Here is a 72089-nt window from a genome sequence, read left to right on the forward strand (position 1 = left end):
GTGAAAGAAATGAAGAGACAGAAGGAATGCAACATAGAGAGCACCAAGCCTGAGATAAAGGGAGCAAATATGTATGCCATTATGGCTGATGAGGCCAGGGATGGAAAGACAGAACAGTTGACATATTGTTTGTTTTTGTGTGAAAAGAGGGTGGGTGGTAGCAGTGGGGCTCATTGGGTGCTCAGCACCCCTAAAGCTCTGACCCTAGAATCGCCCCTGGATAACACTAGTAATGGGAGAAATTAATCCTTCGGAATCTTCGAATCAACTGAACCATGATTCACTGATTGAACCGAGTGTTCGGAACAGCGCACTCTGAGGACATCTGTTGCTCAAATGCAAGCTACAATCATTTTATGATTTTCTTTAATCTTCTGAATCTTTTCCAAATATCATGAGACCCAGCTATGGAGTTTTTGTCTCTTTAGTGGACATTATATTTAAGTGAATTTCTATGAGACCCCAGTTGTAAGTCTGGATGTCAAGAGCGCATTCAGGGCTTTTTTTTTTTTTTTTTTTTTTTTTTTTTTCTAGAAATACCAAATATTTGGAAGTTTCTCCACGAGTCCACGACCACTCCCTCCAGAACTTATATCTTATAAATACCCGAAATAGTATGTAATGTAGCTATGTTTTATTTAACATGTTTTATTGTTTTGTTATGTAGCTGTAAGTTTGTGTTTAATATTTGTTTTATTTGGGTAACAGGGAAAATGATGGCAAGTTAAGAACAAATGTTCCAGTAGCATTAATAGAACATTTGTTCAACGATATCTGGTTCGTTCACAAAAACATTATTTATACATCGCTCACGGAAGGTTTTGTTATTTATTTATTTGATTATTTAATGTTTTAGTTGGAGATTCTTCTAGCGTTTTTTTTTTAACGATCTGCTTTTAGAACGTTCAGAGAATATTCAAAAATAATTCCCTTATTTGCAAAATTCTAGAATGGAACATTGAATCTCCTTATGTTTTCTATACCATTCGCATAAGAAACACACACACACACACACACACACACAACACAACACACATATATATAAACTGGACGTTTTGAATGTTCAGCAAACATAAATGTTTTTAACTTAATGGGAAAACCTTCAAATAGCCTAGTCTACCCTAAATATCAGAAGAAAAGTGTCTCTTTTAGCTGTGTGTTGATGGGAACTGTTGACCGCTGTGAGTCAGTCTGATCTGATCTATCTGACAGTATTTCGCCTCTCATCAGCCTCTATCATAAAGAGCCCACAGGAGGGCGTCACAGGCTAATGAATCTGTAGTTCCTCTGAGAAATCACAAATGTGTTTAAAATAACAACTATGACGTAGGAAATTATAAATTCACTTTCATCTTTTAAACTCACGAAGGATCCAGTAACAACAAATTAGGCTATATGTTTCATAATAACCAAATGCACGTTTCCCCCTCAGCACCCGCTCGTGCACGCGCACGCGCGCCCGCTCTCCTCCCTCACCGCTGCTGTGTGGTAAGTTCAGTAATCACACCCCACACTGCTGTAGCTGTCAAACTGAAGCGCGCGCGCTGCTCTTCTGTGCATCCTCGTCTGTTCTCATCTCCATGGCCACATCAGATGGATCAGAAGATCGCGTTGTGCGGAGAGGAAGATCTCACAGTGACCCGAGCATTACCGACGCGCGTGTCGTCTATACGAACAGCACAGGTGAGTGATCTACATACAGAAAACCGTTTCTGATTTTAACATGGCGGAGGGATAGTTAGGTATAGGAGCAGCGGCCGTTTTTCGAGAAAACAGAACAGTAATATTGGCGTGACTGGATGTCTATATTCCAGCATCGCCCACAGGCTGTGGATGAAATGGCTCAGTGCTGTTCCTCCTGTGTGCGGTGCTGGTGCTGATGCTGATGCTGATGCTGCTGTGACGCGCCGGGCTTCCCCGTGACTGATGGATGCACATCCTGACATGTCCAGCCTCATGAGCTCGTTTCAGTATTTGGTTAAAGCCTGATATTAAAAGCGACATGTTTGCCCAGTCTTTTTACCTTCAGTGTCCTCTGCGTTTGCCCAGCAGCACACATGACTAATCACAGCTGTGAATCATGTCTTTTACTGACCTTTATATGCACTAGACTGTGATTCATCCTGCAGCTGGAAGGATGACTGAATGAAGGATGAGCCTTTATTACTTCAAGTGTTTGTAATGGCTTCATTAGAGGGGATGAATACAATTAACTGAGACAGGCCTAACTTATCACAGAGATCCTTTCCAATCATACAGTCGTTGAGGGCCAAACTACTACCTTCTGCTAGTGAGAGGACATGAGAAAGCAGCTGTTAGTAGAAGCTGTTGTTTCTGACTAGTTCTGTAGTGCTGAAATGGGTTTGTATCTGCCGCAGTAAACATTTGCTTAACTCTGGAATTTGTGATAATCAACATTTATTATTTCTGAACGTACTTCTGCATCACTATGTGGGAAACTACTCGCTCTGTAAGGCTAATGTGGGATTAGTGACTGAAATGTGTTAAAAGCTCTCTGTTTGGACACAGACAGGTGGTGAACATTTATCCTTGGATTTGTCACCGATCACACCGGCCCATAACATATCAACGGCTTAATGCTATCTACATAGTTGCTTATTTAACTGCTTTCCCAGATGATGTAGCGTTAAAGTGCAATAGATACTGCGGTAAAATCAGCATCTGTAGTCAAAACCGTATTTATATCCTTCTGCAACTAATACAGGGAATGTTTGTTTGACAGCTGCTTGTCGCTTGTGTTTTATTATGCGAAGTTGATGTAACTTAATCCCTGTTGGGGAAAGTGAAATCTGATTACGTAATTCACACTGTTTGTAATGTTACACTGAACTTAACATCACTGCCTTGTTGTGCACTTCAAATCTTAAAACTAGAAAATATGATATTACTTTCATAAAACACCACTCACCAACACCGCTTTTTAACACATTTAAGGAAAACATACTTTAAAAAAAAGTCTGTAAAGTACAATAAATAATCATGTTTTAATTATCGTTTGTTGTGCTTTAAAGAAGTGCACACATGTCAAATCTCTATTAATTAACTTCTGGAACTCAGTTGGTGTAAAGAATTTTTTATTACATAACCTAACATGCATTGATGTGGAAACATCTGAATACACTGGTTCTGATGAAGTCAAAAGTATTATTCAGTGTGACTGAATCAACCTAATGAAGTTACACAAACAAACGCTGTTTTTAAAAATTAAACTGCACATTTGTACTTTTACAGTGTACAGCATGACTTGCAATGCCAAGGTCATGTTTGACAAGGAACACATTTACTGAGAAATCTATGCACAGTGAAGTGATTTGAACAGAGCAAAATATAATCTTTAAAAGATACACAGAGTTTTATTTAACATTTAATGGCAATTAAACTATATACAAGCAGAAATTCTGCTGTGTAACTATTTTCCCCTGAATGCCTTCTAAAAAGAAAAGCAAAACAAACCCAGGTTTGTCAGTTTATATGTCAAACCGTCTCTTCCTGTCAAAGTGGGAATTTATTGTCCTTAATCAGCAGCAGACGTGGACTTATACTTTTCAAACTGGTTGTGTGACATTATTGGTGAAAAAAACAACAACCTTTTTTACAAGATATAACCAGCTCCGAAAAGTGTGAATGGGAAAATATGCCGAATACAGTAGACACAGCATCTGTTTTGATGGTAAATTTGCTGAAATTGTTTTTGGAAATCATTCGTTTTTCATTTAAAATAAAACTAGCTAAGTCACAATTACAAAATTTGATAGTATTGTACAATTATAATATAACAAAATGAAACAAACTACATAAAAGCATAAAAAAGCAAAGACACTCATTATAGAAGTAGAGTTAAGAGATTATTTTTGGGTAGAAAAGGTGCATCCCATCTTACTCCGACCATAGTGATGTCATAAATACTCCTAAATAAGACCTTGCCAGAAGGACTTGAAAAGCACTTGTTAACAGTGTTGTAATTGAGACAAGCTCATGAGCTCACAAGCTATATGATCCCATCATATACACCAGTCAGCACAGACCATAACATGTATCTGTAGTGACTGGACAAGACCAAGACCATGGAAATACTGTCCCAAAGTACTGGACAATACAATATGTGCTTTTTCAGATGAGGAGAAGATATCTTCCCTTAAAATACGCCCCAGTCCATATAATCACATCTCAGTGCACATCAGAATATTGGCAGCATGCTGCATAACAAAATAGGAGCTGGCAGTGATGCCAGTGGCCAAGTCTTCTCGTCTCTTTCACTGAGAACAAAGCCTTCCATCCCTGCAGCACACCCACTGCGGCTTTGATCTCGCCTCTTGAGAAACAGCCAAAGAGATAAACAGATACTGTACAGGAGGCGACGCTGAGGAGAGGACATGACGAGGTGTCCGAACAAGAGAGAAATAGGAATGTTTGGGCCACGTTTCTGTATTATTCAGGGCTGAATGGTCGCACAGATTGTTTAGGGCACAGATGTAGCCCACACTAGCTAAACATTGGCATGTTCTCACTGGTCTCCCTGCAGTCAGTGCAGTATTGTGGAGTATCCACACTGTGCTGGAGAGCAGCAGGCCACTGAAGACTCTCTCAATGTTATAGCTGTGTGTAGTTCACTGCACATGACTCATCAGCTGCTGAAGCAACATTTCATACAGGCCACGAACTGTAATTTCCACTGACATTCACATGCCTTAGATTGATTATTTGTGTATGTAATAAGGTTATGCAGGGGTCATGTATTGTTGTAGCCCTCAAACAGGTTTGCCTTTTTTTTTTCTTTGACAAGGATAAGTTTTCAACGTGTATTTACCAAGCGACAACCTCCCACTCTCTGGATGTTTGAGGCTGGCTGCAGAAGGGAGTCAGTCCCATAGACTCCCATGTTAAAATGCCCAACTTTACAGCAGAAGAAAGCATGTTTACAGCCTGGGTCAAAAGTGATTTTGGCCTATGTAGCTAATTTCATCCTTCATGACAACTGTGAGGGGGTTGAATTTTTTTATAACTCATCCTTTTTAAATTATATTAAGCCTTAAAGTTCTGCATAATTAAGGGCGTGGCCACTTGAGTGACAGGTGGATTGAAGCTACTGTCACCGTCCTCAAGCTAGGTGGGCGTGGTTTCAGCAACCTGCTCTCACCTTTTTGCCCATTTTTGATTATCTGGGAGTGACGCGCAGCCAAAATGATGACGGCGGGCTCGTCCTACTTTTGGCTTCAAGAACGCTCTTCGGAAACCTATGGTTGACGTCACGGACACTACGTCCATGTTTTTATACAGTCTATGGTATTTTTCACCTGCCAGACAACAAAATAGGTTTTCATCGATAATTTATTTATTAATCTCTTGAATCATATTATATATATATATAGGGACTACATAATAACTCAGAGACTTAGGGGGACATTTTTTACTTCTTATTGGTAAAAAAAAAAATACAATAAAAATATCCACACACTATACAACACATAACATCATGGAATACCATACAGTAAACCCCTGGCGAACATGTGATCAGTTCACTGGAAAAATCACCACTTGTGTTCTCTACAGAAAGTGTAAAAATCCTCCTGACATCTTTCCTCCATACCGATCTTAGATCAGTTTAGCTCTGTATGAAGTCTGCAGATGGTTAGTGTTTGAGATGAAGGAGCTGGTCACAGATCAGTATGAAGCTTTGCAGATCAGTCTCTTTGTCCCCAGGGTGGCTCCAGGGTGTCTTGAGCTGGATTATACTCCTCCTCTAACCCACAGGAAGCTGTTGGATCAGTTTTGCATGTACATCAAAGAGAACCCCACTGATTCTCCCTTATTTTCATTGGATGTTCCACCAATTTTAGGACTATTAGATTAAGACCCCCCCCCCCACCTCATTTGTGTTCATGTTTTATTAATCAGCCATCTATATTTAGTCGTTGTAGGACGTTTGCAGTGAATATTCAGAGCAGTGATTAATCCAGAGCATGCAGGAGGGAGATGTAAGCGCACTGCTTTAGTAATGTGTGTGCTGAGCTAGTGTTGAGGTCGAGGACAACACAGACCTGCCAGCTCCATTTCCTTCCAACCGTCTGAAAGTACAATCAAATCAGCCCAAATAGTTAAAAAGTGAAGTTGTAAGGGGGAGGGAATGTGTAAAACATTGTGAATGAGTTGTGTTCTACAAACCCGATTCCAAAAAAGTTGGGACACTGTACTAATTGTGATTAAAAAAGGAATGGAATAATTTACAAATCCCATGAATTTATATTTTTTTCACCTTAGAATATAGATAACATATCAAATGTTGAAAGTGAGACATTTTGAAATGTCATGCCAAATATTGGCTCATTTTGGATTTTGGTAGCAGTAAGAGGCCGGAAAAGTTAAAGGTAAATAAGGAACAGCTGGAGGAGCTGTTTGAAATTTAGTAGGTCAACTGTTAAGATGATTGAGTATAAAAAGAGCCTCTCAGTGTCTCTCAGAAGTCAAGATGGGCAGAGGATCACCAATTCCCCCAATGCTGCGGAGAAAAATAGTGTATTAAATCAGAAAGGAGTTTCTCAGAGAAAAATTGTGAAGAGTTTGAAGTTATCGTCATCTACAGACACAGATTTTATGTGGGCCTGGTCAGCCATTGTTTGTTTCTTTAACTTTCTCTATCATAAATTTGAGCTTTGCGTAATTGATTTGCTGATTTAGTGTCCATTTTCTAGTGAATTTTGGGTTGAATGAAATCATTGGATCTGTAAACTTCACATAAAACGAAAGAAAATTTTAAGCAGAGACAGAAGTGAGCAGAAATCAAAAGCAATAATTGTAGTTCAAGGGTGTAACGATATTGCATTCGTAATCATCTGGAAGAAGGAGGCGGGAACCGGCGCACAATCAAAACATTTTAATAATTGAAAAATAAACACAAAACAGCACACCAGCCCCTCACGGACGACTGGTGCGCTCAAAATAAAAAGCAAACATATAAAATAATGTCCCAGGCCTGGTCCTCTCTCGTCCTTCACTATAGTCGCTCCAGTTTTATATCCTTCCATCTCCTACGTGGGACTCGATACTGGCGGTGGGGCGCAGGTGCAGCTCATCTCTAATCACTACACCTGGCCTCACTCCTCGTTCCCACACCTCTCGGCCCCGCCCCACTCGCCACAAAGGGTAAGATAATATTGGTATTAGGAATCTTATGGAATTAAACAAATCTGATTCCATTTCCATCAACCTAGTCTCATGAGAAATGCATCTAGTTTATGAAATGGCAAGTTTGTGTGAATTTATACAGTTTCATTTGCATAAAAATAATAATAATAAAAAAAACATACAAATGAGACTATATGAATACACACAAATTTGCAGTTCATCAAATGCAAATTGTAAAGAATTGGGTCCGTGTACTTTTGCATCCATTCAGTTAAAAATGTGTGAAGGTGAAAATGAGTTTGGGTCTACTTAATCTATTAATCAGTGCCCTGATTGCACACATACAGCACATAGAAGCCTATTTGACATCTGCAAAACTTATTTTTTTGAGTGTTTGCTCATCTGCAATACATATGCAATACTATAGGATGTTTTCTATCAGATGTCAGATAGATGTTTAGAAGATGTCCATAAGATAAATTCAAAAAAGTCATCCTCACATAGCATCGGGGTAATAATCACCCTGTCTTTATCTAATTTGTGATAATGACTTTACCGCAAGGACTCTGTATCCACTGTCCTGTTTGCATTATAATATGTCCTGACCTCTGTTATTAAAGCTGTGTATAGAATCGGGACATTTAGTCCTGTGACATTATTTGAGGCATGCTGGGAAGTGTCAGGAAAAGAAGGAGGTCTATAAAAAGGCACCTGCCTGCATGTTCCCCTGAGGACTGGGAAAACGGTGCTAAAGAGGGAGGTTAAGAGACGAGAGGCCCTGCCAAATGGATCTGCAGGGGTGGAGCATTTCTACAGCCTCTGTGGAAGACTCAGTACTGCTGAGACGACAGTTATTCCAGTTTGTTTACACCGTGGAAGACTTTAGTACATCCCAAAACAGTAGGGACTGTATGTTGAGACTTCTGAGGAATGAGTCAGATCTGGTGGCTTGTGGGGGATTGCAGGGGCTTTTGGTTCCCATCCAGTGTCACTGTGGTCGGTCTGTGACTAGCGTACGATGTCGAGGCAATTGTTACGTGTCCACCTGGCCGACAGCAGGGGGTTACGGTGTGCTGCGCTTTGGTGTCACCAATGACCCATCAGTCTTAAGTGACCTTCAGTTTCACTGTGTATGTGCAGAGCTTTGTGGTCGGAGCCATACAGTACCAGTGTTACAATGCAGCATTAGAGCTGGGTCCATATACACGGGAGTATATTTTACAAGAAAATAGAGTCTCAGTCTTTCTAATTTGATGTCTAAATACATTTGTAACTTGCTGTTTCGCTGTAAATATTTGTGAAAAGTGTTAGCGACATTACTGAATGAAAATTGTTTCAAAGTAAATCCTACTCCATTTTTTTTTTGGTGTAGAATTGCATTGAAAATTCGTTAAAATTTCACAAAAAAAAATCAAACAATCAATATTGTATTAAACCTACTTTGCTTAAATCAATGCATCAATATCATGGTAAACAATTTATATATATATATATATATATATATATATATATATATATATATATATATATATATATATTTAATTTAGGATTGCCTGGAATGCTCTGTATTCAGTGGTGTTACTAAAATAAGCAATTACTCCACTGACAAATCTTTGGATGCTAATTATTGCTATAGTTATCTTTATAGTTATCTTCATTAGTGTGAGCACATCTGTAGGCTGTTACCCTGAGGATAACAAGAATATTCACAAATAATGACACAGTTAATTAGTCAACACTAAGCCTAAAACACCAGAATACCAAGAAACTTTGCAGCCCATTGTATCAGTTGAATATGATCGGAAGCAAATGTTTTTGCATTCCTTTTGATAATTATTTTGGTCTTCATAGGGTGAAGTAAATGCCTGTTGAAAGTCTAGGTGCAGTGTTTTTCTGCATCACACTGTGTGCTCTTTCAGGGCTCTACTCTCCACTGAGTTCGTTTAGGAATAGTTGTAATCTGTCATGCTGACAGCAGCGTTTGTAAAACCGAATACATACGCTTGTAGTCAAACTCAGATTACTGACTTCTTCAGTTCCCCTCCCACACAGTACCAGGCAGAGCTTTCCCTGACTTCCCAAACTGAGCCCCACGGTGGGCAGAACTATGATGTCACTGTCAGCCAGTCGATTCCCAGGACCGTGACACACCTCACTCCCATTCGATGGTTCGGATGAGTGACGGGAAGGCGGGACCCTCTGATTGAAGCTAGCTGGAGCCTGAAAGAGAAAGTGGGAGTGTTTGTTTTTGCACTGACCAGCTCGCAAAAGCAGGCTTGAGAGAGCAGAGAGATTATGAACTGTAGCCATCACTCAAGACGCTCCACACTTCATTAAATCGACATTTGCACACGCCGCCAGAGAGCAGATTAGCTCAGATGCCAACAGCTCTTGAGAAACGAGACAGCGGGAAACGACTGGCATGCAAGACAACTACTCTTTTCTTTGGATGCACACCAGTCAGCATAAACCAGAGGATGCAAATCAAACCAGAACAATGGGTTATGATGGAAACGTGGGGTGCCAATCTGTTATATTAAAGGAAGAATTCACCCAGAAATAAAACATTTGCTAAAAAATCCCATATGTATATGTGTTTGCTTTTTCATGTGAACAGATTCGGAGAAACTTAGCATTACAGTTAATGGGTGCCATCTACAGAGACTGGAAAACTGGGTTGGGCTTTCTGGGATGGTACTTAAATGGTTCAGATCATACTTAGAAGGGAGAGGCTATTATGTGAGTCTAGGAGAGCATAAGTCTAAGTGGACGTCCATGACATGCGGAGTCCCACAAGGGTCAATTATTGTACCGCTTAATCGGTTAAACAAGGAGAAAACTGAAGTCATTGCATTTGGAAACAAAGATGAAGTGTTCAAGGTGAATGCATACCTTGACTCTAGGGGTCAAACAACTTAACATCAAGTCAGGATCTTGGTGTGATTCTGGAGACAGATCTTAGTTTCAGTAGTCATGTAAGAGCTCATCCAGAACGCTGCTGCCAGGATTCTGACTAGAACCAGAAAATCTGAGCATATCTCACCAGTCCTCAGGTCCTTACACTGGCTTCCAGTTACATTTAGGATTGATTTTAAAGTACAACAGATATGTTCAATAAATATAAACCTAACAGACCACTCAGGATCGAGTCAGGATCGAGTTAGAAATGCCAAGGGTTCACACAAAACAAGGGGAATCTGCTTTTAGTTACTATGCTTCCCGCAGCTGGAACAAGAGATCAGATACGCTAAAACACTAGTCACATTTAAATCCAGACTCAAAACTCATCAATCAATCAATCACCTTTATTTATATAGTGCTTTAAACAAAATACATTGCGCCAAAGCACTGAACAACATTCATTTGGAAAACAGTGTCTCAATAATGCAAAATGATAGTTAAAGGCAGTTCATCATTGAATTCAGTGATGTCATCTCTGTTCAGTTGAAATAGTGTCTGTTTTAATTTGCAATCAAGTCAACGATATCGCTGTAGATGAAGTGACCCCAACTAAGCAAGCCAGAGGCGACAGCGGCAAGGAACCGAAACTCCATCGGTGACAGAATGGAGAAAAAAACCTTGGGAGAAACCAGGCTCAGTTGGGGGGCCAGTTCTCCTCTGACCAGACGAAACCAGTAGTTCAATTCCATGCTGCAGCAAAGTCAGATTGTGCAGAAGAATCATCTGTTTCCTGTGGTCTTGTCCTGGTGGTCCTCTGAGACAAGGTCTTTACAGGGGATCTGTATCTGGGGCTCTAGTTGTCCTGGTCTCCGCTGTCTTTCAGGGCAGTAGAGGTCCTTTCTAGGTGCTGATCCACCATCTGGTCTGGATACGTACTGGATCCGGGTGACTGCAGTGACCCTCTGATCTGGACACAGACTGGATCTGGTGGCCACGGTGACCTCGGAACAAGAGAGAAACAGACAAATATTAGCGTAGATGCCATTCTTCTAATGATGTAGAAAGTACGGTGTTATGTGAAGTGTTCCGGTTCCAGTTTACCTAATTAATGCAGCCTAAAAATCCTTTAACGGATTTGGATATTAAAAGCATATTAGTATGTTATGTGTATGCCAGGTTAAAGAGATGGGTCTTTAATCTAGATTTAAACTGCAAGAGTGTGTCTGCCTCCCGAACAATGTTAGGTAGGTTATTCCAGAGTTTAGGCGCCAAATAGGAAAAGGATCTGCCGCCCGCAGTTGATTTAGATATTCTAGGTATTATCAAATTGCCTGAGTTTTGAGAACGTAGCGGACGTAGAGGAGTATAATGTAAAAGGAGCTCATTCAAATACTGAGGTGCTAAACCATTCAGGGCTTTATAAGTAATAAGTAATATTTTAAAATCTATACGATGTTTGATGGGGAGCCAGTGCAGTGTGGACAGGACCGGGCTAATATGGTCATACTTCCTGGTTCTAGTAAGAACTCTTGCTGCTGCATTTTGGACTAGCTGTAGTTTGTTTACCAAGCGTGCAGAACAACCACCCAATAAAGCATTACAATAGTCTAACCTTGAAGTCATAAATGCATGGATTAACATTTCTGCATTTGACATTGAGAGCATAGGCCGTAATTTAGATATATTTTTGAGATGGAAAAATGCAGTTTTACAAATGCTAGAAACGTGGCTTTCTAAGGAAAGATTGCGATCAAGTAGCACACCTAGGTTCCTAACTGATGACGAAGAATTGACAGAGCAACCATCAAGTCTTAGACAGTGTTCTAGGTTATTACAAGTAGAGTTTTTAGGCCCTATGATTAACACCTCTGTTTTTTCTGAATTTAGCAGTAAGAAATTACTCGTCATCCAATTTTTTATATCGACTATGCATTCCATTAGTTTTTCAAATTGGTGTGTTTCACCGGGCTGCGAGGAAATATAGAGCTGCGTATCATCAGCATAACAGTGAAAGCTAACACCATGTTTCCTGATGATATCTCCCAAGGGTAACATATAAAGCGTGAAGAGTAGCGGCCCTAGAACTGAGCCTTGAGGTACTCCATACTGCACTTGTGATCGATATGATACATCTTCATTCACTGCTACGAACTGATGGCGGTCATATAAGTACGATTTAAACCATGCTAATGCACTTCCACTGATGCCAACAAAGTGTTCAAGTCTATGCAAAAGAATGTTGTGGTCAATTGTGTCAAACGCAGCACTAAGATCCAATAAAACTAATAGAGAGATACACCCACGATCAGATGATAAGAGCAGATCATTTGTAACTCTAAGGAGAGCTGTCTCAGTACTATGATACGGTCTAAATCCTGACTGGAAATCCTCACATATACCATTTTTCTCTAAGAAGGAATATAATTGTGAGGATACCACCTTTTCTAGTATCTTGGACAGAAAAGGGAGATTCGAGATTGGTCTATAATTAACTAGTTCTCTGGGGTCAAGTTGTGGCTTTTTTATGAGAGGCTTAATAACAGCCAGTTTGAAGGTTTTGGGGACATGTCCTAATAACAATGAGGAATTAATAATAGTCATCTGTTTAGCTGTGCATTTACTGAATGAGAACTGTAAAATGTTTGAACTATATTTTATGTATAATAATTTCCTATTTTTAACCATTTTAAATTAATTTTAAATCAATTCCTTTTTTTAATGTTGTGTTTTTTATGATTATTTTACTTCCTTTTATGTAAAGCACTTTGAATTACCAATTACCAATAAGGATTTTTTTTTTTTCACACAGTAAAGTAAAATACAAAGTGCCGGGTGAGTAAACAATGACATAATTTCACATTTTTTGCTGAAATATTCCTCTTTAGTTTTAGTTTGCATTATTTCTTTCATGGCTTTCTCAGTTTAGGCCCTGTCCCGTGATCAGTCCATGTTGGCATCCATCTAATTTGCCTCACTTCTATTCAATGCATGGCAAGGAAATTTCATACACAAATGTGCTATAAAAAATAAACTTGCCTTGCCATGCATTGGCAGCCCAAAATGTGAAATTCTGTCATTGTTTATACCCGGCACGTTGTATTTTACTTTATTGTGTAAAAAAAAAAGAAAGAAAATAAATTATTTTTATTGCACATTTCCATGTAATTATAAAGGGAACTGAAGTGTTCAAGCTCCAAAAATGGAGTGTTCACCCCCCAAAAGAATAAAAGTATCTCTATGGCTTATAGTGCACTATATTCCAATTCTTCCAAAGTCATCTGATGGACTGTTGTGGTAAATCAATGAATGGACATCAATACTGTTCTACTACTGATGAATTCATTCATCCACCACAGAGTTTCAGTTTAAGGTTATCTGTGTTTACAGTTTTGTTACTCTATTATTCAAACCAGTTGTGAACCACAGAATATCCCATTCGGTCATGTGTGTTTCGGGGGTTGGGTTTCTGACCCACATAGGTGGTCCCATATGTCGTTCAATCATATGTTATGCTTTTTTATTTCCATGCCATGCTGATTTGAAATGGCCCTAAGGGAGAACAGTTAAGAGCCATCAGCCATGCACTCCTGACTGCTGCAAGTGTCTTTATGAATGATGCACACATTGACCTAAATGCTTGCAGAACTGAATAACACCAAAATACACACATTCACACATACATTCTTGCTCTCTGAGATGCCTCGTAAATAATATGTTTCCTAGATGTCAACATGCCAATCTGAGAAAAAAAAGCTGTAATGAATATATATAAGTCATACAGCATGAAAATGTCGGATGTTTTGCATGTGGAATGGAGAGCTTTTCCCTCATTTTGGGCGGTAATTAGGGCAGCATGCTGATGCCCAGCAGGACGGATGTAGCTGCCGCTCACCCACACATCAAAGGAAGCGCGAGAACGAGCGACTGAGAGAAAAACAACACACTCAGAGAGGTCATGAGTCAGGACTCATCCTCAGTCCCCTCTGATTGTGCTCTCATTAGAGACGGTTGAAAACAACTATATACTGTACATGTGAGATGTTTATGGTCCAAACGTCCAGGACTGTCATCCTTCCAGGCAACAGCAAAACCCACTTTGAAAATATGACTGATTATTTAAATGTTTTGCATAGTAAACATTTTCAAACTCGATTACTCTTTTATATATATATATATATATATATATATATATATATATATATATATATATATATATATATATATATATACCATGGACTATACTTAAGTGCAAACTGAATGTAATGTTTTTAGACACTTAACTGAAAGTGATTTACATTTAAGTGAAAATGTAAAATAGTTTAAGTTTATACCGAATCAAATCAATAAGTGGAAAAATACCAAGTGTTTTTTGACTCACTCAAGAAGGTTTTACATTACACTTAAGTGCATCTTTATATGTAAATTCATAATTATATTGTGTATGAATTATGGTTAAAGTGTATAGCTGAATGTACTCATAAGCATTTATGATAAACTAAAATACACTTCAATGTCATTTCTAGTTTGAATGTAATGTATTTTAATATATCTGTAGTTACACATTTGACGATCACATGATGAAGCTGCAATTTAGTACATGCAAAATATATTAACTGAAATGTAATACTGAATAACACACTAGATTATAGAGTTTATTACAAAGCACACTTTTTAAAAGTACACATACAGTCATGGGCAAAAATATGGGCACCCTTGGTAAATATGATCAAAGAAGGCTGTGAAAATTCACAAAAATGTATCCTTTCATTGAATAATACGAATTTATAATGGGAGGAAATATCATTATGAAATAAATGTTTTTCTCTAATACACATTGGCCACAGTTAATGGCACTCTTTTATTCAATATATTTTGAAACCTCCATTTGCCAGTTTAACAGCTCTGAGTTTTCTCCTATAATACCTGATGAGGTTAGAGAACACCTGACGAGAGATCAGAGACCATTCCTTCATCCAGAATCACTCCAGACCCGTCAGATTCCCAGCTTCTCCTCTTCAGTTCACTCCTCTCATGTTCTGTAGGGTTCAGGTCAGAGGACTGGAATGGCTATAGCAGAAGCTTAGTTTTGGGTTTCGGGTTTTTGAGGTTTGTGTTTGGATTATTGTACGGTTGAATAATCCAAACATGGCCCATTATAAGATTTCTAACAGAGTCAGTCACTTTTTGATTTTTTATCTGTTGGTATTTGATAGAATCCATGATGCCATGTGTCTAAACAAGATGTCCAGGACCTCCAGAAATATAGGCCCACAACATCAAAAATACAGCAGTATATATCATTGTATACATGGGGTACTTTTTATCCCTGTTTTCACCAAACCCATCTTGAGTGTTTACTGCTAAAAAGCAAATTTTTAGTTTGATCTGATCATAGAAGCCAGTCCCATTTGAAGTTCCAGTCATGTCTCATAACTGAATATGCTTTAGTTTGTTTTTGGATGAGCTAGGAGAACTTTTCTTGAAACCAATTTTTAAAAGGTTTTCTGACCTGAGACTCAACTATTTTCTGCAGTTATCCAGCTGTGATCCTTGGAGAGTCTTTAACCACTAATCTATTGGAATTGGCGTGTGATGTTCATTTAGCTGCTGAATGTTCTTGTATTATGGTCACGACAGCAGATGTTTACCTCACAGACTGCTTAGACTTCATTAGTTTTACTGTGGTCTCCAGTAGCTATAGCATGCTTCTCCCTAAATCCTTCTGCAGTCAAAAAGTGCCGTGTACACTTTAAACAAGCTGCGTAGAACTGATTTTCAAGAAAACCACAGAAGACACAGAATGCATAGAATGAATTATTTCCATGCCATATTTTAGACACTGTCACTATCAGACGTTTCAGTTTTAATGCATCTTTGTGCAGTGGCATGTAAAGGTTTCATACGTTTCTCTGTGAGGCATCTGTGCTGCTCAGGAGAGATGGAGAAGTGTGGAGGGCTGTGTAAGGCTCGCTGTCATAGAGCTGGCTACTGTTTTATCTGACCTTTCTCATCACCACATATGAGACCATTGAGCCTCTGGTTACTGGGAGTCGTGGGATATAGCTTTTATTAGCATGATTTAAGATACACATTTTCTTTTTATGATAAATAGAATGTAATTCATAAATATTGCTGTTATATTTTAAATATAAACGTTTACCATTCAAATGTCTTCTGCTCACCAAGGCTGCACTTATTGGATTAAAAATACATTAAAAAGTAAACAGTAACATTGTGAAATATTATTACAATTTACAACTGTTTACTATTGAAATATATTTTGACATTTTGATTTATTTCTGTGATGCTCCGCTGTATTTTCAGCATCATTCCTCCAGTCTTCAGTGTCACATGATCTTCAGAAATTATGAAAATATGTTTTTAATAATAACATTTCTGATTATTATCAGTGTTGAACACAATTGTGCTGCACAATATTTCTGTGGAAACCGTGTTTCCTTGTTGAACAATAAAGTTCAGAAGAACAGCATTTATCTGAAATAGACGTCTTTTGTAACATTACCAGTGTCTTTACTGTCACTTTTGATCAATTCATTGCATCCTTGATAAATGTAAAATATTACTGACCCCAAACTTATCATTAATAACAAGAAAATTAATGAATGGTTTGTAACACCAATGTGCTGCTGTAAACCCTATAAATTCCTGATGATAAGTCCTGCTCACTTTCCTCCCCATATCTCCTGTCTCTATGATTAAAAATAAGAATAAGCCTCCCACTCAGAAGCATTCAAGATAAACCAGCACACGTTCTGCTGTAGAGTTAAGCCTGGATGATGAAGCTGGATGACTCAGAACTGTACACTAACACAAAACCTTGTTCTGCTGGGCTGCATCTCTTCGAAGGAAACATTTTGGGTAGGGAACATTCATATGCACTTCTTTTTCTTTGTGCATTAATTGAGTCGATAGCTTTCTGAAAAAAAAAAAAAACCTTCAATGGAAGTTTCTACTGATACAGAAAGAAACAAAGTCACAGTCTGGCGTCCTGTGTGACATTCTTCCATGCTCATCCCTTCAGTCTCTAAATTTCAGCATGACTGAATTCCCAAAGCCTGAAAGACAGGAACATTGAAAAGGCTGAACTCGATGCCGATGCATATTTGATGCTAAATGTAAACACTATTGCTGCTGTGTATCTGCAGACAGTCCTGGGCCTTAAATATTTTCTATTCTATATGGTCAAAATGTGGTTTTAGCACCGAAAAATCAATCATAAAGCACTCTGCAGTTCTAGATCCATTCTTCTGTATATGTTTGGTGCTTTATGCCAGACATCTCCTCTGCTGTTCTCGACTCCACTCCCATGAGCCTGACAACCACTGAAGACTTTAAACAGTATTTATGCTGCACTGACCACAATCGATCGTGTCTGTAATACAATGTTTCTAAATATTGACGGATCTCCATTACAAGTCCCCAGAGAGTCTTTCTCTCTTGAATGCAGCGTTACTTACCGCTACAGTCTCTGGGGACATTAACTTCCCTTCATCCTCATCGGTGTTCATATTAGCTCTGAACAATGTGAAATCGAGAAGAGAATTTGATTCGGAGATGCTTTCACAATTAACAAACATAAAATGCTCAGTCCAGAGGAGTCTCGATCCATGGGACTCCCATTATGTGGCAACTATGTACACAGATCAATGTGATGAAACATTAAAAAAATTGGACCACAACTAATCAATTTTACATCATGACCTAGTTTGTGTTGTCAGTTTGCTAGCAAGCCAATGAAGGCCCGTGAAGAGATAGAAACAAACAAACCTCTTGACATTCTCCTGAGTGCTTCTCTTGGATGTTCAACATACTGTTATTTGCTATAATAACGCAGCTGTGTTGGTGATGTTATGATGGTCATTTAAAGGGAATAAAATGGGGGAAAAAGTCTATGAGACACAGAAGATGTTTAGCAGAATGTTCAAGCAAACAAACACTGACTGACACGTCTTGTTCTTCTGAAGCCAGATTTCTCATTTCTACTCTTAAATGCAATAATCTCTGTTCAGAATGATTTCTTTCTCTGCAGCAGTTCAGAGAGTCGTATGTTCATCAGCACGCTCTCAGTAGTGTGAAATAAAACAATTCATGTTGTACTGAACATGCTTTCAAAATCAATCCTATGTGACCCCCAGATGTGTAATGAAAGAGAAACCATCTAAAATACTTTCAATATACCCTGAGAAAGATACACTGAGTGTTTGCCAGTTACTTAAGAGTGAACTCATGTGCCTTTGACTGCATTACGGCCTGTTACGCGATATGACATGTTATGTCCCATCTAAACCAACATTTTTCTCTTGTCTTATATTTTTAAAAGTTATCGTTTTTTTTGCAAAGATACATAAAGCATGTTATGGCTTCAGAGGACTAGAGCCGTTATACAGACTGCTTTTATAATGCATTTATGCAAGAATGCAATCCTTATTTTTATTGCCATTTTATTATTAGCATATTATTAGTACAATAATACCCACATTCTTCAAAAATTCCCCTGTTGTGTTAAAGAGAGAGTCATGGAACAACTTATGTGACAAAGTACTTCATAAAGTATGTCTATTTTTCCCCAATGATCAGTAAGGTTAGAAATGTTTAATAGGTTTTTTTTTTTTTTTACTTTAAGGAATGTGGCCAAAAATTACTTTAAAAATGAAAGATGCCTTTACAAATATGGTATACTGAGTAAAACGAACGTCATGCATGTTTGAACCTTTCATCCGTGTGCGTATTCACATTAGCATCATCTCGTGTATGAAAGATTTTCAGCATCTACTGTAGGTCACACTCTTGCAAGAGAGTAGGCTATGGTTCTTTTTTCACACTCTTTTATAGTGAATAGGTTATTATTCAAGCCACAATTCAATATTGTAAGCAGAATAAAAGGCTAGAAAAAATAACGTCTTACGAATGACATTGAAAATGAACTGCTGTTTCGCTCGCGCGGTGCTTGGCTATGATGCTGCGCGCACGCGAGTGATTCTGCTAAGGGATGTTTTGTTGAGTTCATGGAAGCAGGGAAGATTCAAAAGTCCAGCTGTCCTAGTTCTCACACATTTCGATCCTGACACACACACACACACACACACACACACACACACATACACACACACAGACACACACACAGCACGCCTGAAGACCGTGGGGCGTGCGGTGAAACGGCAGCGCGCGCTGAACTCTTGAGCATCGCGGGAACTTACTGAAAAGGCGCGTAAGTGTGTTTATTATGCATTAGTAGTATCAAAACTGTTCTGTTGACTTCGTCACAGTTTATTTGTTATGGTTGAGAAAAATAATTTGAACTTATTTATTGATTTATTAGTTTTTTTATCTCACAGTCACTGGCTGAGTTTGGATATAGTGTGTGTGTGAAGTAGCATTTGAGATATGTTGTTTACACAAAATTCATGCTAAATCTGACGCGTTTGAATCAGCTTGCAGTCTGTTTGATATTGCTATTCTAAAGCAATCGCAACTTCAGTCCCTTCAGGCATTCACCAAAAGATCTAGCCTCCAAATTATCAGTACCTTGTTTCACGGTCATGGGAAGAGTCTTTTAGTAATGGCTCCTGTTGAAGAACTTCCTATCGACTTATTTCCTCACAGTCTAATAACAGAAGAGGTGTTGTGCAGGTGAAACACTCCAGCAGCGTACAGAGAGCAGAAAACACGACCAGATCACCTTCATGATTCAGAGGAAGCTGTGTGGGGGTGTACTCATCGATTTCTCCATGCATAGGCTACTGTCTTGTATTTTGATATGAATGACATACAGTGCATCTCTCCAGTCGCTCCTGAGCATTACATGATAAATTCTTCACAACGACATCTAGAAATTATAAATAGAGGGATGCCTGGTGTGTGTTCCATGGCGCTCGACTCTGATTGGCTCTGCGTGGCAGTAGCCTCCCCATCCACCCAGCAACCCCCGTTAGTGATGCTGCAGCATCCGGAGGAGTCGTCATGGCAACGGCGCTCTGACCCTGGCTTGTGCTTTAGCTGCAGTAGCTAAAAGACTTGACCTGGATCCTGCACCGCTGGTTTAGTAAGACATGATCAGCTGACCTGCTTTCCATCGTCTGGGCTCTGTCTGACTGCACCACACCAGCATCTTGGAGAAATCTAAGCTGAATTGCATCCTCTGCTCTCTATAGAAACTTCACATGTGATCACAGTACTGCTGAGCTGTTATATAAGTGCATTGCATTAATGCGCAGTTTGTTGAGTGTTTATTTCAGCTACTACATTTAGCATTTATAAATGTTGATGATCATAAATGATTTTGTTACGGATGATTTAATGGCAGTGGAAGCTGTAGTAAACAGAATATGTTAATTTTTTTAGCTTAGCTGGAAGGGGCGAGTGTGGTCGCACCAGAAAGTACCACACCACCCGTAAATAATAATAAATGCAATAAATACAATTTTATTTTTTTATATCAGCCTTGAAACTACAGCAATCGTGTCCTGTTTTGAATGCATTGATTCATTGAGCAGTGTGTGTGTGATGTAGATTCAGTGTAAGCTTTCACTAAACGAAGCATCAAATTATTGTATCGTTTGTTTTATATTACTGATTACATATTTAATGGTGCCTGCTAAGGCAAGCATTTCTATTAATAATGCTGAAATGTACTTTGAAATGTTTGTATTATGAAATTTAGGTTAGCTTGTGCTTAAGAGCATGATATGCCATGCTACCAAGAAACTGCTTCAAATCACAGCTCGAGAGCAGCAGTTCCAACAACATAACTTAGTAGGTAACAACCGAGACTTTAGATATAAGAAGGTGCACTGATATTACTAGTGAATGGAAGAAAGTGCAGTGTGCAACAGGGAATAGTCCCTCTCTCTTAACAAAACAGCCGGTCGCTATTTGATGAAGTCATTGTGTCACTGCAGCTGTTAGTCTCCGGTTCCACATGTGCACTGGGTCTAGCCTGAATTTACTTCTTAACACTAGTTGAGCATAAAAAAAACAACATTTATGAGCTGTTGTCGGACTTCACTGATGATTTTTAATATGAAATTTAATCATAAGCTTGGTGAACAGTTTTGGAGAATTTGATGTTTTCCCATTCAGAGAGATAAAATAGTGTTGAGAGACATTTCAGTGATGTCCGCCGAGTGAAATTACCTGCCTCATTTAAGGGACTTCGGTAAAAATAACTTGTTATCCCAGTTTATGATGTTTTTATTTATTTATATTTTTGTGTTTTTGAAGCTGCAGCCACCAATATAGATAAGCTCACAGATACTATAACTCAATATATATACTTCAGTGAGGATATCTGCATTCCTACCAGGACATTCATATCATTCAATAATGATAAACCATGGTGGGAAAGTCAAACAGCTTTGTCGTGCAAAAGAGGACGCTTACAGAAGTGGGCGTTAAATCTTGTATGACCAGGCCAGAACTAACAAAGGAGATCAGAGCGGCTAAAAACTACTCTGAAGGGCTGAGAAAACAGGTCCTGGCATCAGTACGGACTGGTCTGAGGAACATCAGTCTGTGGAGAATCACCAACTGGCTGACCATTAGTCTCACACCCCTCTCACTCCAATCTGCACTCCTAACCCCCTGCAAACCCCTCCTTCCCTCTCATATCATTAACCTCTGCTTATTTAACCTAAAGAAAGGATTGTAGACGATTGGTTATAATATAAATGTATTTATTACACAGTTTGCATCCGTCACTGCTCCTTCTGAGGTTTTAGTTGTTGTTGTTGTTTCATTTTGGTGCAGTTTTAGGTGTGACAAACGGAAGAAACAGACAGAGATAGAAGCTCTCAGCGCTGCCCACGGTTCATCTGCAGTCTTCCTGAGGTGTCAGCTCTCCGTCTCAGCCAGACTGTGGAGGAGAGATGCTTTTATTCCTGCTCCGTCGCAGGGTTTGAGTCTCCAGCAGCGTGTGTTTGATGGGGTTTGAGATTGATGTACGGGACCAGGTGTGGATATCAAGTTCATCAGCTGTCTGTGAACTGAAGAGCGTGTTGAGCTGCAGGAGAGACTGGATTTCTGTGGGTTATCCAGGACTGCCTTTTCACTTGTTTGTGTGCTGGTGTCTGTGCAGACCATGTGAGACAGGCATGATGCACAGCTCTGTGTCCACTGCTGTTTGTCATAGATTACTGAAACTGGTGGCTCTTCATTTGAGTAACACAGTGGCATTGAGCTTAAAGTGACAAAAAAGTAATTCATGCAACCTGTAAACTAGCTTTCTGTACATCATTATTCGCCCATGCCAAGTTCACCCATCATGATCATTCATCAGTCATGTGACTAGTCATAAACCAATCACATTTGGAATAACTAGTGTCAAGCCTGGTCCATCTGTTTTCACACAGCATGTTTGAAAATGTGTGAACACAGAAGAGAGTAAGGAGAAAACTGAAAGTGTTGTCAGTTTTTTCCTTACTTAGTGCTCTTGTAAGTTTTCAGAAGACTTGGAACATAATGCTCAACTTTTTTGGTGTTTTTCATCTGGTTTTAGACGTTCTGTTTTATGAAAAAGAGCAGCATAAACATTCTTGAAGATTTCTCTTTTTGTGTTCTTTGGAAGGAAGAACATTATTCAGGTTTCAAATGACATGAGGTTGAGTGTCAGATTTCATACTAACAGATACATTTCTGGTAAGTTTTTCACATGTTTCTTTAGCTTTTGAATTAAAACTAATGTTTTGCCTTAGGGGACATGACCCATATGCTGTTCCACATTGGAAAACAGATGATGTTGGCACAGAAATTGAACCAGATTGGACCCAGACCTTGCTGCTGTTCTGCAGACACCATTCACTCCACACAGAACATCCCTGGCTCTTACAGACCCCTTGTGCAGCTGTTATTAACACACATCTCAGGTGGTCTCATGTCAGGACAGCTCTAAATACTGGTGTAAACGGGATCCAAAATGCGATCAGTAGCTATGTTCACAATCACATGCACCCAAATGGATCAATAGAATAGAAAAGTCTTCATATAAACACCTCAATGAATGAATTCGAGGACCAATTCTCACTGATGATTTGCATGCATATTACTAGCATACTGACTGATTTTTAATACTTATAAAGCATACTGTCACAGCCACACCTTCTACACTCCCGGAATCGGACACTTACGCCACACCCATTCGTCCGCAATCACCTGAATTCTGAACACCTGTGCATCATCACCAGTGCCACATATAAAGCCATCAGTCACCATCACCCAGTGTCTGGTCTAGCACCGATCTCCTCACTTACCTGAACGCCATTCGTGTAACCTACCTGATCTACTGAACCCTCTTCATCCTCATCTGTATTCCTGTTCCCATCGTCTTCGTCTGAGTCGCCACCTGTATCACCATTCACCTGAAGGAAAGTTGTGTTATTCTCTGTGTCATCTACGTGTCAAGATTCACCTGTGTCTGAAACCTCTGATTCACATTAAACACTATATCACTGAATCCCCTGTGTCCTCGTCTGTGTCTGACACATACTATATATTAATACCTTATTCTTCATGACTTTATTTGTGATCCCTTAATCCACCCCATACGTATTTAAATTTGCCTTACTAATTATTAATAAGCAGCAAATTAGGAGTTTGTTCAAGGAAAACTCTTGTTCCCTATTCTAAAGTGTTACCATAAATTCAGTTTTGAATGGAATGGAAAAGGTGGTGTAAACCCGAAATAATCCAATCAACGGGACAAAGAATTGAGCATATAAATGCTTGAATCATATTGTTTTCTATTCAGTTTTTACATTGTTACGTGCAGTGTACATCTTATGAAAATGCATATGCTTGTTGTCATCTCACATCTTTTGAACTGGTTAGTGGAAGTATTTATTAAATATTAGTGTAAATGAGTTGTTCTGAGCTGTACGTCGGGACGTGTCATCATCGCAGTGGCTAGGTTTAGTAGCAGCCTTCTTTGAGGATGTCTTTGCTTGTCTGGTTGTTGTTGTAGATGTAATGGATCAGCAGAGAGCTCTTCACTCTGGTTGTCTCGTGTCAGGGGTCCGGACTCCCCCCGTCCGCCGCAACAGTAAACTGGCCAGCCTGGGACGCATCTTCAAGCCCTGGAAGTGGAGGAAAAAGAAAAATGAGAAACTGAGACAGGGCTCTACAGGTCAGTTCAGTTAAATGTGATACAATATTTGATAAAGGCTACTATTCATTTCACAAAATTAATGAAAATTGAATCAATTTTAAATATCAACATCTACAGTTCAATAAACAAGAAGTCAATACTGAGTAGCATTTTAGACAGAGTTGTGCATGTTCCTTTGCCACAGTGCAGATAATGTCTAAGCAGGATGGTAGTGTTGTGTTGTTTCTCTCTGAATGAATTCAGATTGGTTCAGTCATGAAGAAATCTACTGGTGTAATATAACCCGCAGAAATACTCTCTGAGAAATCCTCAGATTTAGTGCATGAACCGATAGGCTACCAGAAACAAACAGACAAGAAACAGTGAAAAGCTTCTGTTTAATAATAGACATAAACATGTACTGAACGCTGATCATGTCCTTATTAAAATGAATTTTGAAAATACAAACAATAAATTAAATTGTGTGTAATAATTTTACCATTAAATAAAAGCTACAAGAGACTGACCATCAAAGACATAACTTTAATTGATGTCTTTAAGTTTTACAATTATTTACATTTTTTTTATGTATTTAAAACATTATTTAAAAAAAAAATTGTTTTGATTTATATAAATTGTTTTAATAATAATAATAATTATTATTATTATGTAAGAAATTAAATATAATACTTATAAATGATCAAAAATAATATGTTTACACAATAACAAAAGTTTCAATGACGTTTTATTACCAATGAATTGACTTGACATTTCTTGTCATTTGTGATTACAGGGTTTTGAAAATTATTATTATTATTGTTATTATTATTATTATTATTATTTACTCACAAATAGCAGTTACTACCTAATAGCTTTACATAACTAGACAAATGTATATTTATTATAAAAATGTCTGTGACCTCGGTCTTTGGTTGTAAGTGACATTGAACAGTCCTAACTCGAGTGATTATCAGTATGTTCCCCACAGGAGACTGAGGACAGTAGTGTTAGTGTTTAACTGTGTCTGATGGCATCTGCAGGGCTGGAGAGGAGAGTGCCCAGCAGACAGAGTCGTGATGATCTGGTCAGGAAGGGCCGGGCAGAAGCTGGCATGGGTGAGAAACGGCCACATCTCTCTTCTCAGCAGATCGCTAACACGGTCACATGTCCTGTCTGACCACCAGCAGAGCGCTGAGGCTATTATGAGCATGTGATGACATCTTTCTCCCGTGCTTGCAGAGTCTGGCCCTGTGTGTGGTGGGAGTACAGAGGAGCGAGGGACCCCCCTGCTGGACGAGTCTGACGGGGACGAGCCCATGGCGCCGCTGGCCAGCAACACGGATGATCTCGGCTCTGATGAAGACAATCTGTCCTCAGGTCAGGAGCCGTGAACACATGACCTTCTGCAGAACAGATGAACTGAAAACTGGCTTTATGAACACACATTCCTGAAATTAGGGTTCCCGTCTTTGTCCTTATACTCATGGTTCAACATGCACCTGAGAAATAGTTCATAGTTAAAGTCATTGTAATGGTACTGATGGAGTAGTTTCCCCACAATTCACTGAAAATAGATTTATTTTTCTTTCTTTCTTGTTGAATATTCTGTTTCATGAATATACCGTAGCGCGAGAGTATAAACAGTTCTCACAAATAAATGTCAATAACACATGAAACAAAGACTGTAACAATATTTTCACTATATACATAAATATATATTTTTTTACTTTTACTTATTAGTAGAAAAAAAACATTCCACAGTGTATGAATATTATGTATGCTATAATGAATATGTATGCAAGTAATGCACATTGTGTATGATTTGGTAAGAAGTGATGACTCATTCAGATTATGAGAGTGGACCGAAGCGCTGAAGTAGCACTAGGTGGCAGCAGAGATTACTCTCTCTTCTGACCGGTCTCTTTCAGAGCGAGACGCCGCAGAGATGACAGAAACAGAAGGGGAACTTGAGCAGAGTGAAGATGAGGAGCAGCCTTGTGTCGAAGCCTCGAGCAGAGGGGCCAGTGTGGGGCCCGCTGAGGCTCCCGAGTGCCACGAGGAGAGAAAAGAGCAGCCACCGCTCAGAGAAGTCCACACTCCTCCAGCCAAACTCGCTGTGAAGCTGCTGACTCGACTGGGCAGCCTGGACAGTCAGTATCATCGAGAGGACAGAGAAGTCTTGTTTTAAATAATGAAACTAAATTAGTGACAGAAGTGCGATCATTATTGGTTCTTGTCCATTAGGTACCCCCTCTAATCAGAGCCGTCCCGCTCCAGCCACGCTGCCCAGGAACTTCACCCTGCCCAAAGACGCCCTGCGGGGCAGGTTCTCCACCCCCACCGGCTCTCCTTACTTAGGGGTCATGCACCCTCAGCTGCCCCCTAGCTGCATCATCGAGGAACTGCACCGCGCGCTGGCCACCAAACACCGGCAGGACAGGTGAGACGCTCGATCAGGAACAATTCATACAAATGCTGTCATCACGTACTAAAAGCAGCAAATAAAAGGTGTTTGTTTGGATTGTGTGCTATGTTCTACCGTTCAGAGATTAGGGTTGGTAAAATCCTCACCAAAACATTGCATTTATTTGATCCTGAGTCTCTGTTAACGTGTAATGCTCCGCTGTATTTTCAGCATCATTCCTCCAGTCTTCAGTATCACATGATCTTCAGAAATCAGAATAATATGATGATTTACTGCTCAAGAAACATTTCTGATTGTTATCAGTGTTGAACACAGTTGTGCTGCTCAATGTTTTTGTGGAAATCGTGACACATTTTATTTTTCATGATTCTCTAAAGAAAAGCGGGTTAAAAAGAACAACATTTTATTTAAACCTGATATAATGCGTCTTCCGAATAAAAGTATTAATGTTCTTCAACAACCACAACAAAGCTTTCTGACCCCAAACTTTTTAACAGTAATGTGTGTCATTGTGCACTGAAAATCTTCGTTTTTCTCTGTAATTTATGTATGTGGTTATTTAATGAGGACACTCTGCCGTTATAATACACCACACACTGTTTGACATGATTGATTACTAACCGCTTGGGTTCTCACACATCACATATATCACTGAACTGTTCCTATAGTGTGGCTTTATATAAAGTAGAAACATGGTATAACTGTAGGATATCAAACACAGTCAGGGAGTTCAGCTGCATTATCATCCAGCTGTAATATGTGTTTTCATGCTTTCATAGTTTCCACGGTAAGGAGATGCGTGGTTCCCCCAGACGGCGCTCAGACGGACGGCTGTCCCGCACCGCCAGCACTGAGAATGAGCCCAGCACAGAGAAAGAGGCCGAAGAGAACAAGGAGAACATGCGTCTGGACGAATACTACAGCGACCCGGACAGCTGGAACGAGTCCGTCATCTCCGGTCCGTTTCTGTCCAAAGATTTGTGGACAGTGTTATAGTTTAGCATTATTTGGATTTATTCATAGTCAATATTTTATATTTTAAAATATAACATTTTACTGCTTTTGTTATGGGTATTTCTCATTTGAATTCATTTAATTATATTTTCACATTGTAGTAATATCCTGGCCACCACCGGGGTTCAGTGGCAGTGACATTTAAACCAAAAAACATCACTCGTATTTTCTGGACATTTTATTGTTTTCAGAGTACTCCTCGTGCCAGAAATGAAGAGGCTTTTCTACTTCTAGACTTGATTTGTCAGCAACATCTGGTGTCCTACTTCTAATGCAGTCTGCTGTCATTACATGTGGGAGGGAGAGAGAGAGAGAGAGAGAGAGAGAGAGAGAGAGAGAGGGAGAGAGAGAGAGGGAGGGAGAGAGAGAGAGAGACAGAAGGGAAACAGGAGTGAATAAAACACACTGGGCAGGGCACACTCAAGTCACCAAAGCAACTTTCAGACTTTTGAAATATTTGATAAGGGAAATCACAAAAAGTTTATTTTCCCAAGTGATATCTGATTTCTTTTTTGTTAACTTCACACATCTCTACCTCTTTACTGACATCTTTGATAAAAAAAACTATTTGGAGCAAAAATGATTGGTCATAGTGGAAATGCTACTAAATTCTACATAGGACTGAGAGTCAGACGGAAGTACATCAAATCGTAAAGAATGAACGTTATGAAAGCTGTTGCCTCTGGTTATGAATGTGCCTATAGTTAACCCTTGTTTGTCAGTTTCCCCATCATAAATGACCATGTGTAGGTGTATCTGGGTCTGTGCAGGTACACTTCCACCACGAATCAGAAAAGAGCTTCTGGCAGTGAAGCTGCGTAACAGACCCAGCAAACAGGAGCTGGAGGACAGGAACATCTTCCCTGTGCGCAGCGATCAGGAACGCCAGGAGATCCGCCAGCAGATCGAAATGAAGCTTGCCAAGTGAGTCTCGCTGATACACACACATTTCATATACACTACTGTCCAAAAGTTTTTGAGGAGTTCATACTTTTATTCAGCAAGGATGCATTCATTTGATTTAAAAGTGTTCTTCTGAACTATATATCCATAGTAAATATGAAGCAGCACAACTGTTTTCAACACTGATATTAATCAGAAATGTTGACGATGGAGTAATGATGCTGAAAATACAGCTGCACAGCATGCACAGGAACCGATTACAATTTAAAATACATTCAAAGAGTAATAATATTTCACAATACTACTGCTTTTACTGTATTCCTGATATAATTAATGTAGCCTTGGTGAGCAGAAGATACTTCTTTCAAAATCATAACAAATATTATAGCCTCCAGTTTAATGTCCATGCACGTCATGAGTGTATTCAGAACAGCACACTTCAGCCAGTGGGGGGAGTTACAACATTTCCTTTCGTTCCTGTGTAGCCCAAGCAAAAACGATCACACTCTAATATGAACACCCTTTGTTTTCTGTGGTGTTTGAGTCAACAGACTGACATGAGCTGGAAAAAAAAAAATTCTATAGTCACTGAACCATTTTGTGTTTATTCCTAGTTTTTGCGATGTGAGTGATTTAAATATGTGTTTTGGATCATTGTTCTGCTAGAATATTCAACTACAACCAGTTTAGGCTTTCTGAGTCAGTCAGTCGTAGATTTAACATTAACTAGTAGTTTATGACATTGTGTCTACTAACAAGCTGTCTAGGGGACTTTGAATAAAACATAGGCCCCACATCCATCAGTACACTTGTCCGGAGAGATGAGCTACCTTTTATCAGTCAGAACTTCTGTCCCTTGTTTCGGACTCATTTCACTGCAGAAACCAGTTCCTCTAAAAGTTCCAGTGATGTTTGGCAAACAGCAGGCACATGAGTTTGTTACTGGATGATAGCAAACGCTGTTTTTCTTAGGAATAATTTGTGGTTATGTAGGTGGCATCTGATGGTAGTTTTGGAAATTGTCTGACCCAAGACCAACTAAACTCTGCAATTCCTCAACTCTGACCCGTTCATAATTTTAAAAAGTGGGTTTATAGATTTGTTTTGTGCTGTAAAAAAAAGATCTATTTAAAGATTTGTTCAAATTAATCAGTTGAGAATCTGATTGGGTGGGTCTTACAAAAGGTAAACGGATTAGATATTTAAGGGTGTCACAGATTTGCATAGAGCAAGAGTCAGATAAACCTCATTTGTCTGGCTCTACAGAAAGCTTTAGGCCATGCAGCTTTTAGGATGGCCAGATGTCCTGCGAAAATACAGAGCTATCCCATACAAAACAGGACATCTGCTTACCGTAAGTGGTCTTAAAGCCATTTCATTTAGAGAAAAGACTAATCAACACAGACTTTGTAAACCTGCTCATGTAAACCTTACAGCAGTGATACATGCTTGTGTCGCAGTGGTATTTTTATTCTTGCTTTGAATTTAGTTTCTTGTTTTCTTGCCTTGGATTCTATTAAATAAGACCATCTTCAGGCGTCCTCATTTATCATTTATGTTTCTTGCTTAAGTTGCTTAAGTCATTAACTGGTTATGCCTCCTCAGTGACCGGGTAATAAACAGCCATTTCGGCCAGTGTCCTCTTGGTTCCAGTGTGTTCCTCCTCCTCAGCTGTGACTATAAGTGAACTAATAAAACATTAATGAGAACAGTGGGTGTAATCCCAATGGCTGTAAATAACTGGAGAGTTGCTGAAGTAAGCTTATGATACCAAAGACAGCTAACGGCCAATGCTTTCCACTAAGCAACGGTTTGCTCTATTAAAGCTGGGCTGATTGTTCTACCTGTGTCTTCTGTGAAAGCTCAAGTCACACATGCGCAGTGAATTTGTTTAGCATTGATTGGTTGTTCCTGCTGGTGGCAGCACTGATGCTGGGTGTTGTTTTGCAGTCAAAAAAGAAGGGACAACTTAGCAACAAACTAGTGGAGAATGAAACAACAATAGACAGCAAATAGTCATTGGATATTGAATGACCTAATGTAGGGTGCCTGCAATAACACAGCTTGACCAGTGTGGCATTGTAGCGCAAGACTGTAATTCAGTGCACCCTGCTGCAATCCAATAGAAGAATATGGAGTCAAAATAATGCCAGATATATACGCAAAAAAGTGTGTATATATTTATTTTTTATTTTTATTTATTTTTGTTTGCAACACTTTTTTTTTTCTCCCAATACTTTATTTTGTTTTGCAATTCTTTATTTTTGTTTGCAAAAAGCAGAATTATTTTCCTCAATACTTAAATTTTTATTTGCAAAACTTTTTTTTTTTTTTTGCGTATATATACGGCATTATTTTGACTCCATAGAAGAAGACACATTTATGAGAAGTGCGGAGAAGCTGTGGTGTAAAGGCACCATTATACTCATGGTAAAGTTCTTTGGCTTTGTTTTTCATTAGGGGATAAAGAAAGTTTGATATATGCAAACATCCTGATGCCACCCGTGCTGCTAAGAGTGACATTTAGATGACTATACAAATATATGCTGTAAGCTTTCCTCTCGGTGAAAAAATAAACACAACAAGCATGACGGCAGTGAGAAAAGAGCAGTTTAGAAAGCATCTGATCTCAGTGATGTTGATATGTTTGCACTTCTGCTTTATCTGTATAGTGCTTTATAGAATGGATTGCTTTAAAGCAAGCAGCTTTGCAGTACTTAACATGAAAAAAAAAGAACAGTGTCAGTGTCGCTTTCAGTTGCACACATCTGAGTGGTGTGCAGTTAGCATGTAATAATAACACATGGAGCGATAATGAGTTGACTGAGAGTCTAGAGGTTTGGCAGGGGTCTCTCCTTCCTCTAACACTCTCTCTCGAGTTCCCATTGAGAGATTTTGGAAGACAAGCACCCACGTGTCGTGTGATGCCACACATTTTCTATGTAAACACACATATGCAGTATTTCACACTTTTGTGTCAAATTTGTCAGTAATAATGAGGTATTATGCTCTGTGAGTGGTTGCCAGGGTTGCATGTTATTCCCAGGGTGTTCTGGGTGTTTACTTGGTGTTGATTACTTGCCAGGTAAGAAGATCCCTCCCCAAAGTTTCCGTAGCATTCTGGCTCATTCTCATTCATTGTAAGTTGGAGGGATTTCCAAGGCCCTGATATACTTTTCATTTTCTTCCCAGGGGTGAACACAAGTTTAGAATAATTGCACAAAGGTACTGTTTTCGATCTTTCTGACATTTGCAGTAGTCAAGCATACGATGGGTTAAGACATACTTTTTTGGGGCATTAGATAACGGCAGAACCTAGACCCCACAATGTTAGCCAACTTCAGAACTGTCTCAAATTTGGCATTTATCAATAAGCTTTTGGCGAAAGCACTGTTGAAAGTTTTAAATGATATTTTAGTAATCTGTGATTCTGGCAGATATGCTGTGCTTGTGCTTTTTGATTTGACTGCCGCATTGGATACGGTAGATCACAATGTTCTCATTGCCCATTTGGAGCACTGCACGGGCATTAAAGTGTCTTGAATTGGTTTACATCTTGTTTTTGGTTTACATCTAGTTTTTCAGTTATTTTTTTAAATTTTTTATCATGCAGGGTTTCTCAGGGATCCATTCTGGCTCCCATTCTTCACGTTCTGGACACTCTCATGGCTTGCTTGTCAGATCCTGGTTGTCTTTAAACTTTCTGAATTTGAATGGGAGTAAAACTGAAATGATTGTTTTTGGACCTTCATATTCAATTCATAGTCCCGAAATAAATATTGTTTGAAGGCATCAGTGAAAATTCTGGGTGTTTTTTAACGAGTCTCTGAAATTTGATGAGCAGATAGATTTGCTTTTTTTCAGTTGTAAATGCACTCAAAAGTGAATCATTTTCCTTCTTCAAAAAATCTGTACATGTAAAAAACAACACATCAAAAAAGTAATACAAGCTTTTCTTTCTTTCAGGCTATATTACTGTAATTCTCAGTAACAGCTCTGTCCTGATTATAGTTACCCTTACAGAAAATAAGTTTATTCAATTGTGCTTTTAGTAAACTTCCTTTAAACTAAAAATAGGAAAGTATACTTTCAGTCTACTTTTTATGTACTTCTGAGAAATATACTTCAAATGACATTTCAAAACTGTAACATGATCAAAACTGTGAAGCGTTATAGAATCAAATGGCGATCCACGGAGAGGTAATGACTGTCAAGCTTTGGGGTGTTGAATGACTACATCTACATTTTTATTTTCAGCTTTTTGTTAAAAATGTTTCTTTCTTTCTTTTTTATTTATGAAACTTACTATTCAGGTGTTTATAAAAAAGAATTATTTACGCTAGAATTTATTTTGTTTGTTTGTTTACAAGCAGATACCCTGTTCTTTCTTTTGATTTTTGTATGTTCAGATATTCATATTAAAAAATATTATACAAATTAATTATTAATATGAACCTAGTAGTATACTTAAAGTATGATGTACAGTTGAAAACGTTAAGAAAACTTGCTAGTATACTTACAGTATAAAACTACTAAACAAGTAGTTTACTGAGACTGTACAGAGTGTACTAAAACTGCTATAAGTATTTAATTAGTAAACTATCAGTATACAATACCTATATACTGATACCTTTAGTATAATTGCAGTACAAACTAAAACATAGATGTAAACTAGTTGTGTATTCAACATTTACTACAGTTACAGGTGCTGGTCATATAATTAGAATATCATCAAAAAGTTGATTTATTTCACTAATTCCATTCAAAAAGTGAAACTTGTATATTATATTAATTCATTACACAGACTGATATATTTCAAATGTTTATTTCTTTTAATTTTGATGATTATAACTGACAGCTAATGAAAACCCCGCTGGGAAATTCAGCGATGAGCTCGATTTTAATGGTCGTTTATAATCTTTAGTCCATTGTTGGCAATCTGTTGTTGAAATCTGGATGTTCAGATGTTCTGAAATGTTGGCTGAAGGGTTGCCCTCTGTCATGTTGTTACAGGTGTAAGTATGCAGGGAACCCCTCTGGAGTTAGTGTGTGCGTTCAGTCTCGGATGGGTAACTCACACTCCTCTGGGAGTCTGCTTATGTAAGGCCTCCGCTTACACAACCGAACGCATGCAGATCGATCTCGGACACAATGGTGAGGGTGAACTATACTGAGGTGTTAAGAGGAACGGATCCTGTTTCAGATCGTGCCTCAGAGTGTTAGGATTTCATATGGATGAGTGTGTGTCAGAACCCCTGAAATTTGTCACTGTACGAAATCAGCACATGATGGGCTTCACATGATGTTCATTTGGACATGACACGACATCACTTATATATAATTGTTTATCTTATAGTTTTTTTTGACTACAATGAAGTGATCGCATGTGAAAAATTCACTGATACAATGCTAGTGTTTTGAGTGATTGTTAGGTTGTCAAGAAACTGTATGATTTGAGGTAACATTTTGGGCCCTATTTTAACACTCTAAGCACATGGTCTGAAGCGCACTAAAGGTGCACTTAGGTCATGTCCAAATCCACTTTAGCTAGTTTAACAATGGGAAAACGGTAAGCAAGCCTGGAGCATGGTCTAAACGGGTTGTCGCTATTCTCTTAAAGCTGCAGTCGGTAACTTTTGACGCTCTAGCGGTTAATAAACAGAACTGCTTGCGTCTTGCGGAAGAACATCGTAGCCGGAACTACTTCTCTCTGTTTATGTCTATGAAGAATCACAAAGGTACTGGGTTACTCCGCCGCGGTACCCCCGAAGCAATCTAAAATAGTCAGAATATAAACACTTATTATAGGTGTACCCTAGTGATTCAGGACAAGCTAAAAACACGGTTTGGAAAATGGATTCATGGTGTACTCGCTTATTATATACATTTTGTATACTTTGAACATAAAAAAAAGTTACGGACCGCAGCTCTGATTGGTTGTTTCTCTTACCGCTCCCGCACATGGATGGAGTCTTGGAGGGGTCCCCTGCCGCTGTGACATTACCGCTCCAATTCCGGTGGTCGAGGCATCCACTTCCACCTCGAAGATGAGGATGTTGTCTATGTAAACTATAACAAAGTGCTTGAGATACTCCCGGAGCACCTCATGCATGAAGTCTTGGAAGACTGAGGGGGCGTTAACTAGACCATACGGCATCACCCTATACTCGTAGTGGCCAGTAGGGGTCACAAATGCGGTCCTCCATTCATCACCCCCTCGAATACGGATGAGGTTATATGCACTTCTGAGATTTAACTTTGAAAAGATGACTGCTCTTCTGAGCTGTTCTAGGGCGGCTGGGACGAGGGGAAGAGAGTACTGGAATTTGACTGTACCTTGGTTTAATGCCCGGTAGTCAATGCAGGGTCGCAGACCTCCATCCTTCTTGGCCACGAAGGAGAAGCTGGAAGCGGCAGGGGATGTTGATGGATCTATGTAACCTTGTTTTAGAGCCTCTTCAATGTACTCCTCCATGGCCTTCTGTTCCGGAAGCGAGAGCGGGTAGATCTTCCTGTGAGGCACTGACGCACCTGGAATCAGGTCAATGGCACAATCCCAAGGGTGGTGAGGAGGAACTTGTGAGGCTTTGTGTGGGCAAAAGACGTCTTGGAACTCTTGGTAACAAGGTGGGAATATCAATGGAGCGTTTATCAACAGGGCTTTCAACAGAGGTGGCATTGATGGGTAAGGCTTCAGAGGTCCTTATCAGTGGAGAGGGTCTGTGAAGGAAGCAGGATGGGAAACACTGGTCATCCCACCGGAGGATTTCACCTGTTGACCAGGAGACGACTGGGTTATGTTGTACCAGCCACGGACAACTGAGAATGATGTCTGCTGTTGATTCTTCTAACACTAGGAAGGTTAAGGGGTTTTCCGGTGATGGTGATTAGGGTAGTTTTGGTTGTGCTGGCTGATAGCTTGAGCTGGCGGCAGAGGTTCCCTGAGATAAAGTTCCCGGGTGACCCTGTAACTGGAAGAGTGATGTTGTCAGCAGTAAGTTGTACAATGGTGGTGAGTGGATTCATCTTAATAGGTGATGGTTGGATATAACTCACTGCTGGCCGTGGTGGGTGAAGGGAGCAGGCCAGGATGAGGTGGTTTCCTGAGCCACAGTAGAGGCATAGTCCCTGGGTCACCCGCCTCTGTCGCTCAGTAGGTGTTAAACGATGGCTATCGGTTTGCATTGGTTCGTTGTGGTTGATGAGTCCTTGCCGGAGAAGCTGGGTGGCAGAGTGAGATATCAGTAACTGCCGCAACGAATCCACCAGGTCTTGAAAAGGATCGGCTTTGCTCATCCTCAGCTTTTCCTGTCCGATCTTCTGTAACAAATGGACTGGGACAGAGGATTGGTGGAAACTGGCATTTATTGAAGGAAGCAGAATATAACAGTGGGTGAATAGTGAATGGAGATTGAAGGAGGATCCTTGTCAATGGGTATCAACTCGCTGGATGGGGTGACCAGAGTCATCGAGGATGGTGACCAGAGTGGTGGATGGTGAGCACGCTCCTCGTCGATGGTGAGTAGAGGAGATACTGATAGAGGTAACACTGGAGAGTAACTGGGACCACTGGATGGAGAAGGCAGATCACTGAGAGAGAAGGTAAACACAAATGGTTAGTATTAGTAGGAGTCAACTCAAGTAACTAGCAGGGCAATATTTCACTGGGTAGTCACGAGATCGGACAACTGAGGATCCGAGGTGTGTGCCTTTATAGTGCTGGGGAAGATTGATAATTGGATGGTGAACAGGTGCTGATGATTAATATTCAGGTGAGGGAGGGCGTTGTGATGAGCCTGACCCTGACCTACTTGTGCCTTATTAAATATTATTTAAGAAGTTGTGTAGTGTATTCCAGCCTTTAGGTGTAACCTTTTAACTTTTAAGTATGACCATTAGTAATAATATAAATAAATAACTGGTATTGATAGCAAAATATATATAAATAAATATCAGTGGTTTCTGGTTGAATAGTTTAAATAAATAATACTTCTGATTATTCACTACTTGTGTCTTATGCATTATATAATGTATTAATGTGATATTATTATAAAGTTTTACTAAAAAAATCCTTTTTTTTTCTTTTTTTTTCTGGGGTTCCCTATGTTGGCTGGGGGTCTAGTGGGGGATCCCTGAATCTGTAAATGTTGAAACCCTCTAAACTAGATCAATGTTTTGCATACAGAAGTAAAAGCAGGTGCTTGGGTGACCAGATTTGAAGGGAACTTTATAGTGTTACAGGAACTTAAGAAACTGGTGCATAATTCAAACATGTGAACAGCTGACATGATCCATGCGCTCAGCAGTGAATCAGACTCAGAAAGCCCACAGCAGAGGACCCAGAGCGGACCGGCCGGCCGTGTAACCGGAGCTCTGCGAGTACGCTGGGTAAACACAGGTGCTGCTGCCCCCGTCACAGAGACAGCAGGAGAGCCGTGTGTGTGCACATTGTCTGTTTTGTCTGGTGCTGGGAGATCATTTAGCAAGAATGACTGGTCAACAGAAATCTGATGCCCTGGTTATCAGCAGAGGCCAAACATGCTGCTCTGACCAATATGTTCTGGGTACCAGGTGGTTTAATAGCTCAAGAGACTTAATGTGATCTCAATTGTGTTTTGTGGAAGTATCGATCATTTGGTCATGGAAGAATTTGATGAAAAATGTGCTTCACATTGCAGTCTCTGAATTGTGGTGAATCTGACACAGAATGTGCAAAACTTACACAAAGTCTCCATTTGCCCTCTCATTATAGACAGGTGAAACAGTTGAGAGATCTCACTTTCTATGTTCATTTCTTTGAGTATGCTTTGATTCAGCACCAAATGGCAGCTTATGTATTGACCTATATTACTGTATATATCATGATCAGTACTTACATCTTCGTCTTAATGAAAGTTAGTACTGTTTGTCTCTGTCTTCTTTCAGCTAACAGACCTTTGTGTTCTCTGCCAATCATGGCATCAGTAATTATTAAGCTGACTGAATAATAGAGAAGAAAACATATCGGCATATATTCATATTCACATGCAGTTGACTCACAGCTAGTATAGGGTTAACTAAAACAACAACAACAACAACAAACAACAAAAACATTAACTGACATAAAATGTTTATTATTATTATTATTATTATTATTAACTGGTTTTATTTCAGCTAGTTGCCAATGAAATATATGGCAGTAATCTGTGGCAGGACAGTTCTCGAAATGAGAATTTTCAAATAAAAAAGTTTATTGGAATTATTTTTTGGCCATATATAATTATATATCCATTAATTAACAAGTGGCTGGAGATTCAGGCATTGCAGTACTACTAAAATAGAGTATAGATGGTCTGTTATTAAAGCTAGGAGTACTGAGTACTGCACAGTTTGTTGTTATATTTTGTAAAAGATCTGGCTGTAGCCTGGTTAGGAAATAAAGCTCTGTCTGGTCGTTTGAATCAACTGACATGATCTTCTCATTCTTTGTACATGCTCTTGTGTAACACTGTTTTGGGCACATCAGCATCTGCATTGTGCCAGACTGCGCCAAGTGCAGGCGGCTGGGAAGGGGGATCCCTCTCTCTGCTATTTTTAGTCTGCTGCATTGTCAGTCGCACTGAAAAACCAGAGCAGGACAACAGATCAATCCTCTACGTCACTGTTGCTACCTCCAGGAGGGAAGAGATTGCATTCAGCCCCCTCACAGCCCGCCACGCTGCCAATTTCCAATCCCATCCTGTCATAGTGACCCACTGTTCCCCGTCGACCTTGGCTTGCTGTAATGAACTCACATCCTGCCTGTGACCGTCTCCATGGCAGATCCTCGAGCCCTTCTTGGCATGACCTTACTATCAATAGCCCTTCTCTAACAGTGAGGACTCGCGCTGTGGCTAAATATAGACAGGCGAGCTGATGAATTATGCATGGCCATACACACAGACCTCAGCGGCCGTCCTCTGCAAACGCTTGCCGTTCACGGGAGCAGAGCGCAGCTCCTGATAGAGACAGGGAGAATATGACAGCTGGCTGTTTAGTGTGCGATGCTGCATCTTCGTTTTGTGGCAACGACTCGATGCTAAAATAACAAGACGCCCACTCACAGATGCTCCACAAAACCACAGCCAGATTCACACTTAGGTTTCCATTAGGGCATCAGCTTTATTTGTCAGTGCTCTATTCTGATGATAAAACATTTATAACAATAGATCTGTAAATCTGCAAGTGATTGAAGGATCAGCAGACTATGTTTTTAAGAGGCTGAAAACAGAGGTCTCGTCTATCTCCCAATGTTTTTAGTGAAGTATTTTAACAATGGAATATGTTCAACTCTGAAAACTGCAATGCCTTCTAAAGGAAAAACTAAATCGCCATGATGTGACTATAAACTGACACCCATCACATGAATGTCATGCTGTTGTGCACAATGCAGGGGAATATGTAGTCTAGAATAGTTCCTTCTTCCAGAAATCACCCAATGTATAAATAAAGTCCGTTGCTATTTTTAGAAGGAACAGTTTATAGCCACATCACGACTCGGTGCACACGGGGCTCATTACCCTCTCACAGCTTTCAGTGGCAGCTGGAGTTGCTAGGCAACAGTGGCTGGATATGTGTTTTATTGGCAATGTAGAGGAGTCTCTCTTTTATCTGCTGAAACATTAATCGATGTTCCTCAGAAAGCCTCAGTACAGTACAACCTGCAAAGCAAGGCACAATCTACCATACTGCTACATACTGTGGTGACCAGATCACTGCCCAGACTGACTGATTTCTGTTTCTCATGTTCAGTACGAGCATATTCTCCAGTTCACAGTGAACCTGTTCCTGTGCTGATTAGGTTTAGTCATGTGGCTCTGTCTCATTAGAGTTTTTGATGACATGGGAGTGAACGAAAGGGACTCTACACACTGCTGAAGTATCCCGGGTTAGGGATGCACCGAAACCGAAACCGAAAATTCTGGATGCACTTGACCAAAAACTGAAACAGAAAGTGCTTTGTAATAATTATTTCTTATTTTATTTAATAATATAAAGTAATTATGTAAGACTTTTTAATTTAACTTAATAATTTAATACATTAATATTAAATATATATATATATATATATATTATTTTTATTCAGTTCTATGCAACAAAATATATGCATATATGACTGTGTTTTGACTAATTATCCAAATAATGTCTGGTCCTACGATGCTATTATTATCAGAGCATGTGAGCAGAGCATCGTACAGTGTTGCCATGTTACAGCACAGAGGTGCTACTGCAAACAGGAACAAGAAAACCACACAGAAATTTCCTGTCTGCACGTTATTTGAGTGGCCTTTGCTTTCCATGCTTGTTATGTGTTGCTAGGGTGATCTGGGTAGTTGCTAGGTGGTTGTTTATTACGGTGAAGTCATAAGAGCATCTCCCAAGTTACATTCTGCTATCTACTGTAGATATTGTTAGTCTTTAGGACTTGTTTCACCTGTTTCATTATTGTCAAGTGGAAATAAGTCATTATCAGGATCTGTACCGTGATATACAGTGTAAGTGGTTTTCAGCTACAGTTAGAAACGCTGTCAAATGACAGTAATTCTGTCTAGCGACTGGTCCAACGATTATAAAGAGAACGATCACTTTCTGTATATAAAATAATCAAGAGTATGCAGCAGATAACAGATGGTTTTCACATCATACAGGAAAAGTGTGAAGTGGAGTGTCTCTGGCTTGATTCACTAATGCATAAACAGCAGTAAACCACTATGGCAAAGAAACTCTGTACTTGAACACTTTATTTCATGGTCCAATTCTCGCTATTAACAATCCATTAACTATGATTTTGCCTCAATAAACTCCCAATTATTAATAGTTAGTAAGGTAGTTGTTAAGTTTAGGTTTGGGGTAGGATTAGGAATGTAGAATATGGTCATGCAGAATAAGTGCTTTATAAGCACTAATAAACAACCTATATGTTAATAATAGACATGCTAATAAGCAACTAGGTAATAGTGAGAACTGGCCACTAAAATAAAGTGTTACCATTTTGAACCAAAAAGTGTCTTTCTTCATCTAACACTCTTGTGACTGATAAACAAGAGTGATTTGTTCAGAGCGCTCCTCGTTGATAACATGCGATGATGTCACATGTTAAGAGTCGAGTCAAGGGGAATTTATGATGTCGCAATTCTCCCAGTTTCAAATTCTGCTGTTTCAGAAGGATAGAAAATAATAATTGGTAACACTTAAGTTGAGGGACAAATTCTCACTATTAACTAGTTATTAATACTGAGAGTTGGTTCCAAAAACTAAACTGTGACCAGATACTTAATATTTTAACCTGAAGAGTTAGTTTTGAGTTGTGAAATCTAAAGTATGTCTTTATAGGAGAGTTATCTGTCATTTCATGACCACTTTAAACTCACACCCGACTCTTTGGAAACCGGCTAATTTTCACTTAAGACCACTGATCGTATCTTCATGTTTTATGAGAATCATTTTCTCTCACTTACAGTAAAACCCTAAATCTCTGTACTTTATCCTGGTATTTGCCAGAGCATTAGAATATTTCAGACATTTCATCTGGGACATGCAATGCTTGTTTTTATTTTAATGTTCTCTTTGAGAATCTCTTACTCTTACTTAGGACAAAACAGACCCACGTTTACATTTGGTACCTTAGAAAACCCTACCAAAAGAGTTTGTCATTGTTTTTCTTTTTACATTTCAATGACATATTTCTGGAATTTTGGCAATTTTTTAAAAATAATTTCACAGACTTTTAGAAACAATAAACTCATCATCCCACAAAACAAAGCTGAATCTGTCACACATTCTGACAGCACTGAAGCGTGTTCTCCTGGTTTGGACCAGTTACCCATGCAGCATTATGATTGACTGTGTGTTCCTGGCCTGTATTCTCTCTGCTAAATTAAGCTCAGCTTCTCGACCAGGCGACGGCCCAATGCTTGGGATCCATGGTGACTTCATAACTATTATATATCAAACATGTGACACTAGGACCGGATGTGACATCGCCTTTACAACTCCAAGAAAAGCCCAGATCCTGGAATTAGATGCTGCCATCCTACAGTGAAAGCGCTATATTTACCTTTGAATACGCTTGCTAATTGAGTCATCAGAGGCACAATACCATACACCACCAATTAAACACTGCCCACATTCCATTGCATCAGAGTTACATATTCTTTCAAAATCTTCTATTCTGTTTCAATCTTTCAAGAAGGGAATTCAACTGACATTCTTAAGTTTCCTAATATGCATTCCCTTTCCTATTGTGAACGATTGAGCTGTGCATGTTATTTCAAAAAGGACGGAAAATAAGTGTAAAAGAGATGGTGCATTTAGACAAAATTTACAAAATAGCAAAGAAATATGTGATGGTTTGTCTGCTGAACAGCCTTAATACAGTATTTCTCTAGTGTAGCACCAATTCACTGAGCTGCTTGCTATAAACATCCCAGTACTGGAAAATCAATCGCTGGAGAGGGCTGAGTTGCTGTGTGGGCCACATATAGACAGTTCCTCCTATGGCAGACATTGTTTCAACCCAATAGCTAATCGATTTGTGTTCATTCCCAGTTCTGGCCACATGAGGATACAATCTATTTAAGGAAACAGCTGAATAGGTCAAAAATAATGCTTGAAGCAATTAGTATCTTGTTTGGTTTCAATTTACCCAACTCGAAGAATGACGAAAATATGCTTTCTCATAGTATTTATAATGCATGTGAGGTAAGCCAATCGGCCTTTCTTAAAAGTGGGTCAATAAATCAAAGTTCTTGTAATTCAGCTGAATTAGTTGTGCCTCCCAGCTGTACACCAGAAGACTTTAGATGTGGAGCGGTTTGAAGATCAGACCTCATGTTGTTCCTGTCGGGGGTAATGTTGGGACAGACAGAGGCCACCAGCTCCCAGTCTCACATCTCGCTCTGTTCTAAAGAGCAGACCTGGGGTCAGACGGGACATTTGATCAATTATTGAAAGCAAGCCTAGAATAAAATTGCTTTTATGTCTAAGCCTTTTATTTATGTATTTACTAAATAGTATAGTAGGTATGACATTTAGAAAATAACTTGATATTTGGCTGTCTTTCTGTTTGACATATGTGAGAGGATCATTATAAACAGCTAGTGTTGCAAGTGAAATATAGTAAAATAAATAAAATACAGTAAGAATTGAGTTGTAGTAATCGAGGCATGGGTTCCATGTTGGCTATATGAATCAGTATTAGGAAGAATATCGAAGCGGTTTCAGTTTATGCACCAATACAAATATATGTAGTAATTGCAAACAGCAATATTTACATATTCATTATTGTTTTGAATCAGTATGATATATTTTTTAAAGAAATTTTTTTTTTTTTTTTTAGCAAGGACACATTAAATTGATCAAAAATAAATATATCAAATATATGCTGTTCATCAAACTTTATATATATATATATATATATATATATATATATATATATATATATATATATATATATATATATATATATATATATATATATAAAAAATTATCCAGCAGCACAACCATTTTCAACCGTAATAATAATCAGAAATGTTTCTTGAGCAGTAAATCATATTATTATAATGATTTCTGGAGGTCATGTGACACTGAAGACTGGAGGAAAGATGCTGGAAATCCTAAATATATTGATATAATATTTGTAAAATGTAATTATATTTATATATATATATATATATATATGTATATTACAATATAAATACTAATAATATTTCACAATATTACAGTTTTTTATCAACTTAAGCATCTTCTTTCATCTTGATGATCCCCATAATCATAATTGGAGACTAACTTGACCATTTTGAATGATACAAATATATGAATCTGTTTGTTTAACAGATTAATTGAAACAGAAACTGAAATTATTCCCAGAAATCAATCAAGCTTACCAACTTACCAACATCATTTCTGCTATTGAAGTAAAAGTCAGAAACACTAATAAATCATCTGTTAAAACTATGTGTAATGACACAGCCGTCTGTTCAATTAATCAACAAGGTTTATGATATTGCTTCTTTGATGTTCAACAAATATACTATTCAACAACAATTTGTTGAAACTTCTTTTGTATTTGTAATAGGATAGATAGCTTCTTCATTAAGTACTGTAAATGACAGTGTAATATTACATGTCTTCGAGAAACAAAACAAAACATGATTTCATCTCATTTCTTTGCACATACAAATGGCACTCGAAGAAGCACCCCGGAAGTTACATAAACGTTCAAACTATTCCTGAGCATGGAAGTAAACTTGTGTAATGTTCCTTGGCATCCCTGTCCCTCAGGGTGTCCACGACACACTTGGCCATCAATCAAAGCCGTAATGGCCACCCATGCAGTCAGAGACTGTCTGAAGCCTCCTTCATATCTCCGGCCGCTCTGCTGAGGCTCGGGCATTAACACACAGCTCGCTGGACAACGGCAGGCCACGAAATCCAGGCTGACCCACAACCACTCACTGACAGTCCCATCAGGGATTATCGCTCTGACACAGCGGAGGCTCACTTCATATATATCAAATCCTCATGTTCATACATGGAGGAAGTTATTGTCAGGAAGGAACTAGACCTCAGGGTTTGGGGCTCTCCGTGCATCTGAATAGGGTAAAAAACCTTCGAGATGTTGTATTGAGCTGATGAATACATTTCTCTGAATAGCCAATTCTCCATAAGCACTCTCTGGATAGCACATTTTGTATATTTCAGAAATAAATGCTTGATTTTAGAGGCTTTTAACTGTATATTGTCTGTTTTCAGGTTGTTGTTTTTCTCAGCAATCTTGGAAAACTGGTAAAACTTTACAGTAAGATTCCATTAGTTAATGCATTAACCAAACTAACAATAAGCAAGACATTTATATCTACCGCAGTTAACTAATGTTACCAAATTGAACCTCGTTGTAAAGCGCTACCGAAAACCCTATGGAATTCAACTTTATTAATTTATCTACAGTAGTATTATTGAAGGTTTTTCCACAGTGTGTACATTTAAAGGCTTCTTTGAATGTGGTTCCAGCCTGGACGGCTCGGCTCAGTTTAATCTTCTTTTGGCTCGGCCAATCAGGCAAGATTAAAAAATATGGAAGTGTGTTTTGTGTTTTTGTGTGTTTTTAACAGCAGTGTGCAGGTCAGCCTTAAGCCTGCCATCTTTATGATTTGAGGCATTGTGTTCTGTTGTGCCGTGACAATTAAAGTGTTCATCACAGCTGTCATCTAGCAGTGAGGAGGTGATATGAAGCGTCCCATCATTTAGGTGATGTAAGTGGTCACCCAGGGCTCCAGTGTCCTGGGGGTTTGCAGGGTGGTCTATAATAACTGAGCAGATCATTCATTTCAGTGTGAGGACTAATCTTAGCCATTGTTATCTTTCAGGACAAACAGAACAAGATCAGTTTGGTTTCATTGATCAGATGTGTCAAATATGTTTATTTATTACTTTTTTCCCCCAATGATATTACAACTCACTATTTACTTTTCAAAGTGTGAGAAAGGATGTGAAAAAGTAAAGAAGAACAAGTTTGGGAAATGTTGTCTGAAATAATCAGCACCCTTGAATGTCACCTTTGGAATTCAAAGGTTGTGAGAAGCGTTCAGCATTATGGGATTCTAAATATCATAAAAGAACATTATTGCTTAAATAAGTTGAACGATTACATAATTTTACCCTTCTTCTCTCGACAGCGTCGTTTGAGACTGAGTGAACTAAAGCGATGCGCCGATGCTTTTCACTCCCAGAAATGTCCTCGTGCAATTTACTGGTGTGTAGTTTTATACAGCGCGTTTAGATCAACATTAATAATGTATCGATATTAAAGCATCCATCAGAGGTGTGGATGGAGGTTGTATTTTCCCTGACTGCAGCATATTCCTCGTGCGCGCGCACTGAGTGTGCGTGGGGATCTCTCCCGCACGCGCCGCCCCCTTTATAAATGATGCGTAAAGGATCTCCAGGATCACACCACTCTGAGACTTCAGAGAACTCAGGAGCAGATGCTCATCTGCGTCTCCACTTCATCTTTTTCACTCTTTTCTAATACATTTTGATACAAACCGACGTTTTTCTTCGTCGATGAGGCTTTCGTGTGGTAACCGCGCTCCCTCGAGCAAGTTCCGTTCGCTCCATTCCGTGAAATCAGGGATTTTCAAGCACAGATAATAATAAACCTCGTGATCCTCCCCGATGTGGGAGTGCTTTAGACACGCAGATGCTGGGCGATGTTTAGACGCGAGATGGGACGCAGGGTTTCCCCGTAACATGCGCGGATCGCGGGACCCCCGCTGACACCGACACACTCACGCGAGCGCGCTGCTGCACACAGACTGACACAGACACTTCAACATGGTCCAGAACGTGATTTTGGTGTTTTTCCGCAGGAGACTGAGTCAGAGACCGGCGGTGGAGGAGCTGGAGAGCCGGAACATCCTCAAACGTGAGTAGCACCTGTCAGACCAGACCTTTTCTTCTGTGGAAATAATGTTTGTCACCTGCCTGTTGACTAATAACAAAACCGTATTGCTTGAAATTCTATTGCAATTGTGTTTGCGTACAATATGTGCACCCAATGCATTTTTCCAGTAGTGAATAAAATAAAAAATATATGAAAATACCATTTCAGTTTTTCTACTTCAAAATTTCACATTTAATATCTCACTTGCTTTTTCTTTGTGATTGTTTGAAATCTACTGTCATTTTCTGAGGGAAAACTCTTTCAACACTAAATATTTTTCAATGTATTTCTCTATAAATGTATAATTCTGTATTTCTTCTGTAACAGTCTCTATAATTCGGGGTATAATAATATATAATAATCTGAGGGAGGCTTGTATGTAATTTCAGCTGAGAGATTATAGAGGCAATCTGTCTGGAGCTCCACACAATGATATCAGTGATTACAGATTGTGAGGCTGGCAGAGATTACACAGGTCTACACATGACCACAATCTGAGTCAAACTGAGTGATTTCAGGGGAGGATTTTCACATTGTTTAAATCACAAGTTACATTTATAAGACATTTAGGCCTTTCTTCATCAGTGTAACTGGAATTCTACAGAAATCAGACGCAGTTTTTAGGATAGTCTACTTCAGCATGTGTCCCTGTGATGAGGCACGGCACCTGTGTCTGACTCTGAGCAGCTGTCTGCTGACTTGGGCTGATCTCTCCACCTGTCCGCGTGCACATGCTCCAAACACTCCCTCAGCCCCAAACCACTGGGATTCCAGACACACATTTAATCAAAGCAAGGACGAGCAGCAAGGAGACAGTCCTGATGTGACAGGAATATTAAACGTGTTTTCAGAAGTGGTTTATCGTAGTTCAATCAGACTAGATAGACACGTGCGTCTAAGTCCTTCACAGCAGAGATTCAGATAATCCACGTATTTGACAGAGGGAAATGTACGAGATCAATGTTATCCTGTGCTGTGAAAGGTTAAAGCCTATTAAAGATGCTGTAATCTGGCGCTCTGGTATTGTAAGCTGGGACAGGAGATTCTTCAGGATCGGATTTTAGTATTGAACCAAGGCATGAGAAGTTTTATTTAAAAATGAGAATCAAACAAAAACAAATCATATACATATTGAATACACTGACATTTGAAGGAAAACCTCTTCCAGCAATAGTGCATGCTTTTTCTCATCTGTGATTATTATTTTTGGTGGATTTGCAGAGAGGAATGACCAGACAGAGCAAGAGGAGAGAAGGGAAATCAAGCAAAGGCTTAACAGAAAGGTAAGTGAATCCTGACAAAAATATCAAACAGTAACGTGTACTAGCTGTCTGCTCAGCCTGCAGTATTCCCTCTGTCCTCTGAGGAAAGACACTAGTACTGCTGTAATAACAGTCAAAAGCCTGTAAACCTCCTATGTCAAAAAGAATGACAGTTTTAAAACAATTCATAATAATTTAAGATTATAATTCTTAAGAGAAAAAAATCACAAATTTGATTTGATCAAATCAGTAAGTCAAGAGTGTTGAGGTAACGCCACTTAAATGTGGTCAAATCATTGTAACGCACACCCCTGAGTGGATTAACAGATATCCAGCAGTAAATATACAGTTGCATTTATTAATAATAACAAGGACATCCTGAATCAGAATATTTGTATTTGGATCATGGGGCGATCAATAGTCTTTGTGTTTAATCGGTTCAAACACAGCTCATCCTGTACAGAATTGAACGTTTTTTCTTTGACTACACCTCTGTCTTATTCTTGTGTTTGCAGCTCAACCAGCGGCCCACCGTTGACGAGCTGCGGGACAGAAAGATTCTGATCCGTTTCAGTGACTATGTGGAAGTGGCCAAAGCTCAGGATTACGACCGGAGAGCAGACAAGCCCTGGACCAGACTATCTGCTGCAGACAAGGTGTGTGCATTACAAACCCACCACAGACCACCACACAGCGATACATTTGATAGAACAAACAGCAGAACTCTAGGTTTTGTTGTATTTTAGAACACATTAATAATATATATATATATATATATATATATATATATATATATATATATATATGTTTGATTGATAAAATCTAGGCCCAAATGTTCTGCGAAGTTCACATTTTCTGTTCTTATTTTTGGAGAAATTTGTGGAATCTACAGAAAGGATTTATTTTATTTATACATTTATAAGTTGTATTAAACAGTTCCCAACAGTATTATCATATTAGACAAAATATGGACTATTCAAGCATTTTTTAAAGCAATGGATAATTTTATTCAGCAAGTATCCATAAAATTGATCAAAAGTAACATTAAAGGTATATTACCATACCTGTAAAAGCTTTGTTCGTCTTTGGAACAGAATTTAAGATATTTCGGATGAAAATGGAGTGGAGTATCCCTTTAAAGAAATTTAGAATGTTGCAACTTTCTATTCATCTCTGAATCCTGAAAAATTAAAAGTATGACGGTTTCCACAAAAATATTCACTAGTTAATAATCAGAAATGTTTCTTGAGCAGTAAATCATCATATTATTCTGATTTCTGAAGATCATGTGACACTGAAGCATGGAGGAATGATGCTGAAAATAAATTCTATTTTAACAGATATTCAAATGGAAAACAGCTTTTCTAAATTGAAATTAATGTTTCACAATATTATTGTATTTTGATCAAATAACTGCAGCCTAGTGAGCAAAACAGACTTCTTGCTAAAATATTTACAAATTATACTGACCCCAAATTTTTCTATATAAAGATTCTGTGTGAGCCTCCTCATGAGCAGCTTGTGTGAAGTCAACAAAACCAGAACAGATCATTTATAAAACATCAGCTGATCTTCTTTCCAGTGACCTGCTTCACGCGTGTCTGTTGTCCAGCTCATTCTTGTGTTGTTTCTCAGGCGGCGATACGCAAAGAGCTGAATGAGTTCAAGAGCAATGAAATGGAGGTTCATTCATCAAGCAAACACCTGACAAGGTCAGTGTGTGTTTCCATTACTTCCTTGTGTATTTATACATGGCCTGGTTCTATATAATGTTCCGTGTTTGCATAACTGTTCATCACATCTACAATAGATGATTTCTGGCAGGACACATACAGTACAGTAGATCAGTATGGGAGGTTGGTTAAATATAGCCCTATCTCCACTGTCCTGAAAGTGCAGAGTTTGCAGAATAAGCACACTTAATCGCTTGCGGACATGTGTAACAAATGCTTGCTCACATTCAGCTTACGTTTGTTTTACGTTAGACCTCATTTCTGTGAGCACAAATAGCTGAACAGGGTCCCAGTCCTGTGCTGAGCAGAGCTCTGTGTGGAACACACACACACACACACACACACACACTGCTCTTCTATTAATACACATTCGATGGATGATAGTTGGCTCTTTGAGTGTCTTACAGGTGTCTTCTGCCTTTGCATTGCAGGTTCCATCGACCATAGCAAGCTTTCTTCCGTGAAGAACATGCTAACGGTGTCTCTGTGAAGTCCCAGACCTCAGGAGGCTGTCCATGGCTGCTCCATGGAGGGCCTGATATTTGGGCGCTAGTGAACCTTGGAGGCTATGTCTCTGGAGCTTCAGCCTGAAAAAGCTCTAACCCCTTCAAACTCCACTCAGTCCAGCTACAAGTCTGTAGATTATTGAGCCTTTATTCTTCTTCAGGGGACTCTTGTGAGACGGTGGAAGACTGTTTGAAAGACTCTGACTTTTCGTTGTTTTTTTGTAATGGACTGTTTTAACCAGTCGCCTTTTGATGCCAACGGGGGGGTGGGTGGGGGTCAAGCATGTGACTCTTTTGAATCTTTTTCCCGCACCAGTGTTGGTGCTGTAGTGACACCCCGAACGTTTCTGGGCTCCTACTAAACTTGAGTTTCATATCAGCTGTATAGATGTTAGTATGAGGAACGGGAATCATGTCTTACCTTTGCAAGGACTATTTATTGTCTGTACAGTACAAGCTTTGGATTTTTAACAAACAACAAGAAAGTCTGTCTTCTTTTCTGAATGAATGGACGGATGATGAATCGATTTAGCTGAAACACTGTGCTCATACTCCCATGGACCATCTCTTCTAACAATCCTCATCTCTGATGCTCATTTGTCTAATCAGTCTCCATCTTGTGTTCAAGAGAACGCCAGATACAGTTTCTTTTATAAACCTAAGCCACGTATAATAGTCTTATATAAGCTTTCAGGAAGAGAAGAAAACACGAGAAGTCATTATTTCCATTCACACACACACACACACACACACACACACACACACACATCACAGGTCTATGAGGGAAGATCCTCCATTAGTTTAGCATTCATTCCTGAAGATGAAGTGTTAGGTCGGTTGAATGTAAGGTTATATTTTTCCCTCATGACATCAGTAGTAGCAGTAGTCACCAGGACCGTGGTTTCAGTCGATGGAGAGAAGGCACGATTTCCTTTTGAGGTTAATGAAAAAGAAGACGTCAAGATCAAAAACAAGAGTCTGAAATGAATTAATAATGCTTTTTAGACACAGTATTTACTTGATCATTGAGACATCTGATGAGAAACTGCAGCAGTGGTGAAAACTAGTCATTCGCAGTTCTATACTTGTTTCATTTATTCTTTTTAACAAACGTTAATGCATTTCAACATGTGAGTTAAAAAAAATATATATATATATTGTGAGACTAGTTGTCAGTAAGGGCTAAATATTCATTACACAGACAAAGTAATCAATTGAGTCTGCAGGGTGTTTCACACAACTGATGAAATCAGGCCGGGTCATGAAGAGCATTTCTGATTATGATAAAACATAGGAGAAGATGATGAGACAGACCGCTCCTTTAAACTTTTTTGTTGTTGTTTGTTAGGGCTGGAACGGAGTCGTTCACTGATAATAGGAACAATCTGTGCATGCTTTTCCAGAACACCTTTAATGACTAATAGAAAATGATTCACTTTTAAGGAGCTGAGGGTTTTCTCCTTCTAATTGAGCTTTAAGCATTATGTTCCAGACAAGTCAAAAGGAGAACGCGACTACTCGAAAATGTCATGAAGTGCATTATAACATTTCATGGCTCCCTGTGGTGGAGTCAGATTAGAGCCAACAGCAGCACACTTAGACACGCAAACACTATTTAGTGCAATTTTCCTTCACAATGTGAACTGTGTAATTTTACACAGTGGCAATTTCAAGAGCTTGAGACGTGCCACTCCCAAAAATGATTCATTCTCTATAGTTCATATTAAGACATCTTGAAATGTATGCTTATACATCACGTTATTACTATTGTGTACTGTTTAAGCAGGCCTCTTCACTTGAGCAGAAACCAACCACAGGTTTGTCTCGTCATGCACAGACTCTGTACTGGTTATGTAAGAGCATCAGATGTTTTCACGCTTTATTTTATATATTCTCAGTAGAGTTGTGTTTGCATCAGCTCCACAGTTCTGTCAGCAGAACAGTGTATGTTCAGCATGTTGATTACCTTATTTACAGCAGGAATGGTGCGAGGAGTGAAACCACAAACTATGAGATTAGGTATTCTGAACAAGACACTATGAATCCCATTTAAAATACCTCTCATAAATATAACTAGATCTGCATCTAATCTCTTCTTTTATGTGGCTATTGTGCTTACAATCTAGTTATTTACATGACATGATTAATATTAATGAAGGCATTTAAAGCTCATGCATAAGAGATTAGCTCCTTAACTGGGTCAGCTCATTTCATCAGAAGAAATAGATGTCTGAGCCACTAAAACACCCGGTGAATATTTCTCTGTAAGCAGATCCAATCATCAAATGTCTTCATACTCAAACTCCAGGATATTCCTCTTTTATCTTGAGGAAAACATCAGACAACACACAAATCAATCGTGATATCTTGATTCATTATGTCTGTTTGAAACAAGACTACGCAAGGCAAAGAAAATCTCTAAATTGAGGGCTTTTCTCCCTCATCTTGTATGAAATCATCGTCAGAGAGTCTCCAGCAGGGTATAAACAAGGAACAAAGCAAGATTACTTTATCACACACATCCATAGTTTGATGTGCAGTTATTTTAAAGGAAACTGCCCATAGCATGCACTGACTGAATATTTAATACTGCACATTGTGCAACATTAATATTTAAATAAAAAGTAATCAAAATAAGATATACAAACAGTTTTGTGATACTCAATTCAGTGCCAAAATTCAATTTTCTAAGTATGTGAGCTCTTTTGGACCTTCTTAATAAATACATTATATACATGCATATACTGATGGAAATCTGGGGAACCCTAAATCTTTTTTATTTTCTTTTGTATTTCAGATTGTGGACACCAGTCTGTCTCGATTGTCCCCTTTTCCACCCCCTAATCAAATGTGGAAGAATTGAAGTTACACATTTCCTCTTTAGGATTCACAGCACCATCTAGTGTTTTGTCACAGTACTATTTTGAATCAGAGATGCTTTCTTTTACTATCAACAGCCCAGTTCAGAATAATCTTTTGTTATTCAATAACAGAAAGAAATAAAGTCATAACAAATTAGAAAATTCACAAACATGCCATCAAAAATGAGCACAGTAACTCTAGTTATAATGGTGATGCTCTGCATACTTTTGTTTAGCTATTGCTAAAGGCAGCCAGGCTGAATAATCTACATTAAACAGAGCGTTTCAGATGTGCACTGCAACTGTGTAAAAGGTGAAGTGTGCTTAGAGTTGTTTCTCTCTAGGTTTAAAGATGATGATATATTTAGACCTGACCTCAAATTTCTAGCATGCACCCTTACAGCTGTACTGAGTCAGAAGCACACTGTTTGCCTTCCTCAGAAGCCATTAGCAGGAGGTCGGCCTGGAGAAATCTGTGTCTGGTAAGGTCAAGAAGAGTGTAAAATATCACTCATATTTATTCTCCAGTAAATATGAATTCAATTCAATTCAATTTTATTTGTACAGGTGCTGGTCATATCATTAGAATATCATCAAAAAGTTTATTTATTTCACTAATTCCATTCAAAAAGTGAAACTTGTATATTATATTCATTTATTATTCATTATTCATTCATTATTATATTCATTCATTATTCTGATTCTGATTACACACAGACTGATATATTTCAAGTAAAGTATATTTCAGGAAAAGTATCCTTAGTTGTCAGTTATAAACATCAAAATGAAAAGAAATAAACATTTGAAATATATTATATTAGTATATTTGTCTGTGTGTAATGAATTAATATAATAAACAAGTTCCACTTTTTGAATGGAATTAGTGAAATAAATCAACTTTTTGATGATATTCTAATTATATGACCAGCACCTGTATAGCGCTTCCCACGACTGCAAAGCAACTTCACAGAAAATGAACATTTCTGTAATAATATTTAGTAGTAGCTTATGAGCGGTGACTCAGTTTATGTGACAGAAATTTATGGAAAAATCAATAAAAGACATAATCAAAGAGACGACGAACACTATTTACAACAATTATTCGGATGCAATCAAACTTATAGCAAAATTTTGTAGTTCTGTATGTTGATTCAGGGTTAGCATCATCTGAGGTCCTCTGAGGGTCAGCATCATCTCTTCTCAGGTGTTCTGGATCCAGACTGGAGCTTGTGTAAATCCTTGTTACCGCAAAACAGAGAAACAAATCCAACAAAGTAAAATTAACCCAACCAAGTAAATTGTTTAACCCAGGCTAAAGAATAATAATGCACATTTGATCAGATATATGAGATGCATTATTCAAATGCTTGGCGAAAGAGATGTGTTTTTAATCTAGATTTAAACAGAGAGAGTGTGTCTGAACCCCGAACATTATCAGGAAGGCTATTCCAGAGTTTGGGAGCCAAATGTGAGAAAGCTCTACCTCCTTTAGTGGACTTTGCTATCCTAGGAACTACCAAAAGTCCAGCGTTTTGTGACCTTAGGGTGCGTGATGGGTTGTAACGTGTTAGAAGGCTAGTTAGGTACGCTGGAGCTAAACCATTTAGGGCCTTATAGGTAAGTAATGATAATTTGTAACTGATACGGAACTTAATAGGTAGCCAGTGCAGAGACTGTAAAATTGGGGTAATATGATCAGATTTTCTTGACCTGGTAAGGACACTAGCTGCTGCATTTTGGACTACCTGTAGCTTGTTTATTGACGAAGCAGAACAACCACCTAGAAGTGCATTACAATAGTCCAGTCTAGAGGTCATGAATGCATGAACTAGCTTTTCTGCATCAGAAACAGATAACATGTTTCGTAGCTTGCCAATGTTTCTAAGATGGAAAACATGGGAAACATGATTTTCAAAAGACAAGTTGCTGTCTGTTTTGCAATTGCAGGGGATTTTAATATTCACATAGATAATGCAGAAAACAAAACCACAAAATAAATGATAACGGTTCTAAACACTTTTGGCCTGATTCAGCATGTGCACAGACCCACACACAAAGGTGGACACACTCTGGATCTAATCATCAGTAGGGGTCTAAACATTTCATCCATTATTATTAAGGACATAGCACTATCTGATCACTTCTGTATTTTCTTTGATATATTGATCTCTGCTACCACTGAATCTAGAACGGTCTCTGTCAGAAGGAGATGCATTAACGAGAACACAAGTGTACTAATTATGGAGGCTATATCTATAACACCAAGCATTTCTGCAGACTCTGTTGATATTCTCCTTGATTCCTTCAACTCAAAAGTTAAGAATGTTATTGATGATATTGCACCAATAATAGTCAGTAAGAAAACAAACAGACAGAAATCAGTTTGGAGAAGATCAACAGCAGTTCAGACTATGAAAAGACAATGCAGAAAAGCCGAGCGGATGTGGAGGAAGACGAAACTTGAAATTCACTATAGCATTTATAAAGACAGCCTTCATGCTTTTAATGTGAAACTAGCCACAGCTAGACAGAATTTCTTCTCAAACCTTATAAACAGTAACTTAAACAACACTCATACTCTTTTTGCCACTGTTGAGAGACTGACAAACCCCCCAAGTCAGATTCCCAGTGATATGCTATCAGACAGCAAATGCAATGAGTTTCCTTCTTTCTTTTCTGAGAAGATCATAAATATCAGGAAGGCAATTAGCACATCCTCAAGTAATGCAGAGGTCAGAAAGATTCGGCCAAAATATCAAAATGATACTATGTCTATTTTTGAAACAATTGATAGCAAAATTCTGGAAGACATAGTGCAGCACCTAAAATCGTCAACCTGTTGTCTTGACACACTTCCCACATCTTTTTTCAAAAGTGTGCTTGACTGCTTAAAAGCAGATCTCTTAGAAGTGGTGAACGCCTCACTTCTTTCTGGGACATTTCCAAATCCTTGAAAACGTCAGTTGTTAAGCCCCTCCTGAAAAAGACCAATCTTGATAACACACTTTTGAGCAATTTTAGCCCAATATCTAATCTTCCTTTTATAGGCAAAATTATAGAAAAGGTAGTTTTTAATCAGCTGAACAAATACTTAAACTCAAATGGATACCTGGACAATTTTCAATCTGGTTTCCAACCGCATCACAGCACAGAGACTGCTCTCATTAAGATAATAAATGATAGTCGCTTAAATTGTGACTCTGGCAAAATATCGGTGCTGGTATTGCTAGATCTCAGTGCTGCGTTTGACACTGTCGATCATAACATACTACTAGAGAGACTGGAAAACTGGGACGGGCTTTCTGGGATGGTACTCAAATGGTTCAGATCATACTTAGAAGGGGGAGGCTATTATGTGAGTATAGGAGAGCATAAGTCTAAGTGGACGTCCATGACATGCGGAGTCCCACAAGGCTCAATTCTTGCACCGCTCTTGTATAGCCTGTATATGCTTCCACTAAGTCAAATAATGAGAAAGAACCAAATTGACTACAACAGCTATGCTGATGATACCCAGGTTTACCTAGCCTTATCTCCAAATGACTACAGCCCCATTGACTCCCTCTGCCAATGCATTGAGGAAATTTATAGTTGGATGTGCCAGAACTATCTTCAGTTAAATAAGGAAAAAACTGAAGTCATTGCATTTGGAAACAAAGATGAAGTGTTCAAGGTGAATGCATACCTTGACTCTAGGGGTCAAACAAATAAAAATCAAGTCAGGAATCTTAGTGTGATTCTGGAGACAGACCTTAGTTTCAGTAGTCATGTCAAAGCAGTAACTAAATCAGCATACTATCATCTAAAAAACATTGCAAGAATTAGATGTTTTCTTTCCAGTCAAGACTTGGAGAAACTTGTTCATGCCTTTATCACCAGCAGGGTGGACTATTGTAATGGGCTCCTCACCGGCCTTCCCAAAAAGACCATTAGACAGCTGCAGCTCATCCAGAACGCTGCTGCCAGGATTCTGACTAGAACCAGAAGATCTGAGCATATCACACCAGTCCTCAGGTCCTTACACTGGCTTCCAGTTACATTTAGGATTGATTTTAAAGTACTTTTACTCGTATATAAGTCACTAAATGACCTAGGACCTAAATATATTGCAGATATGTTCACTGAATATAAGCCTAACAGACCACTCAGATCATTAGGATCAAGTCAGTAAGAAATACCAAGGGTTCAAACAAAACAAGGGGAGTCCGCCTTTAGTTACTATGCCGCCCGCAGTTGGAATCAGCTTCCAGAAGAGATCAGATGTGCTAAAACACTAGTCACATTTAAATCTAGACTCAAAACCCATCTGTTTAGCTGTGCATTTATTGAATGAGCACTGTGCAATGTCCGAACTGATTGCACTATATTTACACTGTTTTATTTTTATTTTTTTATAATTTTCTAACTGTTTTTAAATGTTTTAATCATTTTAAAATTGCTTGTTTTATTTTTGTTATTTTCTCCTTCATGATTATTTAACTTTATTTTATGTAAAGCACTTTGAATTACCATTGTGTACGAAATGTGCTATAAAAATAAACTTTCCTTGCCTTGCCTAATATAACACCCAGATTTCTGACTGTAGATGAAGTAAAAGTACATTCGTCTAGTTGCAAACTGTAGTCTACTAGATTCTGTGTACTGTTTATTGGTCCAATAAGTAATCTCTGTCTAATCCAAATTTAATAGACAAAAATTATTGGTCATCCAATCTTTTACATTTTTTTCACTCTGTTAGCTTAGATAATTCAGAAGTTTCATCTGGTGTCGTTGAGATATATGGCTGAGTATCATCAGCATAACAGTCTAAACTAATCCCGTATTTTCTAATAATATTGTCTGATATTGTCTGGGCAACCGTGTACAGTATATCGAAAATAGAAGGGGACCTAGGACGGATCCTTGTGGCACTCCATATTTTACTGATGATAAATGAGATGACTCCCCATTTAAATAAACAAAATGGTAGCAATCGGACAGGTAGGATCTAAACCATCTTAGAGCCTGCCCTTGAATACCTGTATAGGTTTGTAATCAATCTATGAGTATGTCATGATCTATGGTGTCGAACGCAGCACTAAGATCAAGTAAAACTAGCAATGAGATGCAGCCTTGATCTGGCACAAGAATCATGTCATTTGTAATTTTAACGAGTGAGAATGGTTTTGGGATGTGACCTAAAGATAACAAGTTATAGATGATAGGTGATAGATATTGGATAGCTTCTTTGCTTCATTAAAAATAAATAAATAAAACCTGTATTTACTCAGGTTGCCTTACTCATGTTTAGTATGAAATATACACAAGAAACAGAAGAAATCAGGCTGAAGGCAAACACTTTTTCACACCACTGTATATGGCATGTAGTGAAGAGTCAAATGAAATGCACCAGGCTTTCTTCACATTCTCCAGGGATCGTCAATTTGTACGCCTGACAGGTCAGTTTAACATTACACCCACCATTGTTGTCCCAGAAATCAAATCCTCTGACCCGGTAGCAGATGGAGAACTGTAGCATGGCACCTGGCTGCATGATAAAAGGTAGGACAGGCAGGTGAAACCGAAACTTGTCGGACTCTGGATTGGGCCCATCTCTGTGAACAGTGGAGATGCAGCTCGCTTTACTCTCCGCACTGCTTTTCCAGTCGGTAAATGAGTATCGTACCGTAACCTCTTTCTCATAGGCCAAGTTCAGCACTTCGACAGTTCCAATAATTGCCAGTTCAGAGCAAATAACCTGATCCAGGCAAACTTGCTGATGGCACAAGCTCTTGACTATTGCAACTCACCTATCGAGAAGAAACAAAGCAACCTCTGTGTTCGATCACAGACCTTCTCACTCCTTGAGTTCTCTCCAGCACTAGAAAGCTGATCAGATTTTTACACTGGTCCTACTTGCCATATCTAAGTCTTCTTTTGTTTTGCAGACATGTTCCTTTTTTTTTTTTTTGTCATCTATGTTTCTGCCGTCATTCGGCTCGGCTAATGTCCATCCTGTGCACTGAGCGCTCTCTTGTCCACATCATGAGTAGACACGCTCCTTACTGCTTATTGGCTTCAAGTTTGTTTTGGTACTCAGCCCGACTTTTTGCTTTTCCTACAATCTTGTCTAGACAGGCTATTCTATTCAAGTGGAAGCACACAGGTGGATACAGGACATTTTCTATTGTGTTAGGTTTGAGAAACTGTGATGTTCATTCTGTTTCACTTAAATTATTTTACAAGACTTGGGATCCATTCTCAAAGGTTTACCTTTCCATAGGCTTAGGCTTTCCATATGTCTGTAAACAAGCGAGATCTCAGACAATCTTGATGCGCGAGCATTTGTGAATAAACGCCGCGACATTATATTTGTGTCGCGTCGCTGGCTCACAGTGCGCATGGGGTCTCAGGTATATTACAGTATCGAGCCTATATGACACTGTTGACTACATTTCCCACACAACAATGCGCCCTTCAGCATCCACACCGCTGGAATACACGCCTGCGTAAATATCCTCATTTACAATCTCCACACAATTAAGCCCATATCGATTAGGTTACAGCATGAGACAGAACCGAGCAGACTGTCTAATTTGACCGATGCATCTCATCACAGACAGTCTGATCCGTTCGTCGCTGAATTATTTAGGACATAACGATACAGATGCACCGAGAATTAAAGGCAGCAATGCAAGAGACAGTCGATTGATCGTGGGTGTAAACCTCACATGATCAAGAAAAAATGGATATGCCTTCGGATTAAAAGCCTCCGTGCATGCAATAGGAGAGAATCCACCCGTTCGAGGAGATCCAAGCTGCTTTGAGGAATGCAAGTGATGGGAACGGTCTTACACGAGCGCACCGTGCGAAACTGTCAGAATAAGCTTCGTTCGTTTGACAGAACCAAAACTAAAGCATTTGGACATGCACCAAGGTAAGAATAAATACAATTAATTAAATTAAGGTCATGTTTTATTTACCTGTGCCAGGTCATTCATTTATGATGAAGGAGCTTGGATAGGCTTCTTTAAAATTGGAACCAAATTGAGCTGCTTTTATTTCTGAACTGATCTTGACTATCCTGACTTTTTCACTGAAAGCAAGAAAACCACAAAGCCACCTTTGCATCCACCACCGAAAAATGGCATCAGCCTGTCATCTGAACCTGTGAGTACTCAACAGCAATTATTTATGTGTGTATGTTATAAAATAATAATAATAAAGAAATAAATAAAAATGGAAGAGAATAATTAAAAACAAAGCATCATAAATTGAGCATATGTTGATAAGTTTAAGGGCTGTTTCCTTCATGTCTACAGGACTCTCAGCAAAGGTTAAGAAGGACAATTCTGGACAAAATGTTGATCATAGTGAACCCCACAGACAGGTTAGAAAATAATTTGGCACATAGAAGATTAATTGAGATAAGGGTTAACACACACACACACACACACACACACACACACACACACACACACACACACACACACACACACATATATATACATTTTATAGTGTTTAAGTAATGCAAATTGCATTTTACTATAGCCTAATTATTATAATAGGAGAAGCAGCTACAAAGAAATACATAATAAATAAATAAATAAAACATAATAAATAAATAAATAAATAAAGGCACACCAAGTACAAAGTGTGACCAGATATTTTAAAAAGTCATTTAACCCCTTTTCCTTTGGTTCCTCAAGGCAACACAACACTAAGATCAAATCTCATACAACTTCCAAAAATGGACAGAAGGAGAGGCGACAGAGACAAAACAGCCATGGTGCAAAAGAGAGTGGAGGCAGGGGTAAAAGTTTGAGTGTAAGGCCTGTAAGCCCTCATTCTGTACAAGTGGAGAGAGAAGACTCATCAGAGTGCAGAACCGAAGCCGAGAGCTGCGTGCTACAAAGTAAAGATGGAGAAGAGGACAGTGCCAGTGACCTCTCAGACTCTGAAAGGTATTCTGCACTTCCCGCTCAAATCTCTCCCCCTGACCTCAACCTTCGCGCAGAGGTCATAGATCCGTCTGGCTTTCATGCTTTGAGACCTTCTTGTCGAGGGCGCAGCAAGTTCAGAGGCAGCTATCCAGATTTCTTACCACCTCCTTTCAATTCCTGGAGTCTCCAGCAGCTAGCTGTGTACTTGAACACAGAAGGCAAAGGCATTCCTCGTCCCAAGCCCAGTGGGCAGCTTGAGAGATACCTGGACCGGCTATTGCAATTGGAATGGCATCAGATCCAAACCATAGAAGAAGACAGCAGGAAATCCAATGCCCCATTACCTAAAGGTCGCCATTTGACTCATGCATCTTCTCATCTCAGCCTCAGCTCTCCTAAATGCATCCTCCAGTGCCAGCGTGCGTTCCCTTTGGCGTTACTCTCCTCTTTTGCTAGTGCACCCACCCTTCATCTTTCCAGCTGTACCTGCCCACGTTGCCAGAATCAGTATCCCATCTTGAACGTCCCATGCCGCTCTTATGCCTACCACCACCACCACACAAGGCTGAGTCCACTCCTGGAGAAGAAGGGTCAGGCCTCAGGTTTGCCTAAAAGGAGCAGCAGTGAGAGCAGGGCTCATCCGCCGGATCCCAGACACCGATCTCGAGAGCACAGACTCAGCGACCCTCTGAGCGAGAGCAGCCACTTGAGCCGCATGCAGGCTATCGGTAACATTCGCAATCCAGTTGGTTCAACATACAGTGTTCAACAAGTTTCTTCCACAGCTACAACAGCCAGGAATGCCAATATTGGTGAAGTAAAAAAGAGAAGGACAGGACAAAGAAGTCATTCCTGTGTGGGGACGAGGGAGGTTGGCTATAGGGCACGAGGACGCAGTGAACAAAGGAAGACCTTTGATGAAACACAACAGGAGATCAAATTAGCTTGTGTTGTAAGTTCAGATGGGTTACACAGCTCAGGAGACTCTGCAACTAGTCGATCGACCCGGAGGCAAAAGCATGTTGAATTTGTCACAGATTAACTTCAATACAGTGGCCTGGAAAATGTAGGAATGTCATTGCATTAGATAAGGAAATATCAAACCAGGTAGCATATTTTCTGAGAAATGTATTGCAGTGACATTAAGACAACTGATCCCAGCGTTATTAGTGAATGTAAAAAGAAAAGTGTTGGGCAAAGTTAATTTTAAAAATAATGCATTACAATATCGTGTTACTCTTTATCCTATACTTATTGTGTTACTCGTGACTTTTTATGGAAAGTAAAATGTCAAGTTACTTTTGCATTATTTTTCTCATCTGGGCTCGGCTTGCTTGTTTGTTTTTAATATAAATTAGTTCTATTTTTGGCAAATGTAAAAGCCCTTTCACTTCAAAAGTGAAATGAATAAGCCTCAGGCTGAAGGAAATGTTAATTCACGTCTGTACAGAAGAGGGCGCAGCTCAAACAAACCTTTCTGGATTACATGAAGAACAGGACGCAGAAGAAAGTTCAACACTCATTAAAAATATTATCATGTTCACACAGCGCCTCTGCACTCACTCCTGATCTTTCTCTACATGAGGACAGGAGAACTGTCAGTCAGTACATGGGAAAACAAAGTACCTGGCCTTACCTATTTGAAAAAAAAAAGTAACTCAGATATATTCTTTGCTAAATTAAAAACTAACATGTCCCTTTAATAGTTCCTTGTAAAAATGAATCTGATTATGTAAGTCATGTTACTTATAACTTCTCCCCATCACCGGTTAATTCATCACATTAACGTGATGTCACACTAACTTTCAACAAACAGGAAGTTTCAAAATACTTATCTTAATTTTTCAACATATTTATCCTTCTTTTTTTTAAACCTAACAAACTATTATAAGATGTAAATGGCACTTGGCAGGGCTCTAGACTCATTTTTATCACTGGTCACACTGGTAACCTTCTCTAATGGTCGTGAAAAGAGTGAGAGGCGCTGTTAGTATATGGAAAGCCAGGAAGGACAAAAAGCATGTAAATGTTATGTTTTTGTTAATCAATGTTATTCATGCTAGTTTGTCATTGTTCTCTTTTATTGTCATTGTGCTTTTCATTAAGACTTATAATAAATCCATATTTCAAGCATTTGTTTTAGTCTAAGAGATTGTATAGATGTAAACACAACAGGCCATTATCTTTTCTTGTAAAACATGATACCGACATCACAAAAGCGTCCAGGTGGTGCTTTTCCCCAGATAGCACACATACAGGTGCACCTCAGTAAATTAGAATGTATGGGAAAAAGTTCATTTATTTCAGTAATTAAACTGAAGTGCACACAGACTGAAGCAACCTGGGCTATGAGCTTCTCCAGTCTTCCTCCTGACTCTAGACCTTGGTTTCCAAATGAAATACAAAACTTGCTCTCATCTGAAAAGAGGGACTTTGGACCACTGGGTAACCGTACAGTTCTTCTTCTCCTTAGCTCAGGTAAGATGCCTCTGATGCTGTCTTTAGTTCAGGAGTGTCTTAACAAGAGGAATACAACAACTGTAGCTAAATTCCTTGACGTCTGTGTGTGGTGGCTCTTGATACATTAACCCCAGCTTCAGTCCATTCCTTGTGAAGTTCACTCAAATTCTTGATTTTTCTTGACCATCCTCATACGGCTGCAGTTCTCTCGGTTGGTTGTGCATCCTTTTCTTCCACACTTTTTCCTTCCATTCAAATTTCTGTAATGAATGTTTGTGGCTTACAGGCTGTCAATGATTGTCTTCTGGACAACTGTCAGATCAGCAGTCTTCCCCCACTGTGTGCATTGAATTTATTTAATACATGAGTTTAACAATTTGAGTTGAATTACTGAAATAAATGAACTTTTCCATGACATTCTAATTTATTGAGAAGCAACTGTAGGTCTGCAAGATGTCTGTTAAAGATCGCTTCATCTGGAAAGCATTTGCTGTGTTTAGACATCTGATAGACATCTGTAAGATGTCAGTTTGACATAAAAACAGCCAGAAAGTGTAACAGCTAACAATGTCTGTATGCAGGGAAGGAGACCAGAGACTGTTTTGTTTGAATGGATGTCAATAGAGAAGAGGCTTCACTACGCTGAATAATAAGCATTTGTGAGGAAACAGCTTATAATTTGTGTTTAGTGTTTTACACTAAACAATCATTTTGGATTTAACTGTATTTAGAGCTTACACCGAAAAAGGTGCCATTTTATAAGAAAAGTAATTGGCTTTGTGCGACAGGTGGGATTCAGCTTACGACACTTCCGTAAATGGTGATTGAGTGTCGCACAACTCTGACTGTAATTCAATGACATAATGTGTAATGTGATTGTATATCAAGGAACAGGTGATCCAAGTTGACCTGGCCTGATGATGCACTCGCACAAATGTGGTCATGTGAAATTTTAACTCGCACATTCTCAGAAATGGATTTGGTTCAGTCTAGAGCCCTACTTGGTGCAATTGTTTTATATATATATATATATATGTGTGTGTGTGTGTGTGTGTGTTTTAGGGTGACTCTAATTTAATGCTGTGACACTGGTTTCAGTGTGGTTTAAGAGTCCAAATATTCTTGGGATCATTGCATGTACCTATTCTTCCTCAGTTCAGCACTTCTTACAAAATCATTTTGTCATGCCTGCATGATTTTAAGACTTAAGTTTAAGTTGTCTTCTAGTAAGACTTTACGCATGCTATACTCTATTTAATTTCTTAATTTAGTAATTGTTTTTAACAACTTGCTCTTTTATTACTCAGTTGATTTAAATAGCAATATATACATTGACTTCTCAACAGCTTTGTGACTGCAGTGTTATCAATGAAGTTTTAGGGACTTCTAATGTTTAGTTTATAACAGGCAGTTTGTTATTTCTTCAGTACTTGTTCATTTATATGTAAGCAGTTTTTGCATACATGTTTCAGGTACAGTGATGTATTTAATGCTAAACTGCTGTGTCACTGTTATGGTTGGTTATCACTAGAGTTAACAGTTACAGATTAAATAGCAATATATACATTGACTTCTCAACAGCTTTGTGACTGCAGTGTTATCAATGAAGTTTTAGGGACTTCTAATGTTTAGTTTATAACAGGCAGTTTGTTATTTCTTCAGTACTTGTTCATTTATATGTAAGCAGTTTTTGCATACATGTTTCAGGTACAGTGATGTATTTAATGCTAAACTGCTGTGTCACTGTTATGGTTGGTTATCACTAGAGTTAACAGTTACAGATGATATGCTCACGCTGAAACACACCATTACCCTTCATCTGTATAACTTATCGTTTTTCTCATTCTGTGCCTTGTTCATAAGGTGAATGTGATGACCATAAATAAAATATGTTTTTTTTTAAGGTTATTTACAATTTTCTTGACAATGGGAGAGTTACTAGGAAGTTTCTATAATAGCATATCCAAAATAATTCCAGATGTTTGAAGGACAGATGAATTTCTTACTAACACTAGCTGCTGACAGAGTCTGTTGAATAAAATAACAGGAAATATGTATTAGTTTTTTAAAAGAAACTGGACAAGAGAATGTAGTGTAAAAGGAATTTATTACAGTAGGTGGCAGTAATGCAACACAATGGATGCCAGCTGCACGGAAACCTCGAAGAAGAAGGTGGGAACTCTAATGTGGTGCTGGCAGGCGGAACTGAAATAAACAGAGCTTGTTTCCCTGGTCAGTCGGGCATGTTTTTCCAGTGCGACTCAAGCATGGAGTGAGGAGCACAGCGAAAACTGCAGTATTTGAGTTAGAAGTTGCTGCAGAAGACTTCATTAGTGACAAACAGCAGGCATGTTTGAACCATAAAAGTTGTCAATTCTAGTCAAACATACAATGAGATATTTAGCTTAAATAGTGTTTATTGAATATTGACAGGCTGTGGATTTGGATTTGTGGAGAAACAGAAATCAACCAACTTCACTGCACTTGGCTATGTATACCTAAAACCATGATCATTCACACCAAATGTTAAAAGGTCTATTGCTGTTTGCACTATTGGATGCTGAACGGATGCCTCTGTACTTGAAGAATTCAAATGCAAAAGCTTCTAATTGCCATCTGAAATGTTATTTTAAAATTATAATTTTTATCAGTCTCCTATGCTTAGGTTCAGTAATTTTACTTGAATGGCAATGTATAGGTCCTTTTCTATGCCATTGATGTGATGTGGAATAACTGATAAAAATGCTCATTATAGATGAGACGGCACTTATGGGCTTTTGTATCTGAACTCTTCACTTCTACTTTGCACATGACAATAAAGTGTGATGTGACACGACAAGCACACAAGTATGGTGACCCTTACTCAGAATTTGTGCTCTGCATTTAACCCATCCAAAGTGCACACACACACACACACACACACACACACACACACTATGAACACATGGAGCAGTGGGCATCATTTCTGCTGCGGCGCCCAGGGAACAGCTGGGGGTTCAGTGTCCTGCTCAAGGGCACCTCAGTTGTGGTACTAAAGTGTAATCAATCTAATCTAGATAATGTGAAGGTGTGTTCTGGAAATATGTTCATCAACTCCCCTGAAGAGAGTACCAGATCCATGATCCATGAAGGTGAGTGTGCTGCCTTCAGCCGCATTTTGTCCAAATAAAATATTTAGTCTGGTCTCTGTGTTTACATGGCCTCTTGCTGTTATATTGTTCCCAACAGACCATGAGCAGCTTGACAAGAAAATAACTGACCTCCACAAATGTCTAAAAGCTAAAGGAAATCGTCTCAGTGACTAGCTTTATCAGCTTGATTCAGTGATCATTTGTCACATATAAAACCTAATCAGTCAGTGTGTGGTATATAGTATGTACAGAATTACCCAATATATTAACTGGCGGTGTCAAAAAGTGTCAGCTTACTGACATGATTGTTAGTACATGTCAGTGCATCTAAACTTTTCTGCTTCGAATGGTTTCAACTCAGAGAATACGCCTTTCTCCTCTGAGCGGTGATGAGATTCAAGCAATTAACAGCCTCCTTTAGAAATAACATTCACTAGCTTCTCGGACTGTCTTGAACCAGAGCGATACGTTTGGACTGGACTGTTGCCTGTGACTTCACTAACTCAGCAGAAGAGTTTGTCATGGAGTTTGTCTTGTCTGCATTTTGTGGTGTGAGAAACACAGTTGTTGAAGAGAGTAAGCCACGAATAATGCTGTAATGCTTGGGCTGGTATTACCACAGCATGTAGCCTGTATGTTGTTACTTTCACAGCTTCTGTTATAAATGGCTGATATCGACTGACTTTCAAATTCAAGTGTCTGTCAAAGGCTTGAAAGCTAATTTCTGCAGTAATTATTTGTGATTTATATGTTTTAAATTGAAAACATATTGTTTTTAACTCAGTAAATTAAATGTTTCCTCACTGATATTTGCTTTCATTTTATTTAAAATTCATTATGCCTTTTCGTGTTGTAAACATGGGGTAAAGATGACACTGTCCACCTAAACAGAACATGTACTTTTTCTCAAGCAAGGATTGTCTTTGTCCTTTAGTTTGCGGTGTTATGAAAGTGACTGCATTGGTCTATGAGCCATGGGAGTGGACAAATGGCATTTAAAAAAAAAAAAGGTTTTTGGAAAATCAGCTTAATGATCCATACATTCAGCTCCATAATATTGAACTGAACTGATGTAGGCCAAACACCTGGTTTACTAACTAGTAAAATTGCTTTGCAAGAAGACTGAAGACCTTGCAGATTAGGATGGTGATTATAAATCATATTCAACTTCTCTCTTGTCTATATGGCTATCTCTGCTTGGAAAGAAAGTAGTTTCAACCCTGTCAGATTCTCTGTCTCTAGGTGGCAGTGTTTCTTTATTTCTAAAATATGTGTGGTCATTGTAATGTACTTGTATTAACAGTGATCATGTAATGGACAGATGATCACTCCACTCTGTGGTATCAAATGATCTAAAATAAGAAGAATAAGACTTTTAAATGCAGAGAGGGCTCAGCGACAAAACATTTTAGCAATACTTAATAAAAAAGGCTTAAATGAATGACAGAAAATGCTTTGTGTCAAGATGTTTGCCAGGTTGCCTGCAGTGGTACAGTCCTGGATTCAGTCCAATGTGATGAATGTATGAGTCAGATGAGGTGGGAAGCAGAAATCTGTTCTCAGTTATATAATCTGCTAACAAGACATTCCCCTAGAGGAGAACAGCATGTGAAAACACATTCAACAGGTTCGTGACAAAGTTATGCAAAGCCTGCCTGATTTTATGTGCAGAAATACTGCTGTGATATTTAACGGTAGCAATTTGTTCTTATGACCGGTGTGAGTTTGTTGTGACCCAGAGGCCATTACACTCCCATTAAAACAAAGGAAGACAGAGAACAAATCATCTCTTGTGCGTACAGTCATAATGATCGAATAGCTTCCAGTTTGAGCAGAGATGAGTCAAAGTCTGAGACTGTCTGTTCCTGCCTTATTTGTGCCCCAATTTTACAAACGTATAATTTAAACACTGCATTTTCCAAACGGGAACTTTTAATATAAGCCTGCAACAACTTACTGTCCGGATGTCTATGACTCAACATCTACAGACCCAAATACTGAATAGTTTTAAGAAAGTGTTCAGCTTTCTACAAAGTGCTTCTTAATACAATAATGATACAGTTGTCTCATACTCTTTCTTTAAGAGCCAGACATCTCCCTGTTCATCTGGTGTGCTCTAGAAATCCTGCTGTTATTATTTTATGAAGTATTTAACATTCAGGGCAAACTAAAGACAACAATTTCTGAAGAGCCTTCCCAGAAGAGTGGAAGTGGATGACGTTATCCAGCATACATACCATCAAACACTGAAGCTATTTATTTATTTTGTGGAAGTATGAAAAAAAAGTATTCAATTAAAACCACTGCTACATGGATCCCTTAAGATTAATAACAAATCAAAAATGCATGAACACCAGATGAGTGTACTAGAGCGTTTCTGCTCAAAAGCTTTGCGTTTCAGGCTGTTGGCTCATCTTATGCTGATGAAATCAAACACTGGTCTATTTTTCCTCCATGTGAAGGCTAGCAGAATGGTAAGACGAGATGTTTATTGTGGATGTGCAAAAAGTCGGCCTTAAACATTCTTGCCCCTAGTCGCCCCTCAGTGGCATTTATAACTAATAAATGCCCTTCTTACAAGTTTCATTTGCCTTGCAGTAAGCTGTTATTTGTCTTCACCCTCTCATCAAAATTCTCATGTATCTTTCCTTATAAAACATATCAGTATCTTATTTTATTTCTCTCATTTTCTGGCTCATGCAGAGTTGAATGCATACCAGAATCAACAGTTTTATGGGCCAAGATTGTTTTTTTTTTTTTTTTTTTTTTTTTTAAATTTTGAATTATAAAAAAACAACAACTTTGTGTTCTACAGAAGAAACAATGTCAAATACATCTAGGATGTCCTGGGGGTAAGCAGATAAACATCTAATTTTCATTTTTGTGTGAACTCTCCCTTTAATATTATACTAATATATTACACATGCAGATTTACAGCTTCGAGAAATAATGCAAATAATCAAATGTGTTTCTAATTAACACCATAATTACCCCTTCAAGGCATCTTGAGTTTTTTTTAAGTGGCAAATGCTCATTACATAATTTTGAGAATTTACTGTATACTAAACACACACAATACCATATAAGTTTAATAGAATTTATATATGAAGAATTTTACTAAAATCTTCAAAAACACATTGTACACATGTATTTTAGCATGAAAACATTTGAACACACTTAAAATTTGAGTTAACATTCAAATATACATATATACATGTACAGTTATAAATTGATCTTTTATAGAAAGTGTCCATTCAATTTTGTCTAAGTAAGATCTTTTTCTTCTACTTCTTCTTTTTGAATTATGTCTAAGCAAGTGATATTCAGCCACCAAAAACTGATGATCATTGCCATCACTGCATTTACTGATGGCCTGATGACTGATCTACGTGGAACCCCACTGTGAGAATTTATGCTTGGTCCCCAGCTTTATACTTATTCAGTCATTGTCACATAGAGAGATTACACTCTCAAGAAGAATGTGCTCATCCTGAGTGCTTTCTCCAGGACAGGTGAAACTCCTAGGGCTGTAAAATGCAGTATGATTAACAGCACTTGTTAATGGAGGGTAGCGTGAGGATGCAGGAAGTGTTTTCTCAGGGTTTTTTGCGTGTGCATAAAATCCACCTGCATGCACCAGAGGGCACGGACAAATTATTAAAGATTGTCTGTAGGTGTTTTTGCGTAAGGTTTTACTGTCTTTTTGCGATCCAAATGTCCACAAAAAAACTTCATTGTGTGGACCCGAGGAAGGATCCTATGATGAAAACCGTTTTATAAACTGTAAATAAAAAATAAAAAAACCTTAAGCAGTTGGTACCTTAAGTTATTTTTTCCCCCTTCTTTGACTAAGAATTACCTTTGTTTGTGTAACCAAAAAATCAGATTGTTTCATTTAGGTCAAATCACATATTTGACATAAATAAATCAGTTTAATTACAAACTACTTCACATGGAGCATACTTATAAAAAAAATAAAATTAAAAAATTGAAAACAGTTGAAAGAAACTAAATAATTCTCTCTCTGTGTGTGATATTAATAAAGTTAATATTAGTTAATGAACCTGAGATTACATTAACTAACAATGAACAGTTCATTTTATTAACTAATGTTCTAAAAAGAAAAAGAAAACAATACAAATAAATTTTAATAAATAAAACATATATATATGGTAACAAATAGTGAGTGTATTAACAAATGTTTACCCTTAACCCAGTTCATTTAATAACTTTTTTCAGTATTTTTAATTTTTTTAATTTTGTTCCATCTGAAGAAATAGACAGAGAGAGAGAAAGCAGAGACCAAAAAAGCACCAGAAAAGTCTAAATGAATACATTTTGAATCCTTATCTATCCATTGGTATCTTAGATGCAGAAAACTTGCAGCACTCTAGCAAAGCAAATCACATGGTATCAATAGCTGAACATTTTCCTTATTTGTGAAAAAAACAGCCAGTACTCATTTAAAAGATAAATCACACAAGACACACAAGAGCAAATGACATTAGACATCAAATATATTGTAAAACTTCTTCAGACAGCAGTTTTTGAATGTGTGCAGGATTTCAGCATCAGCGTTCGGAATTGATTACATACATGATCTGTTCCTCATGCAAAGCAATGGTTTGGCCTGAAAACACTGAATATTAGCAAAAATAAATAAATTGTTTTATATATATATATATATATATATATATATATATATATATATATATATATATATATATATATATATATATATATATATATATGACTGAGCTTTCATTGTGAGAGTAACATCAACATATGTCACAAAATGATACCCCAGTGTATAGACTTATGATGATAAAATACCATTTCATGTCAGCCTAATGATGCCATAGGTTTTTCTTTGCAATTGCTAAAGGGCTTTTTGCCTTCTGTGTAGTGGCACATATGGCGGTGTTGGACACCTTGAGTTTTTTTTGCCTTGCTTTGTGTGTACTTTCACCTTACTCAAGTTCAATGACTAGTTTTTGCTCATCATCACTGCTGCTGTTACTGTCCTCATGTTCCAGGTAACTATTATTACCTACATATGTTGGGTTGCTGTGCATGGCTGGGGGACATATTTGATGGGTGTGACATTCTTGACTAGACATTTGATGTGAGCCATTGCAAGAACTGGGCCCAGCACTGGATAATGAAGAAATACTTGCATCAGCCATATTAGTCTTTGAATCACCACAGTTATGTTGCAGAACACTGGCTGATAAAGTTGTGCCAGTCATTTTGTCTTTTGATGTCTGTACTTGGTTGCCTTTGGAATAAATCCAATAATTCATAGCACCCTTTGTCTGTGTCTCCTTCTGGAATTCATTTTGCGTGGTATTGACTTTGACTGGATGCATCAAAAGATGATTGCATGTTTGATTGGAATATTTTGGTGAAGATGTCTCCTTTTGGCTTGTCTCTTGACAAGGACTGTTAACCAAATGTTCACCTATGCTGTCTTTTCTGGTGGTGTTGTTACATTCCCCTTGAGCTTGATGTTGACAAGTTTGTGAAATAATTTTTGTGCAAACAGATGCTTCTGGTTTGTTCGAAACTCCAAATTTGTCATGCTTAAGTGGCTCTGAAATATTAAGGGACACTTCCCGGGAGAAATGTGGGTGAGCTTGAGCAGATTTTTGATGCTCCTCGCAAGACGTTTCCTCTTCCTATTATCAAAGGAAACATATAGTTAGTACACATTATGGAATGCCTCACACTTCCTCTTCAGGGGTGGTGTAGGGTCGGCTGGCTGGTTTACCTTGATGTCCCTCCTAAAACATTTTCTTTCAGTTGGATGTGAAGTGCTTTATTACTTAATACTTAAAATAATCAAAATGAAATAATTAAATATACGTTAGAGTATATTGTCTAGTAAACTGTCACAGTGTAAAATATGTTACTAGTCATGTCATTGCCCTTGGTGTTTATGATCACAGATCAAAACCTAGATGTGCTCTGTTTGACAGAAACCTGGCCAAAACCAGATGATTACATTATTTTACCCCCCAAGATTACTGTTATACACATGAGCCATCTCCAAGAGGTAAAGGGGGATCCACAATTTATAGTAATATTTTCAGTATTTCTCAAAAGTTTGGTTTCAAGTAAAATTTTTTGAAGTTATGGTGCTTCATATAATAATATCAAATGAAACAAGTGTTAATGAAAAATCCCCTGTGGCGTTTGCATTCGCTACTATATACAGGCCACCAAAGCACCATAAGGAAATAATTATATGAGTTGGTGCTAGCTACATG

General features: G+C 38.5%; 3 protein-coding genes across 5 annotated transcripts in view; 2 read left to right on the plus strand and 1 right to left on the minus strand.

The window, feature by feature from the left end:
• Positions 1-1494: 1494 nt before the first annotated feature.
• On the plus strand, positions 1495-49701 carry LOC128022666 (phosphatase and actin regulator 3). Of its 2 annotated transcripts, none has more exons than XM_052610447.1 (13): positions 1495-1683; positions 24020-24181; positions 25183-25257; positions 25382-25519; positions 26071-26292; positions 26387-26582; positions 27347-27525; positions 28352-28505; positions 45872-45927; positions 47167-47228; positions 47723-47863; positions 48843-48919; positions 49372-49701. In XM_052610447.1, the coding sequence occupies exons 1-13, from the start codon at positions 1581-1583 to the stop codon at positions 49385-49387; spliced, it is 1581 nt and encodes a 526-aa protein (XP_052466407.1). In that variant the 5' UTR covers positions 1495-1580; the 3' UTR covers positions 49388-49701. The 2 variants fall into 2 exon arrangements, with proteins under 2 accessions (XP_052466407.1, XP_052466408.1); XM_052610448.1 differs by having other exon boundaries at positions 24068-24181.
• A 9068-nt stretch (positions 49702-58769) lies between these two features.
• fam217bb (family with sequence similarity 217 member Bb) lies at positions 58770-61538 on the plus strand. Its single transcript, XM_052610449.1, has 4 exons — positions 58770-59223; positions 59390-59456; positions 59609-59676; positions 59996-61538. Exons 1-4 carry the CDS (start codon positions 59117-59119, stop codon positions 61269-61271), a joined length of 1518 nt encoding a protein of 505 aa, XP_052466409.1. The 5' UTR covers positions 58770-59116; the 3' UTR covers positions 61272-61538.
• An 8781-nt stretch (positions 61539-70319) lies between these two features.
• Positions 70320-72089, minus strand: part of LOC128022659 (uncharacterized) — a 13868-nt gene continuing 12098 nt past the window's right edge. For both annotated transcript variants that reach the window (XM_052610415.1, XM_052610414.1), the window contains one exon: positions 70320-71498. In XM_052610415.1, coding sequence (XP_052466375.1) covers positions 70791-71498 — 708 coding nt within the window. In that variant the 3' untranslated portion in view covers positions 70320-70790. The remainder of the gene's footprint in view (positions 71499-72089) is intronic.

The sequence above is a fragment of the Carassius gibelio genome, chromosome A11 (genome assembly GCF_023724105.1).
Source record: "Carassius gibelio isolate Cgi1373 ecotype wild population from Czech Republic chromosome A11, carGib1.2-hapl.c, whole genome shotgun sequence".
Lineage (NCBI taxonomy): Eukaryota > Metazoa > Chordata > Actinopteri > Cypriniformes > Cyprinidae > Carassius > Carassius gibelio.

Coding starts and splice junctions, on each gene's coding strand:
- LOC128022666 (XM_052610447.1), top strand. CDS start 1,581: ATGGCCACATCAGATGGATCAGAAGATCGCGTTGTGCGGAGAGGAAGA. Junction 25,520..26,070: donor TGAAGACAATCTGTCCTCAG/GTCAGGAGCCGT, acceptor GGTCTCTTTCAG/AGCGAGACGCCGCAGAGATG. Junction 28,506..45,871: donor ATCGAAATGAAGCTTGCCAA/GTGAGTCTCGCT, acceptor GTTTTTCCGCAG/GAGACTGAGTCAGAGACCGG.
- fam217bb (XM_052610449.1), top strand. CDS start 59,117: ATGCAAGTGATGGGAACGGTCTTACACGAGCGCACCGTGCGAAACTGT. Junction 59,224..59,389: donor GCATTTGGACATGCACCAAG/GTAAGAATAAAT, acceptor TTTCACTGAAAG/CAAGAAAACCACAAAGCCAC. Junction 59,457..59,608: donor TCAGCCTGTCATCTGAACCT/GTGAGTACTCAA, acceptor TCATGTCTACAG/GACTCTCAGCAAAGGTTAAG.